The sequence below is a fragment of the Sinohyriopsis cumingii genome, chromosome 18 (assembly GCF_028554795.1).
Source record: "Sinohyriopsis cumingii isolate HCF-2022 chromosome 18, ASM2855479v2, whole genome shotgun sequence".
NCBI classification, from domain to species: Eukaryota; Metazoa; Mollusca; class Bivalvia; order Unionida; family Unionidae; genus Sinohyriopsis; species Sinohyriopsis cumingii.
Genome location: NC_142978.1, coordinates 92141732 through 92213820, shown reverse-complemented (window position 1 = coordinate 92213820; position 72089 = coordinate 92141732). Strand labels below are relative to the sequence as shown.

The 72089-nt window shown below is 35.2% G+C and overlaps 6 non-coding genes across 6 annotated transcripts; all 6 read right to left on the bottom strand.

Annotated features, from left to right (window-relative positions):
* Positions 1–22991: 22991 nt before the first annotated feature.
* On the bottom strand, positions 22992–23063 carry Trnap-cgg (transfer RNA proline (anticodon CGG)). The gene has a single exon. It is a non-coding gene; the product is annotated as a tRNA-Pro (tRNA).
* A 15339-nt stretch (positions 23064–38402) lies between these two features.
* Trnap-agg (transfer RNA proline (anticodon AGG)) lies at positions 38403–38474 on the bottom strand. Its single transcript has one exon. It is a non-coding gene; the product is annotated as a tRNA-Pro (tRNA).
* Positions 38475–42585: 4111 nt separating this feature from the next.
* Positions 42586–42657, bottom strand: Trnap-agg (transfer RNA proline (anticodon AGG)). Its single transcript has one exon. It is a non-coding gene; the product is annotated as a tRNA-Pro (tRNA).
* Positions 42658–44432: 1775 nt separating this feature from the next.
* Positions 44433–44504, bottom strand: Trnap-cgg (transfer RNA proline (anticodon CGG)). The gene has a single exon. It is a non-coding gene; the product is annotated as a tRNA-Pro (tRNA).
* Positions 44505–67423: 22919 nt separating this feature from the next.
* Trnap-agg (transfer RNA proline (anticodon AGG)) lies at positions 67424–67495 on the bottom strand. Its single transcript has one exon. It is a non-coding gene; the product is annotated as a tRNA-Pro (tRNA).
* Positions 67496–69235: 1740 nt separating this feature from the next.
* Trnap-cgg (transfer RNA proline (anticodon CGG)) lies at positions 69236–69307 on the bottom strand. The gene has a single exon. It is a non-coding gene; the product is annotated as a tRNA-Pro (tRNA).
* Positions 69308–72089: the final 2782 nt, after the last annotated feature.

The following is a 72089-nucleotide window of genomic DNA, read 5'->3' as shown; positions in this document are numbered from 1 at the left end:
TCGAAGACGACACATGTTGAAATTCTATCCATTGGGATTCTCGAATCGTCATCATAGGTGCCACGACAAACAGATCGAGTTCTTTTTTGGAACATTCAAACATTCGCAAGAATCTCAGTGAAACAATTTGTTAAAAAGCAAATATGTCAAATTATTTTGCTGTGCTTCTTTTCTTTTTCTTTCTTTGAATGTGCTGATGAGGTTTGAAGGGGTTTAGACGTGTTTTTTTGCTTTGTCATTCCTGTGGCATAGAAGAGGAACGAATGCCTTGGCCAGAAGCGTGAAGCAGATTTATAGGGGTCTGTCGATGAGTAAAAAGGTCTGCAGTTTAAAGTTGCACATTATTGCCTTCTCTCACGAAGGCTTATTTGGGACATTGTCGATGATGACATTTTGAGGAGATTCGTTTCCTTGTGTCGAAGCGGCATTTTCAAAGAGTGCACTCTTCGAGTAAACATCGGTTGTAAGATGGAGGATACCGTACAAGAAGCGCAAGTGAGCCTATTTCCGAAGTCATGTACTCGTTGTCGAGCGACTCCTTGGTACGCAGGTTACAGCGGTTACAATTCACTGGACAATCGTTTTCGAAAAAGTAGTTTCACCGTGGCTTTTTCTTTCCTTTCGATAATGGGCTATTTTATCCCACATCTTCTCTTACAACAATGTTGCAACTCTCAAAATACAACTTACTGGCAGGAAGATAATGACGATGTACAAATTTACGGTAAACGTGATACGTGTTTCCACCTTCTTCGTAATCAGCAATGGCAATATCAACTTTGAAAGGAATGACTCAATAACGGAACGGCTGTATTAACCACCGCGTTGTACTCCATTACATCGGAAGGCACGTAGATCAAATTCAATCCTTCGTTCAGTTCCACTAAATCGCTTTAGTGTCCGGTGTTCTTTTAATTCGGCCTCCTTTCTGCGTCTACCAAAAATATCAAACAGACCGGCAGAAAAAGTGATATGCAACGTTTAGGCATCTGAAATATTAATATTTGGACGACAGGTTTTTTATGATTCTCGGAAAGTACATCACGTTTAGTTTTTTCCAGGGCTTGGCCAAACTGATCATTGATAATAGTGGCAATCGTTTCGACAAGATGTTGAACACTAAAGTAATAGCCTGCATGATTTTTTATGGAATAGACGCTCATCTGAGGATTGGCTGCGTCTCGTCTTTTGGATTCAGAAAACGGATAATAATTTTTATCAAAGTGTTCTTGCACTTTTACGTTGAGGATTTCAACGTTAAACTTCGTTTGATTTCCACTGACCTTCAGGATTAGAGTGGGATGAATGATTTCTACCAAAGGTACTTCCCACTGAGCTCTGTAATCCGACTGTATAGCCTGTGATAATTTGGGCGCGAAATAACAAAAGGTGTTGTTGCGAAACACATCCAAAGAACTGTCGCTGGGTAAAGTGAAATAAAATTGGTTATTCGTAAATCGATTGTTATGCTTTTTGAGGAGTCACTCGATGTCAATAGAGAATGAGTTTCCAAATGTTTCAAAAAGGGTTTGATGATACTGTTGTTGTGGTCGTGACTGGCGTTGCCCGCGAGGTTGCCTTTGTTACTGTCTGTTTTATATTTTATGAAGGATTGTGAAGAAGATAACCGATACAACTGCTGAGTAAAGTTGTACACAATCGTTTGTCTCCTGTTGAAAATTCAAATTGGCAATGGCGAATCCGATGACACAATACACCACAAAGATTTGGCAGAAGAAGACGATTTAAGTTTGAGTTTGTTTTGTAGTTCTTGAAGAAAGGAACTCTGAGAAGAAGAGGACGGTTAATTCTTTTATAGTCGACGGCTTGAGAGCGGCAATCCAAGAATCAAACGTTGGTGGATATCCTTTCCAACTTACTTTCACTTCTTCCCATTGTACGTGTTCTTCGACTGCCAATGCTTTCAGTATCACACAAGGTCTATTCCAGGTAAGCCGAATCTTTATACTTCCATTTGTGAAGCGACACACCACAACTGAAACATTTGATTTTATCTCCTTTTCCAAAGTAGACAATTTCAGTTTTGGATAATTGTTTGGTTGTAGATTCATAAAGATATTTGGTCCATTTCCCTCGAAACGTTTTTAATCGAGTTTTATAGCTACAGTAAACAGACAAAGCCACAGACAAACAGTGCATTCTTTTTTGACGGGTGCATTTCGCTGCGATGATGGTGGCATCTTAAGTAGTTGCACATACATTGGTAAGATCTGTATTGTAGTACAGAAATGGCACTATTTGAACGACGTGGACAACTAAAACAGAATACCTGTATGCATCTCTTCCACTATTATAGAAGCAATGTACACGGTAATGAACGACATTCCATTCGAATCCGTACGCGCACGGACTCGCTTTCCAGTCACAGGTTTAACGACTCTATGGTCTTAAATTAAGTGACAAAAAATGCAAAACAATCAACTTTTGTAAAACTTAGCAAACAATTTAACTATCAAAGTTGAAAATGTGAAAGATTCTTACAGTATTATGACGTGATCCTAAACTAATCCTTAAAAATGTCCATGAAAGTCCTAAATGAATGAAATGTCCCTTATAAATTTAAAAACTGGAAATGTACTGGTTCTCCAAGAACCGTGAAGCTGTCAAGATAGCGTTTTGCAGAATTTCTTCAATTAATTTATGACAATCCAAAATAGTATTACTGCCCAAATAAGGAGCATTTTCTATTTCCAGTGAACAGTTCAAGCCTTTTCCCTCCTGAATAATACGTACGGCATAAAATACGAGTGCAGACTTACCACAGGAACACAAGAAAAGTGAATGACTCCAAAATTGGAATCTCTCTCTCTCTCTCTCTCTCTCTCTCTCTCTCTATATATATATATATATATATATATATATATATATATATATATATATATATATATTCGCAATTGACCTCACATATCAAAATACACTAGTCGTTTTACGTCGAATTAGCATATTCATGTTTTCTAGCCCAACCAATGGGAAGTTATTGAATCCTCCTAGACCATCGAAATCCCACCAGCCAACGAAATCCCATCAGTTCCCATCAGCTAACGAAATCGCATCAGCCAACGAAATCCTATCAGCCAACAAATCCTATCAGCCAACGAAATTCTATCAGCCAACGAAATCCTATCAACGAAATCCTATCAGTCAACCTATCAGCCAACGAAATCCTATCAGCCAACGAGAAATTAAGCCAAATCCGCCATTTAAGTCTTATTATTAAGATTATAAATAATAAATGTCAACACATACGTAAGCATCTATAGGTCTTATTATGCTTTTAACATATTCAGGTCACGTAGGCAAGACTAACTAAAGAAAGTATGTACTATAAACCCATTCCTATGTTAAACATATGTACCCCTTTCACAAAGGAAGCTCCTATTGAGGTCAGTTCGAACACTTTTACTATGTCACCCCAAACTGGGATCAGCCACCTATAACACCGTTTGAGGCAATATACCCTGAGGGCATTGAGTTCCCCGGATGTAAACATATGGGGTCCATTTAAGGCGGGATTTCCCACTGAGGCCATATAAAATTTTCTGATGATCAGGTAGCTCATATAACTTCTAACATTGGTCATTTGTACTTGAAAAAGAAGAGATTAGCCTCTTCATTGATTAGGGTTTAAGTAATTGGTGCTTATTAAACAGGATTATTTAGAAAGAAAACAATTGCTATTGACTAGTGTTGGTTTTTCGCTCGCGCGCGCGCGCGCACACCCACCCACACACACAGAGAGAGATTTCAGTTCGTATACTATTGTAACAAAACTGAAAAGCCAGATCTGGCTGGCCCCACAATACAATATTTTGCAAACTTATTTTAAGTGAATTGGTAAAATAGAAAAAGTTTTACAAATATTTTAAAACAGCTACTACATTTTAACTCTCTCGCTTTGTGGAATCTAGTACGCCTAGTGTTGCATGTGTTACACAGACGTGAATCCGTGTACTTAGAAATCTGCATCGATAAATTTTAAACATTTGTCACGAAAACTGAAAAATCCATTCTGTCTAGCCATATTAGAAATCTTTGTAATTTTGGTGCCAGTTAAAAAAAAATTATAAACCATACTTGGGCTTCTTACTAGATTTATTTTTGAGAATGTGTGTGATTTGGATTTTTAACTTTGATTTAACAATTTTTTAGTACTATCGCTTAGATATCTGGGGTGTGGCAGTTTATAGTGATGTCTAGCATCATGCCGCAGACATGTAGCGTCATGTCCCACCTAGTCACATTATCCTGACACCAGCCCAACCAGTCCTAACACTAACCTCTTAATGCTAAGCGCCTAGCGAGGCAGCCGTTAGTACTATTTTTAGGAGTTTTTGGGTATGACCTGGCCGGGTTTCAAACCCGCGACCTGCCGCATCAGAGGCTGACGCTCTAACAACTAGGTCACCGGAGCAGTCTGGATTTATACTTGATGCAATAGACATGTGTATGTATCTAAATGCAAGTCAGTTCGCTATTCCTAAATATTCGTATACATTCCTAATTTATTCTTCTTTCACTCCAGTCGTAAAATCAAACGGATTATAACTGTAATATGGAATGGTCATTTATTTTTTTTAAAAGGGGATAGTAGTGGTAGCTGGATTCTACATTGTTTATAAGCTAGTAATAGGGAGGTAGGGGAAAGGGAGTTCATTTTTATTTGTATACCCCTGTCTTTTATTACATCCTATCCTTGTCATGTGTTGATTAGTAACAACGATTGCAGCTCAATTAGAACGGCATGTGGGTTAGTAATTAACGGCGTATTGGATAGCATGGGTGGAAGGATTGTGCAATGGATAGTAGTTTACTGACCATTGCCCAGTAAGTGTTGTTTCAGCATTGTATTTCCCCTTAGACTCTGTACTTTTCTTTATTCTCTACATAGCCCGCTCCCCAATAGCGACAATGTTGGGTCATAATCCTAAATTGCCTTAATAACCCTTGTTGTGATTCATTCCCTTGATCCCCATGTTCCCCAAAAGAGTCACAACTGGGTCATTTTTCCGTTATATATCAACATGTTTGCAGAAAACGACACTACTGGGTCGTAGTTCTAATTTTTAACGGATCCCAAAGTTGCAGTTTTGTGCCACAAGTGACATCTCCATTTTTAAATTCCCGTTAGGGGACAATGTAATATCTCCATGTTGAATTCTCGTTAGAGGCTAGATAGACCTGAAATGTTACATTTCTAGCCAAACAGACACATCATGTTATACCCACGGACATTTATACCATATGAATTCCCCGTATGCCCTATAACCCACAATCTCTATTTGAGATAGGATATAAGATTCCCGTTAGAGGCTCAAGTGCCATATCTTACCCCATACGGAAATAACACAATGGTAATATTAAAAACAATGTACATCACTGATCCTGTAAATGCTGAAATTACGTTTTACGAGCTAATTCAGAAATTATGAGCAGGTAGTTGCAGTCTGGCATACTAGAAACAGGAAAGAGAAAGTAAAGATAACAGTGCTGTCATAATGATAAGAAACCCAAAGCAAACACTGGCCTGTGTGAATCCGAGCAGCTATTCCACACACAATCCAGACACTGGCGAAATCTTTCGCAAAAAGTACATTTCAACATTAGAATAAAAGAGTTAGTTATTTTTCATTAATCGAACATCTTGTGTTGGATTATGTGCTGAATGATAGCATTAGTCTTAACGATAGCAAGATTTTCAAGTGGCTGCAATGGCCGCCATACTGAATGTCAGATCGGCACCAATTTCACTTAGGACCAACTGGGCATCATAAGGATTATTTTGTACTAAAAACTTCATGCTGACATGATCCTCTATCCAGCAATAGTAGCGATAACAAGATTTTCAACTCTTCCAACATAGATGTCATATTTGATGTCAGGAACGACACCATTTTCACGCAGTAGCAATTTGACATTGGAACAAATGCGTGTACACTTTCATGAGCTTTAAAATGAAAAATTCTAAATACGAAATGGGTCAGCATTTTTTCATACGTCTAAGAAATTTCATACAGACATCTTAAAGCGTGCATGTTTTGTAGTAAAAATAAAAGGAAATAAATGAAGGAAAGGGCAGATCATTTGGAAAAGTATTAAAAGTACCAAACTTAAAAATTCAAAATAGCAAATGAAACAGATAGGCCACTAGTATGATTTGTATACCAAATTTGATAAAAAATCATGTAAGGACTGGCCATTCATTCGAGGGGGTGGGGAAGGTTATGAACAATACGTTCAAGCCCCAAATATCTTGAACATATCAAAATTTTCTTACCATATTATCTTGAGGTAAAAGAAACAAAATCTAGGTGGAATGAAAATCTCGGGCCTCCTTGCCCCTCACCAAGAAATGAAACAGTCGATTTTGTTAAACCACTATTTACTTTTGCTGTAGAAATAAAACTGATGAGTCGATGGAATCCTTCTCTCTATCCTTTTCCAACTTCATTTGGATAATTAACAATTTATTGTAAAATAATTGTGCAATATATGATTTTAGCATAACAGCCACAATTGGACTCCATATGCAATATGCTGTCATAAACCCAAAGAAAATTTATCAATCTATAAATTTCAAGTTGCCAACTGTTAATAAGATTTCTTTATTGTAATAACTAATGTTATCTGCGACGATGATCATCATCATCGTTATTATCTAATTATCGAATAGTTACTCTCATTACGTTTTTATACTCATTGGGATTTTGGTCTGCAAAATGCCTGAAAACAGGTGAAATCCTGCTAATCTTTAGTCTTGTTGTACTAGTAAAACATTTCATGCCTTCGTGTCGCATTTATCTGTCTTTCACGTTGTTCTTTCACAAACGTATTGCAGTGTTTCCTTTCCGCTTTTTCGGCCAGCAACTTTCGTTTTTTAGGCGCAGGAGGACATGCAGACTCATAACTTGAATTACGGCTATATGAGTGAAATCAATATTCGTTATCACTATACGAGTGAGATCAATAATTCATTATCACTATACGAGTGAAATCAATATTCAGTATCATCACTATATGAGTGAAATCAATAATTCATTATCACTATATGAATGAAATCAGCATTGATTATCAATATACGAGTGAATCAATTCCTTATCACCATACGAGTGAAATCAATATTCATTATCAGTGTACGAGTGAAATGAATATTCATAATTATTATACGAGTGAAATCAATAATTCATTATCACTATACGACTGAAATCAATACTCATTATCGCTATACGACTGAAATAAATATCCATTATCCCTATACGAGTGAAATCAATAGTCATTATCACTATACGAGTGAAATCAATATTTCAGTATCACTATACGAGCGAAATCAATAATTCATTATCACTACGAGTGAAATCAATATCCATTATCACCATACGAGTTAATTCAATATGCATTATCATTATACGAGTGAAATCAATAATTCATTATTACTATACGAGTGAAATAAAAAATTTAGTATTACAATACGAGTGAAATAAATAATTCAGCATCACTCTGTGAGTACAAATAAAAAATATATGTACCCTACCTGTGGTTGAAACTTTATTCAAGCATTTATAGAAATTGCTTACTTTGATAGCCTTGGTAATGGATGGTACAGTATGTATATTTTTGTACAATTAAACATTGTCCATATGTCTTTACACCATGAATATTGATCAACCATGGTAATAAATCTATATATCAATCCTATTTATTTATAAATTACATATGTTTATTCTTGTTTGACTACTCATTGAAGTTATATGGTCGGATTTGTTCAGTTAGGAACGATATCATTCCATAATATGAGTTGTTTAACTCGGTGGGCATCATTCTTTAATTTCCATTGTTTTGATGTCATGCATACGGATATGTCTGATTCATTCATCGCTCAATTCCATAATAAACAAACATATCATTCACGAAATTGCTTTCAGTGTCTTCGCTAAATACAACCCCATCCCAGCTTTGTCCTGTTAAAACGTACTAGATCGTTTACTAATTTGTTTTTGAAAGTTGCTTAGACATTCCTTCTTAACAGTTAACGTTTCAGGAACCAGTCAGTAACCATTATGAGCATTGTGTAGGTTTTCAGTTTCATCAAGGTCAGCTACCAAACTATAGCCATTTTAAGACGTCTGAATATATCCGCTTAATTTGACCAACAAGAAATGCTTTCATCATAGCCGATTCATATAAATTAGTAGGATCCAAATTTACAATCGAACAAATAAGTACATTTTTGTCACAACAATTAACAAATGGATTTGTATCCTTATCATATCTTTTCAATACAATTAGAATACCATCTCTTTATCCCAATTCAATAAAGAGATGCATACCAATATATGTTAATACTTCTAATTCAGCTTTCGGGTTGTTTTAGTACTGTATTCCAATAATACATGGACTGGTAACAAATGGGCTCCATATAAGAAATAATGTATCATCTCTGTATTCCTCACATTATAAAAGTCGCCACCGCTCCGGTGGTCTAGTGGTTAGAGCGTCCGCCTCGGATGCGGGAATTTGTGGGTTCGATCGCCGGCCGAGACATCCAAAAGATTTACAAAGGTGTTGCTAACAGCTGCCTCGCTTGGCGCTCAACATTAAGAGGTTAGTGTTTGGACTGGTCGGCCTGGTGTCAGGATAATGTGCCTGGGTGGGACATCATTCTACATGTCGGTGGCATGATGCCCCAGTGCTAGACATCACTATAAACTGTCACAATGCAGAAATCGTAGCGATTTGACTGAAAAATTGTTACAGCTACGTTAAAAATCCAAACCACACACACATCTACATTGACAGCATGCAACAAGACCGTCGTTTTTAAGTATAGATCATCATATTCACCTAAGAGGTATGTTTGACATATATTCCATACATTTCTTAAAATGAGCATAATCTTCGTTTGATGTTACATTTTAATAAAATGACTGCATTTTTTACAATTTGATTGAATGTAAAAATAACGTAATACTGATCTGAAATTTTGTACACTTCGAAAAAATCCTTTTCGTGTGAAAGAAATCCTTCGGATTCAATTTACATTGTAAGCGGCTGGGTAAAATTTAACCAGGATCAGTTAATATTCTAATGAAATTCATCCATTTCTTAATGAGGTGGGGATAGTTAAGTCTAGGTTCATTTCTAAAACCTATCAATATAAGCATATTGGTTAAATCCCATTTTCAGTTAACAGTTCAATTTTTACATCCGTCAGGAAAATTACTGGTTTTTCTTAAATAATCTTCAAATAGATTAGATGATAGCTTATCCAAACTGCTATTAAGAAATTACAAACGATCAATAAATCGTAATTACACAACAATAAAGGAACTGCATTGACTTCGTCATAGTCTATTTTTGGATTATACGTGTGGTTGACAGTTTCATTATCAAAGTTAGTTTTGTCTTCAAATAAAGTTTCCAGTTCCGTGGAACGTTTGAAAACATGACAAATCTTCTTTATTTTGTCAACCACTCATAAAGGAAGTATGTAACCACATGTTCCTCACGATATAAATCCATGTACATAAACTTTGCATCTCATCTTGAAACAACATAGGAATAATCACTTGTCGGCGGATCTGTAACTTGTTGAGAAGTATCTCACAGTTTTAAACTAACATTCTTCCTTTTAGGTTTCAAAGACAGTATAAATTTATGAAACGATCCATAATATCATTTTCCATCGTTTCTTAATTCAGAAATATCTTCCTCGTTTTTCAAGACAAAATATTTTGTCCCTTATAATCAATATACTGAATCGCTGTTTCTTTTGTTGCTGTTTTGTTTTCATTTGTTGTTAAAAAAAAAACCTGTTTCAGTCAAAATCTCCATCGTTTTATAAATGCAGGCGCCTTTTTGTCCTCTAGTTATTGGCCACGGTCATACCATCTATAAAGTATATCATTCAAATGTCAATATACCTTTCGTATATAGTTCTTCATGTCTTTTGAAAACTGCTTATTGAAGGCTCTTTTGTTATACCCGATGCATCTACACTGAGGACGCTAGTGTTTCAAACGTATGTTGTCACTCATATGTTTATAAATAAGTGATATAAGACAAACTCGCATTAACGATGACATAATTCAATGTACTGAAAAATTTGGTCAATATATCATATATGTTGTCACACAATTTACGATGTCAGTCAATGAAGTTCAATAGTATTATCTTTAGGCATACATAAATATATACAGAAATATATATTAAGCAAGTGTTTTAATACACCTGTTGAATATACGTGTCAATCTTTCAAACACACGTGTTCCGTATTTAATTTCTTTTCTTATCAATATCTGTATCGTACACAGGTGTTTCTCGGCGCCAAGTGTTGAAATATTTATTTCAGTACAAAAGTCACAATTTATTTCAATGCATATATTTTTCAGTGACTGCAGAGACTGACTAGACGTTGAGTGTAGAACATAACAGTAAAAGAAATTTCGGGCGACGAAAAAAAAAACGTGCTCTCGTCCGGGATTTGAACAAGGGACCTCTCGCACCTTAAGTGAGAATCATACCCCTAGACCAACGAGCCATTCTATTCTTATAATTGTATGAATGTCAAGCTGAATAATATAGGTTGTACATCATATTTTGTAACAAATCATACTTCCATGGTTTCATCATTTCTGTATTCTTTCAATATCTTACGCTCCATATCAAAATGTATAACTGTCACTAACCGATGATAACTGTCAAGAAAGTAGTGATGAAAAGAGCTCAAAATGAACGTGTCAGTCAACGTCATAGGTTTAATTAAGGAAATTTAGTAAAAGTAACTTTAGATTAAATTGCATGCAAAGATTGATACAGATTTTTTTATAACTTGATAAATATAATATTATATATATATATATATATATATATATATATATATATATATATATATATATATATATATATATATATATATGTCAGTGGTAAATATGTCCCTTTTCAATGAATCATATTTATATTATATTGTATATTATATTTCCTAATCAACAGAATTATATCATCTTCATCTTTACATTGACATAAGTTTAAAACCGCCGACTTACATATCCTTATCTCCTTGCTTACAGATACACATAGTCTTTGCTTACAGCTACATATAGTCTTTGCTGACAGCTACATATAGTCTTTGCTTACAGTTACATATAGTCTTTGCTTCCAGCTACAGATAGTCTTTGCTTACAGCTACACACAGTCTTTGCAGGTGAATACGAAATGAAAATTAGCTATATCGTCTTCTCAGTAATTTTCTTTTGCTTCAATGTTATGTATTCCTGGGTCAGCGAACCCAAGTTAGCCGTACGCTATTACTTTGCAATTACATTTATAATTTCTAAATTTTCTTTTCCTTTCATTTACTTTAATTTAACAGTCTTCGACGCTTTCCATAAAGCACAAGCGAGATATCAATTAAGGTGAAAATTCGAAAAGTTCTTAATGACAATTAGAATGAAACGGTACAAAGTAACATTATTGTTTCCTTAAAGTTTATATAGTACCGGCGTCTTTAAGAGTCCCTGATAAGAATATACTGTTTTTGTTATTTTTACAAATGTGTTCCTCGTGTTGTTTGGTGTTTTGTTTTTTCAAGTTTCCTTCTCTGTCAGAATAACTGTATTGGTTCTTAAACCAACAACTTTACAGATCTAAAAAGTTCAAATACACATTACCGTATCTTATTATTCTTCCATTAAACATTGAAGTGAACTTTTGAATGGCACGATTGCCAGCATATGTTTCGTTATCCTCTAAAGCTAAAGAAAATAATTGAAAAGATTTGGTGTGGTTGCTTTTGGACTTTCAAACACAATGGCATTTCTTGTTGTTTAGCGTTCCGCTCCGGTGGCCTAGTGGTGAGAGCGTCCGCCTCGGATGCGGGAGGTCGTGGGTTCGATCCCCGGCCGAGTCATACCAGAGACTTACAAAAATTGTGCTAACAGCTACCTCGCTTGGCGTTCAGCATTAAGAGGTTAGTGTTTGGAATGGTCGGCCTGGTGTCAGGATAATGTGACTGGGTGGGATATCATGCTACATGTCTGCGGCATGATGCCCCACTGCTAGACATCACTATAAACTGGCACATTGCAGACATCGTAGCGATATCACTGAATAACTGTTAAAGCTACGTTAAAAATCACAATCACATCACATCACCGTTGTTTAGCGCATGGAATTCCTATAGATAACTGGGAAGAAAAAGCCAGCTTGTCTTGCAATGAATGAAACTGAGTGTTGCATTCATGGAAATGTAAAACTTTGAGCCATTCCCTCCGGTATTTGGAGTATAAAAAAATATCTAAGTTGGAATTAACCTTCAAGTAGTGTCAAAGAATGAACTCTCCGACTAGAATTATGGCGGCTGAAGCATTTTCATTGCTGTCGATTCAACGTCCCAGAGGCATGGTATCAAATGGAACAGAAGAGATAATCGATGCTTTGAATGGTGCACTGCTGTTATATGCACCAAAAGGTTTCGCATGACAATGTGTGTAAATAATCTTTACCACGTGCCTAACGACTTTTATTAAACACTCCGAGTCTGAATTTGTAGGCGTGATTTTGGCTATGATTGCTGTAGATATTTGGAAGAAGAGACGTCTAGCATCATCTTGGATAGGTCTTCATATATTTAATTCCTTAAATATTAGCACTGATAATCCTTTTTTACATTTCCATGTTTATATCGTTATACATGGGATACAATCGTGCACCGTAGATAGATTAGAAATGTATCTGTTTACTCTCGTTGTTGGCTATGGTCATACCATTTGTAAAGCATGATAATTTGAAATATCTATATATCTCCTGTATGAAATTTTAAATGTCTTTTGACGAATATTAGCTTGCAGACATGATTATAAGAACCGCTATAGCTACATTGAGGACGCTGATTTTTCAAGCGTATTTTGGCACCTTTGATTTTATATAAAACAAAATTGGTATACCAACAACTCGTATTCACATAATTACTTTCCACTGAAAAATGTGCAATAATATACCATATATGTAGTCAGATAATTTACGATGGCACTACATTGACAAGTCTTTGTTATCAATATCAGATTGTCATTGTCTACAGGTGTTACTCAGAGCTTAGTGAAGAAATGTATATTTCATTGCTTATCTGGCTTGGCTGTTAGATGCTTTTGCTCTTTAAAGGAATTTAAACAAAATGTGGGCTTATAAGTTTTAGTAAAGTAGGATATTATCGATGGCGACAAAGTGGGCAAATTAAAACATGATAAAATGTTGGGCTCGTCCGGGATTTGAACCCGGGACCTCTCGCACCCTAAGCGAGAATCATTTTTTTTCTTTTTCTTTCTTTATTTAAAAAACGTTTTGTACAGTATATAAGTTAAAAGTATACAGTCAGTATGTATATAGTAGTTTGGAATGCTATATTACAAAATAATGGTTCTACAATAGTATTTTGTAATGCTATATTACAAAACAATGATTCTACAATAGTATTTTGTTAAGCTATATTACAGAACAATGATTCTAAAATAATATTTTGTAATGCTATAGTACAAAACAATGATTGTACAATGTAATAAACAGTTTATCCTCTTCTATTCTCATTAACGGATTATCTTTTACAAAATACTTCGTAATCAAAGTCTGATTTTTGTCTTTGTAATGTTGATACGCATATAATATATATTTTCTAGTCAAATATTGGAACAATCTTTCGATGTCTATTTGTTTCCCTAATAACGATATAATGTTTCTTCTTTTGTAAATGCACAATCGAGCAATGCTCAGGATGTAGTTCAAAAAATAACTATTTACTGATTTTGTTTCTTTGTTATATCCTATCATGAGCATTTGTTCAAAAGAAGTGCTATTGAGAACACCAACTCTACAACTTTTAAAAAGAATCTCAACTATATATACAATATAATTCTTAAAAGAGCTTAATTCAGGACATTTCAAAAACATGTGAAATAAATCCTCTGTTTCCAACTGGCACACTGGACATAAGTCATTATCAATTTTGCCATAGTATTTTAGTCTCTCTTTTGTAAATATTCGATTGTGCATTATTCTGTAATCCAAATCTACACAATCTGGGGTCTTGAAAGGTAGGTGTATCAATTTCCAGTATTTATGCTTTTCCAAACTAAATATCTTACTCCAAAAGGAAACAGAAGCTGGTTCTTGAAAAATCAACGTACATAAAAGCTTGTAAAATAGTTGTGTTGTACATAAACAGAGGTCATATAATTTTGTATCAACTCTGAGAAACATATTATTTCTCCCATTGGTTACAGTGGGTTTTGACTCTGTTGCAACAATATTTCTCCAGCCTAATGGAATACTTTCTATTATGCAATTATAGTCTTTTTTTTATCTTATCTGTTTTGATCTCAAAATTTGATTTGTATATCATTTCTTGAATAGCTCTATAAGGTAGTATTCCAGGTACAAATTCATATGTAATATCCTGAACACGAACAATTCCTGCTTCTATAAATTCTGCGAAAAACAACGTTTTACCAGCACATGTAATATTAGGATTTAAAAAGAGAGGTTGTTCAAAAACATTCCTCACATCAATATTTGTATCGATATTATTTCTAAGTTTTTCCCATGCATGAAACATTTCTCTGTAAAATATAGGTAGGGTATTCAATTGTTGCTTATTTAAAGACATGAGAAACAACTCTTTGGTCAACCTCATGTTCAGAACAGTAGATAAAAAGTGATCAAAGGTAGTTTTCCACATAGTATGGCAATTCACAACAAAGTATCTTTTTAAAAATTTTAGTCTGAATGCATACATTTTCATCTTTATATCAGTTAACTGTAGTCCGCCATTTCGCTTATCACCAATTATTGTATAATAGTGAACCAAATGGGACTTTCCTGACCAGATAAATCTGAGAAATAATTGCTTCAATTCATCAGCAATCATATCAGGAAGAGGCTGAACTGACACTATGTACAACACTCTAGAAACTAATAAGTTATTAACAACTGTTACTTTTCCTTATATTGTCAAATATCTCTGTGACCACAGTTGCAATAAGTTTTTAATTTTAGACAATCTATCATTCCAGTTCAGTTGCTCACATAACTTTGCACATTTTCCAACATAAGCTCCCAAAATTAAGATGACTTGATCACACATTTGAATTTGTAATTGTTTGCAATAATCATCAGTAAGTTTACCAGATCCAATACACAGAAGTTCTGTCTTTTCCTTGTTCACCTTTGCACCAGATCCTTTACAATACAAGTCAAGTACATTAAAAGATTGATTAATGGATTGTGTGTCCGCTAATGTCAAGGTTGTATCATCTGCATGTTGAAAGACTTTACTTGTATTACTAGACAGTGGGAGTGGAATACCTTTGATAGTGGGATTTGCTTTGATAGCGAGTCCTAAGGGTTCTGCTGCTATTACATATAACATTGCTGATATAGGACAACCTTGTCTGACTGAATTTTTAATTAAAAAGGGTTTCGTTAGATGACCATTGCATTTAACACTACTTTTAATTTCACTATAAAATATCTTTATCCACTGAATAAAATTGTCACCAAACCCGAACTTTCGTAAAACAGAAATCAAATATGAGTGGCAAACTCTGTCAAACGCTTTTTCTTGATCAATTTTTAAGATATATCCCTCAAGATTGTCTCTCTCAACCATATCTATAATATCTCTTACAGTGACTATAGTATCAGCAATATCTCTCCCAACTATACAACATGTCTGAGTTTGAGAAATAATTTTGGGTAATACCATTTTTAAACGTGTAGACAAAATCCTTGCCAAAATTTTATAATCTACATTAAGTAAACTGATAGGGCGCCAATTTTGCAACCTTCTATTATCCCCCTTATTTTTATAAATAAGTGATATAACCCCAAATCTCATTGATCTCGACATAATATTGTCATTCTTAACACTCTGAAAGATGTGCAACAGAATATCATATATACAATCATAAAATTTACAATACCACTCTACTGTCAATCCGTCCGGGCCGGGGCTTTTATTTTTAGCCATCCCTTTTATAGCTGTATGTATTTCATCAACTGTTATTATGGCATCACACATATCTTTATCCTCATCAGATACAGAACAGTTTACAAAATCTAAAAGTGAATCAGTACAATTATCATCAACAGTTACCTAAGAATATAAATGACTATAAAACTGATGTATTTCATCTAAGATTCCGGTTGTATTTGAAATAATTACACCATCATCATCAATCAATTCATTGATTACATTTTTGTTGTGTCGATATTTCTCAAGATTTAGAAAGTATTTAGTATTTCTATCGCTTTCAATTGCCCATTTCGCCTTAGATCTCAATATAGCACCCCGACAAAAATCAGTTTCATAGTCACTTAGCTGATGTTTTAGTTCTTCATATTTGTTAATGTCACATGATTCTTTATTTGCGACTTTTTCTGAAAATGATTTTAATTTATTTTGCAATGTAAAGTATTCTTGTAATCTTTCCTTATTTCTTCTTGTACAGTATACTTGGGAAAATTTTTTAACTTTGTATTTTACATTATCCCACCAAATGAGTGGTTCACTGAAATACATTTCGTCAGTTTTTCCCTCGGTAAGAATTGATTTCACTCTTTGTACATATTTTTCCTCAAAAAGAACATTGTCATTTAGTATCCATAATCCGGGCCCTGTTTCCACTTTGCAGGTATTTAGTTTAAGGTATACAAAAGAATGATCACTAAAGGATGTATCTGCATAATAAATATTTTGCACATTGGAATGCAATTTTGAGGAAATCAAAAAATAATCTATTCTACTCTGCTTCATTTCGCCTAGTACAACTTGTTTTCTGGAGAAACTACGAGTACTAGGATTTCGTGATCTCCATAAATCGGTAATATTCCTATCATGAATAATTTTATAAAGTTCACGCACTGCTACATCATCAATATGTAAGGCTTTGTTATGTCGATCAATACCTGCTAAAGTTGTATTAAAATCACCAGCCAGGATAGTGCTATCACTAGTACTGTCATGCAAATATGTCTTTAGCTTCATGAAAAAGTTATACCTTTCCTTCACAACATTTGGAGCATAAATATTGATTAAATCAATCACTTTATCATCAATAGCTATTTTAAGATGTAAAATCCTACCCTTTTCAATCATTTCTTGTGTCACCTGATTTCTCAATTCTCTCACTACTAAAACAGCAACACCTGCCCTCCTATTGTCAGCATTACTATAGAATATGTCACCATTCCAAATCTCATTTTCTCTAATACTTTCAGCAAACTCATCATCCCAAAAGGTTTCTTGCAATAATAAAATATGGCCTCTTTTCTCTTTAAATATTTCTAAAACAGACTTTAGTTTATTCAAATTACGCAAGCCATTTACATTTAGAGATACAATATTTAAAGCCATGATTATGATGAGTGTATTGAAAGTATTATAAAATGTTGAGTGTTTGATCATTTCTTAATAGGTGTTCGTCGCATACTATTCATTTTCAGGTTAGGTACTGGATTAAACCTTCTCCTCCTCCTTTGTACTACCTTGAAATTTTCGGTATTAGTACCGTTTTCTTGACACGTACGTGATTCGTTTGATCTTCAACAACTTCTGCAGCCATCTTCCTGTCATCATCTGAATCTGTCCCCGATCCATCACCAATTGTATGATTGTTGTTTACTTCCTCCTCAGATTCTATTTCTACATTGGTCATATCAACTCGGCTTCTTTCATCTTCTTCCCCACTTTCTCCACTCTCGTTATCTTGTTTTGCATTCTCAATTTCTTCCTTATCATCTTCGTCACTCGGTAACTCCAATATGTCTTCCCTCGTAGCATCATCAACTTGCGAATGAATGCCTGCAATGGCCTCTCTGTAACACATACATGTTTGCGCCTCTTTGTGGCATTTGTCGCATATCCTGCATGTACACGTCAGAGGAAAACTTCCACAACTGTCACATCTTTGCCTTGTGCAATTTTTTGCTACATGGCCTTGCTCCCCACACTTGTAGCATACAAAATCAGGGCAGTCTTTCATAACATGTCCCGGATCTAGACATCTAGAACATACCTTAACTTGGTTATCGTGTAATACTCTAAAGCATTGCTGATCATTGACAGTCTGAAATTTCAGACTGTAAGGTAAGGATTTTACCTGCTGTGGAAATTTACATTTGACATAACGAGTCTCATCAGCCACACTAGTCCCAGGATAATATCTGCGTTGAATGGGAGAAAGAAGTTCTACTCCGTATTCACCGAGCTTCATACTTATATCATCATCTGTGATGTATGCTGGTAAATGAAGAATTGACACAATAATAGTGTCTGAATATAAGAGAGTACAATCAAAGTGTTCACTTCCAATATCAGTTCCACACAAGATATCATATGCTACTTCCTTGCTCGGTAGTGTGACCTCATACAAATTTGCACCTTTGGGCACAACTGCATAGACCGACATATCTCCGGTTAATTCTTCTACACTTCTAATAATATCACTTGCCTTTATTTTCTTCACATCCTTTACATCAATCACCACGGTACATTCTTTCCCAAAACGACGAGAAGCTCCTGTCTGTCTATCGATGTTACTCGACATGTCATTCTTATTGCTAGCTATTCCACTGGTGTCATTAGAATTTGAGTCCGCTCCCTGTGCTGCACGTGCATAACCTGTGTGCCGCTGTCAGTGGTGAACATGGCTCCGATCAATATAGTCTCCCGTGGTAAAGGACCAAAACTTCAAGACCAACGGGTCTGCAGTGTCTAAGGAGGTTTTTGATGGATTCTCGACAGAACGGGCGTGTCGGGCCATTAGTTTGGACTCAGAACGGTGGGAAATCGGAATGCACTTTTGAAAGACAAGACTGCCAGATTTTTGTATTTTGTTACGATCTCTCTGAAAATAAAGAAGCTAATTGAAAAAACTCGATGTGTTTGCTCTTGGACTTTGAAATACAATGCTATTTTGTTTGGATTACCGCATGGAATTTCGAGAGATGACTCGCAAGAAAAGCTCAGCTCGTCTTGTAATGAAAGCAAAAGAAAGTAACCTTTATGGAAACGTGAGTCACTCTCTCGGGCAAAGTAAATAAACATATTTTGGCTAGAATTACCCTTGGAGTAGTTGCAAAAAGATTACTTAATAAACTGTAATTTAGGTGACTGAAGCATGTTCATTACTTTCTGTTGATACAACGTCCTAGAGGTTTGGTTTCATTTGGAAAAGAAGAGATTATCTATTTAATTATCTATTAACATTCATAGTCCCTTTTTACAGTTGTTTATAAAATCATGCATGACATAAAATTGTTCATCGTAGATAGATTAGGAATGAACTTGTTTTGTATATATTAAATCAGTTATCATCTTGTCTGTGTACTTTTGATGTTGACCATGGTCATTTCATCTGTAAAGTGAATATAGTTTTAAAGATCTTTGCTTGTGGGATTGTTTATACTATCTTCTATATCTACACTGAGGACGCTAAGTTTTCAAGCGTATGTTGTCAACCTTGTTCTTATAAATAAGTGGTATAACACCAACTCAATCACATAATTCTTTGTACTCAAAAATGTGAAGCAAAATCTCATACGTTGTCACATAATTTACGATGCCGTTTCGTAGTCAATTAGGGAAGGACATGTATGTAATGATTATTCATCTCTCCTCAATCTGTCATTGTGCACAGGTAGTGACTAGAGCTTAGTGTAGAAATGTATGTTTCATTAGATATATTTAATTCATGCAGAGACTGGCTTAGCTGTTAGATGTTTGTGCTCTTTGAAGCAATTAAACAGATAGTGAGTTTAGAAATTTAAAGTGAAGAAAAATTCAGCATTATTGTATCGATCACCACAAATTGGGCAACATAACACATGATAAACTGTTGCGCTCGTTCGGGACCTCTCGCACTGGCTGGACAAAAATACTTGTAAAAGAATTGACAAATAGAATAAACAAGTCAAATGGTTATTGCGTATTGTTTCAATGCCTTACCTGTATATTGTACTTCAAAGTCTGCAGAATTTTCACGCATCTATACTATGACGTAGCTTTCTATCCACCGTCTTACAGCTACAAATTGTCTTCGCAGTCTAATGTGAAAACAAATTTAACTATATAGTGTACTGTTCAGTTTTACTTGCTTCAATATTGTGTTCTTGCGAAAGTGACCACAATCTAGCCGTATACTAATACCTTGAATTATTTGTTTTAGAAATGTAGTTCTTTTAATTTTGTTTAACAGTCTTAAAGTTATCAAAAACAACGAATAAGAGATCAATTAAGTTGAAGGTTTTAATCGAAGTTTCTTTAATGTTTTCATATCAACGGCTTATAATAGAATCCCTAATAGCAGTACACATTTTATTATTGTAACAAGTTTCTTTATCGTGTTGGACCGCTCCGGTGGCCTAGTGGTTTGAGCGTCCGTCTCGGATGCGGGAGGTGGCGCTTTCGATTCACGGGCGAGTCGAACAAAAGACATAAAAATGGTATTAACAGCTGCCTCGCAAATAGTCCGATAAATCAACACCACAAATCTGTGTTGATACTGATGGACGATGTTGTGGTATCAACCCCTCATCCGAAAATCAGTATAATCACGGGGGAAAGACTGATTTATCGGCATACCTCGCTAGTCGCTCAGCATTAAGAGGTTCGTTATAGGACTGGTTGGCCTTGTGTCAGGATAATGTGACTGAGTGGGACATCATGCTACATGTCTGTGTCATGATGCCCCGGTGCTAGACAACACTGCAGACATCGTAGCGATATGACTGAAAAATTGTTAAAGCTACGTTAAAAATTCAAAACACACACACAAACACACACACATATATATATATATATATATATATATATATATAATTAGTTAAGTATATATTAGGACTGATGATCCCCTGTTACATTCTCTTGTTTATAGCATCATACAATATATAAAATCATGCATCGTGGATACATTGATACGAACTCGTTCTCGTTTTGTAATGCTCTATCATTTATCACATTGTGTACTCTTTATGTTGGTCACATTCATGTCATATGTAAAGTCTGATACGACTGAAATGGGTATTTGTCTCATATATAGTGTTTAATGTCTTTTGAAGAATGTTTGCTAACATCGAAACAAAGTGGACGAAGTAAAAACATGATAAAAAAATTTGGGCTCGTCCGGGATTTGAACCCGGGACCTGTCGCACCCTAAGCGAGAATCATACCCCTTGACCAACGAGCCGTGTTGCAAAAGAGTATGTATGGCAGATCCATGTGAAGTTTAATGATGTAAGTTGTAGAGTATAATGCAGCATTTCTCCATCTTTTTATCATTGATGTATGCCTGCACCAAGTTACTTTCATGTTTTATGATGCAGCGTTGCAAAATCCATAAATGACGCTAGGTAATGACGACTGACAAGATAACACTTGTGAAATGTGCTAAAACTGAACTTATCAGATGTATAACAAAGGACATTTTGTAACAGTACTTAAAGATTAAATTGCATCAAAATACTGAAACAGACTTTTGAAACATTGATAAACAGAATATATAAATCAAATGATAAATCTGTACATATTCAATGCAGTATTATGTCACGCATTCTTTGTATTTTCTTTCCATCCTTCGGCTTACAGCAACAAATAGTCTTTGCAATTTAATGCGAAGTGAAATTTAGTTATGGTGGATACTGGTCAATGATACATTACTTCAATGTTATGAATTTTTAGGCATATCGCTACGATGTCTGAAAACCGTTATTCGATAACAACAAAATCTACTACAACTTTTTTAAGCGCGATAAGAGAAACAGAAAGATCTGCATCCAGTTGTTTTTGTGTGTTCCAGATTGTTGAAATTTCTGTTAAGTTTTGGGAACACTCATTGAAGAATAAAGGTGTTTCAACGACTATATAGTAATAGGTGTTGAAAGGCAATATTACTCGACTGATTAATGTGATATATTATCTCATCGAAACAATGTAACAAATTCTTCAATTTCTACTTTCTTTGATATTATTTAATCTGAATATCATCGTTTAGATATGACGTTATTAGATGAAAGATACATACTATTGATTATCGCATTGGTCATTGCTGTTATCACTTGTCTAGACTTACACGTGACATGCGCAAGCTAATCTGATTATCTATATTACAATTCTGACAGCTATAGAAAATGGACAGCTTTAGAACTAAAACCGCCATACATGGGATAAAATCGTGCGTCGCACAGAGATAAGAAATCAGTACCTTCTCGTTTTATAGCTGTTATACCAATCATCATTTCTATGTGTGCTCTTGATGATGGCCTTGATCATGTCATCAGTAAAGTACGATGCGATTTAATTTTCAATATACCTTGTGTATATAGTTCTTACTGTCTTTTTTGTAGAATATTTGTTTGCAGGTTTGGTTGTACTATCCTATATATACACAAAGAGGACGCTAATTTTCAAGCGAATATCGTCTCGTTTTCTTTTATAAATAACTGATATAACACCAAGTCACATTCACATAATTCTTTGGATTGAAAATGTGTGACAAAATATCATAAATTCAGTCGCACAATTTACGATGCCATTTTGTTGTCATTAGTGCAGGTCAGGTGTTTAATGTTTAGACCTTCCTGTTACTGAATTACATGTTGAACGAGAGTTATGATACCCAAAGAGATAACTAGTTCCTTCGACCAACGATTTATGCTGTCGAATACACATGTCACTCTTTAGGCATACATTTGTCTTGCACTGATGTTTTTTGTCAATATGTCATTGTACAGAAATGTTAGTCAGACCTTTGTGTAGATATATATATTTAGTTACATATATTTATTAGTGCATGTGACCAGGTTTAGCGGTGAGATGTTTGTGCTATTTGAAGCAATTAAAATGAATAATTTAGAAAAAAGTGAAGAAAGATTCGGCATTATAGTATCGATGGAGACAAAGTGGGCGACGCAAAACGTAATAAAATATTGGGCTCGTCCGGGATTCGAACCCGGGACCTCTCGCACCCGAAGCGAGAATCATACCCCTAGACCAACGAGCCGTAATGAAAAATTATATCTGTTCCGATAATTGCCTGTTTAATAATGTTGGCCAAACATTTAATGCAGCATACCTCAGTGGATTTTGTCATTACTGTATGGTTTTGCCAGGTTACGGTCATGTTTTATGATACAGCGTGGCAGAATATATAAATGACATTGACAGATGATAAGTGTCAAGAAACCACTTACTAAAAGTCCACAAAATGAACTTATCGCTGATTTCATTACAATTTTGTTGTAATTGCAACACATTTTTTCCTCGTTTTCTTTTGGTATTTTTCTCTTGTGAGGTTTTATTTTCTGTCAAAATATCAGTATTTGTGTCTTAGAATAGCACCCGAAGCGAGAATCATACCACTAGACCAAAGAGCCGTAATGAAAAATTATATCTGTTCCGATAATTGTTTGTTTAATAATGTTGGCCAAACATTTAATGCAGCATACCTCAGTGGATTTTGTCATTACTGTATGGTTTTGCTAGGTTACGGTCGTGTTTTATGATACAGCGTGGCAGAATATATAAATGACATTGACAGATGATAAGTGTCAAGAAACCACTTACTAAAAGTCCACAAAATGAACTTATCGCTGATTTCATTACAATTTTGTTGTAATTGCAACACATTTTTTCCTCGTTTTCTTTTGGTATTTTTCTCTTGTCAGGTTTTATTTTTCTGTCAAAATATCAGTATTTGTGTTTTAGAATAGCAGTTTGACACATCTAAAATTCAAATGCATACCAAAGTGTGCTATAATTCTTCTATTAAACACTGGAATGGACTTGGAAAAGAAAGGTTGCCAGCGTTTGTTGTATAACTCTTTGTAGTCCGATATAATAGTTGTATGGTAACACCCACTCGTCTTGAAATAACGGAAAAGAATTTTACTTTCATAGAAACGAAAAAGATTTAGTCATTCTCTCGTATATTCAGAGTAACTAAAAATTAATTCAGCTGGGATTACATTCAAATAATTGCAAAAACATGACCTTTGAAACTAAAATTGAGCTGGTTGAACCTTTCCTTTCTTAATAATATATAATCTATGCTTTGAATATTACACTGCTGTTATATTCAACAAAACATTTTGCATGCTAATATGTGTAAGCAGTCTCTGGGGGTGTGATTGTGGCAGTAGAGCAGATTTCTTGGATGCAGAATCGTAAGACATTGGATTTTGTATAACCTGTGTACAGCTGTCAGTTGTGTTGTTCACGCTGAAAAAGATAGTTATTTTTTCTTGGTGAAAAACTAAAAATTCGGGCATCAGTTGGTATGTAGTGAATAAGGTGGTTCTTGCAGTTTCCCTCGGTAAACTTGAAGTGTCGGGCAATGCATGATGGCTCGTTGATCATCGACAAAGCGAGGGGACTGATAATACTTTGAGGTCATCAGATGGACTCCACGACTTTTATGTTCCATTTTTTTTATTGTATCGGTAGCACTATTTGAATGAAAATACAAAATGTTTCCACATATTCAGGATTGTCAGCTTCTTTTAAGACAGTGTCTTTTTGCTCCTCAAAATGACAGGTTTCCACATCACGGAAGCATCCAGACGTGTGTTCTTGGCTTCTTTTCTGAACGTCAAGAGATTCTCTAGGTACGCTTGGTAAGAGTATGTATCCATGGTGCTGCTGACGAGTTTTGCTATTCAAGTGCAAATCCACTTTCTCGGATCAACGAATGCATTAAATGTTTACGGGACCTACTCCTGCATCACCGCCTGGATTGATTTTGTCCTCTTCAGGAACTTTGACTTGTAAATACAATTGTCTGTTATTCAGAATGATGTAATCGTTGGTCTATTCGTGATTTCAAATTATATAGGGGCAGATGTAATCGAAGACGACACATGTTGAAATTCTATCCATTGGGATTCTCGAATCGTCATCATGGTAGGTGCCATGACAAACAGATCGAGTTCTTCTTTGGATCATTCAAACATTCGCAAGAATCTCGGTGAAACATTTTGTTAAAAAGCAAATATGTCAAATTATTTTGCTGTGCTTCTTTTCTTTTTCTTTCTTTGAATGTGCTGATGAGGTTTGAAGGGGTTTAGACGTGTTTTTCTGCTTTGTCATTCCTGTGGCATAGAAGAGGAACGAATGCCTTGGCCAGAAGCGTGAAGCAGATTTATAGGGGTCTGTCGATGAGTAAAAAGGTCTGCAGTTTAAAGTTGCACATTATTGCCTTCTCTCACGAAGGCTTATTTGGGACATTGTCGATGATGACATTTTGAGGAGATTCGTTTCCTTGTGTCGAAGCGGCATTTTCAAAGAGTGCACTCTTCGAGTAAACATCGGTTGTAAGATGGAGGATACCGTACAAGAAGCGCAAGTGAGCCTATTTCCGAAGTCATGTACTCGTTGTCGAGCGACTCCTTGGTACGCAGGTTACAGCGGTTACAATTCACTGGACAATCGTTTTCGAAAAAGTAGTTTCACCGTGGCTTTTTCTTTCCTTTCGATAATGGACTATTTTATCCTACATCTTCTCTTACAACAATGTTGCAACTCTCAAAATACAACTTACTGGCAGGAAGATAATGACGATGTACAAATTTACGGTAAACGTGATACGTGTTTCCACCTTCTTCGTAATCAGCAATGGCAATATCAACTTTGAAAGGAATGACTCAATAACGGAACGGCTGTATTAACCACCGCGTTGTACTCCATTACATCGGAAGGCACATAGATCAAATTCAATCCTTCGTTCAGTTCCACTAAATCGCTTTAGTGTCCGATGTTCTTTTAATTCGGCCTCCTTTCTGCGTCTACTAAACATATCAAACAAACCGGCAGAAAAAGTGATATGCAACGTTTAGGCATCTGAAATATTAATATTTGGACGACAGGTTTTTTTATGGTTCTCGGACAGTACATCACGTTTAGTTTTTTCCAGGGCTTGGCCAAACTGATCATTGATAATAGTGGCAATCGTTTCGACAAGATGTTGAACACTAAAGTAATAGCCTGCATGATTTTTTATGGAATAGACGCTCATCTGAAGATTGGCTGCGTCTCGTCTTTTGGATTCAGAAAACGGATAATAATTTTTATCAAAGTGTTCTTGCACTTTTACGTTGAGGATTTCAACGTTAAACTTCGTTTGATTTCCACTGACCTTCAGGATTAGAGTGGGATGAATGATTTCTACCAAAGGTACTTCCCACTGAGCTCTGTAATCCGACTGTATAGCCTGTGATAATTTGGGCGCGAAATAACAAAAGGTGTTGTTGCGAAACACATCCAAAGAACTGTCGCTGGGTAAAGTGAAATAAAATTGGTTATTCGTAAATCGATTGTTATGCTTTTTGAGGAGTCACTCGATGTCAATAGAGAATGAGTTTCCAAATGTTTCAAAAAGGGTTTGATGATACTGTTGTTGTGGTCGTGACTGGCGTTGCCCGCGAGGTTGCCTTTGTTACTGTCTGTTTTATATTTTTTGAAGGATTGTGAAGAAGATAACCGATACAACTGCTGAGTAAAGTTGTACACAATCGTTTGTCTCCTGTTGAAAATTCAAATTGGCAATGGCGGATCCGATGACACAATACACCACAAAGATTTGGCAGAAGAAGACGATTTAAGTTTGAGTTTGTTTTGTAGTTCTTGAAGAAAGGAACTCTGAGAAGAAGACGACGGTTAATTCTTTTATAGTCGACGGCTTGAGAGCGGCAATCCAAGAATCAAACGTTGGTGGATATCCTTTCCAACTTACTTTCACTTCTTCCCATTGTACGTGTTCTTCGACTGCCAATGCTTTCAGTATCACACAAGGTCTATTCCAGGTAAGCCGAATCTTTATACTTCCATTTGTGAAGCGACACACCACAACTGAAACATTTGATTTTATCTCCTTTTCCAAAGTAGACAATTTCAGTTTTGGATAATTGTTTGGTTGTAGATTCATAAAGATATTTGGTCCATTTCCCTCGAAACGTTTTTAATCGAGTTTTATAGCTACAGTAAACGGACAAAGCCACAGACAAACAGTGCATTCTTTTTTGACGGGTGCATTTCGCTGCGATGATGGTGGCATCTTAAGTAGTTGCACATACATTGGTAAGATCTGTATTGTAGTACAGAAATGGCACTATTTGAACGACGTGGACAACTAAAACAGAATACCCGTATGCATCTCTTCCACTATTATAGAAGCAATGTACACGGTAATGAACGACATTCCATTCGAATCCGTACACGCACGGACTCGCTTTCCAGTCACAGGTTTAACGACTCTATGGTCTTAAATTAAGTGACAAAAAATGCAAAACAATCAAGTTTTGTAAAACTTAGCAAACAATTTAACTATCAAAGTTGAAAATGTGAAAGATTCTTACAGTATTATGACGTGATCCTAAACTAATCCTTAAAAATGTCCATGAAAGTCCTAAATGAATGAAATGTCCCTTATAAATTTAAAAACTGGAAATGTACTGGTTCTCCAAGAACCGTGAAGTTGTCAAGATAGCGTTTTGCAGAATTTCTTCAATTAATTTATGACAATCCAAAATAGTATTACTGCCCAAATAAGGAGCATTTTCTATTTCCAGTGAACAGTTCAAGCCTTTTCCCTCCTGAATAATACGTACGGCATAAAATACGAGTGCAGACTTACCACAGGAACACAAGAAAAGTGAATGACTCCAAAATTGGAATCTCTCTCTCTCTCTCTCTCTCTCTCTCTCTCTCTCTCTCTCTCTATATATATATATATATATATATATATATATATATATATATATATATATATATATATATATTCGCAATTGACCTCACATATCAAAATACACTAGTCGTTTTACGTCGAATTAGCATATTCATGTTTTCTAGCCCAACCAATGGGAAGTTATTGAATCCTCCTAGACCATCGAAATCCCACCAGCCAACGAAATCCCATCAGTTCCCATCAGCTAACGAAATCGCATCAGCCAACGAAATCCTATCAGCCAACAAATCCTATCAGCCAACGAAATTCTATCAGCCAACGAAATCCTATCAACGAAATCCTATCAGTCAACCTATCAGCCAACGAAATCCTATCAGCCAACGAGAAATTAAGCCAAATCCGCCATTTAAGTCTTATTATTAAGATTATAAATAATAAATGTCAACACATACGTAAGCATCTATAGGTCTTATTATGCTTTTAACATATTCAGGTCACGTAGGCAAGACTAACTAAAGAAAGTATGTACTATAAACCCATTCCTATGTTAAACATATGTACCCCTTTCACATAGGAAGCTCCTATTGAGGTCAGTTCGAACACTTTTACTATGTCACCCCAAACTGGGATCAGCCACCTATAACACCGTTTGAGGCAATACACCCTGAGGGCATTGAGTTCCCCGGATGTAAACATATGGGGTCCATTTAAGGCGGGATTTCCCACTGAGGCCATATAAAATTTTCTGATGATCAGGTAGCTCATATAACTTCTAACATTGGTCATTTGTACTTGAAAAAGAAGAGATTAGCCTCTTCATTGATTAGGGTTTAAGTAATTGGTGCTTATTAAACAGGATTATTTAGAAAGAAAACAATTGCTATTGACTAGTGTTGGTTTTTCGCTCGCGCGCGCGCGCGCACACCCACCCACACACACAGAGAGAGATTTCAGTTCGTATACTATTGTAACAAAACTGAAAAGCCAGATCTGGCTGGCCCCACAATACAATATTTTGCAAACTTATTTTAAGTGAATTGGTAAAATAGAAAAAGTTTTACAAATATTTTAAAACAGCTACTACATTTTAACTCTCTCGCTTTGTGGAATCTAGTACGCCTAGTGTTGCATGTGTTACACAGACGTGAATCCGTGTACTTAGAAATCTGGATCGATAAATTATAAACATTTGTCACGAAAACTGAAAAATCCATTCTGTCTAGCCATATTAGAAATCTTTGTAATTTTGGTGCCAGTTAAAAAAAAAAATTATAAACCATACTTGGGCTTCTTACTAGATTTATTTTTGAGAATGTGTGTGATTTGGATTTTTAACTTTGATTTAACAATTTTTTAGTACTATCGCTTAGATATCTGGGTGTGGCAGTTTATAGTGATGTCTAGCATCATGCCGCAGACATGTAGCGTCATGTCCCACCCAGTCACATTATCCTGACACCAGCCCAACCAGTCCTAACACTAACATCTTAATGCTAAGCGCCTAGCGAGGCAGCCGTTAGTACTATTTTTAGGAGTTTTTGGGTATGACCTGGCCGGGTTTCAAACCCGCGACCTGCCGCATCAGAGGCTGACGCTCTAACAACTAGGTCACCGGAGCAGTCTGGATTTATACTTGATGCAATAGACATGTGTATGTATCTAAATGCAAGTCAGTTCCCTATTCCTAAATATTCGTATACATTCCTAATTTATTCCTTTTTCACTCCAGTCGTAAAATCAAACGGATTATAACTGTAATATGGAATGGTCATTTATTTTTTTTAAAAGGGGATAGTAGTGGTAGCTGGATTCTACATTGCTTATAAGCTAGTAATAGGGAGGTAGGGGAAAGGGAGTTCATTTTTATTTGTATACCCCTGTCTTTTATTACATCCTATCCTTGTCATGTGTTGATTAGTAACAACGATTGCAGCTCAATTAGAACGGCATGTGGGTTAGTAATTAACGGCGTATTGGATAGCATGGGTGGAAGGATTGTGCAATGGATAGTAGTTTACTGACCATTGCCCAGTAAGTGTTGTTTCAGCATTGTATTTCCCCTTAGACTCTGTACTTTTCTTTATTCTCTACATAGCCCGCTCCCCAATAGCGACAATGTTGGGTCATAATCCTAAATTGCCTTAATAACCCTTGTTGTGATTCATTCCCTTGATCCCCATGTTCCCCAAAAGAGTCACAACTGGGTCATTTTTCCGTTATATATCAACATGTTTGCAGAAAACGACACTACTGGGTCGTAGTTCTAATTTTTAACGGATCCCAAAGTTGCAGTTTTGTGCCACAAGTGACATCTCCATTTTTAAATTCCCGTTAGGGGTCAATGTAATATCTCCATGTTGAATTCTCGTTAGAGGCTAGATAGATCTGAAATGTTACATTTCTAGCCAAACAGACACATCATGTTATACCCACGGACATTTATACCATATGAATTCCCCGTATGCTCTATAACCCACAATCTCTATTTGAGATAGGATATAAGATTCCCGTTAGAGGCTCAAGTGCCATATATTACCCCATACGGAAATAACACAATGGTAATATTAAAAACAATGTACATCACTGATCCTGTAAATGCTGAAATTACGTTTTACGAGCTAATTCAGAAATTATGAGCAGGTAGTTGCAGTCTGGCATACTAGAAACAGGAAAGAGAAAGTAAAGATAACAGTGCTGTCATAATGATAAGAAACCCAAAGCAAACACTGGCCTGTGTGAATCCGAGCAGCTATTCCACACACAATCCAGACACTGGCGAAATCTTTCGCAAAAAGTACATTTCAACATTAGAATAAAAGAGTTAGTTATTTTTCATTAATCGAACATCTTGTGTTGGATTATGTGCTGAATGATAGCATTAGTCTTAACGATAGCAAGATTTTCAAGTGGCTGCAATGGCCGCCATACTGAATGTCAGATCGGCACCAATTTCACTTAGGACCAACTGGGCATCATAAGGATTATTTTGTACTAAAAACTTCATGCTGACATGATCCTCTATCCAGCAATAGTAGCGATAACAAGATTTTCAACTCTTCCAACATAGATGTCATATTTGATGTCAGGAACGACACCATTTTCACGCAGTAGCAATTTGACATTGGAACAAATGCGTGTACACTTTCATGAGCTTTAAAATGAAAAATTCTAAATACGAAATGGGTCAGCATTTTTTCATACGTCTAAGAAATTTCATACAGACATCTTAAAGCGTGCATGTTTTGTAGTAAAAATAAAAGGAAATAAATGAAGGAAAGGGCAGATCATTTGGAAAAGTATTAAAAGTACCAAACTTAAAAATTCAAAATAGCAAATGAAACAGATAGGCCACTAGTATGATTTGTATACCAAATTTGATAAAAAAATCATGTAAGGACTGGCCATTCAATCGAGGGGGTGGGGAAGGTTATGAACAATACGTTCAAGCCCCAAATATCTTGAACATATCAAAATTTTCTTACCATATTATCTTGAGGTAAAAGAAACAAAATCTAGGTGGAATGAAAATCTCGGGCCTCCTTGCCACTCACCAAGAAATGAAACAGTCGATTTTGTTAAACCACTATTTACTTTTGCTGTAGAAATAAAACTGATGAGTCGATGGAATCCTTCTCTCTATCCTTTTCCAACTTCATTTGGATAATTAACAATTTATTGTAAAATAATTGTGCAATATATGATTTTAGCATAACAGCCACAATTGGACTCCATATGCAATATCCTGTCATAAACCCAAAGAAAATATATCAATCTATAAATTTCAAGTTGCCAACTGTTAATAAGATTTCTTTATTGTAATAACTAATGTTATCTGCGACGATGATCATCATCATCGTTATTATCTAATTATCGAATAGTTACTCTCATTACGTTATTACACTCATTGGGATTTTGGTCTGCAAAATGCCTGAAAACAGGTGAAATCCTGCTAATCTTTAGTCTTGTTGTGCTAGTAAAACATTTCATGCCTTCGTGTCGCATTTATCTGTCTTTCACGTTGTTCTTTCACAAACGTATTGCAGAGTTTCCTTTCCGCTTTTTCGGCCAGCAACTTTCGTTTTTTAGGCGCAGGAGGACATGCAGACTCATAACTTGAATTACGACTATATGAGTGAAATCAATATTCGTTATCACTATACGAGTGAGATCAATAATTCATTATCACTATACGAGTGAAATCAATATTCAGTATCATCACTATATGAGTGAAATCAATAATTCATTATCACTATATGAACGAAATCAGCATTGATTATCAATATACGAGTGAATCAATTCCTTATCACCATACGAGTGAAATCAATATTCATTATCACTGTACGAGTGAAATGAATATTCATAATTATTATACGAGTAAAATCAATAATTCATTATCACTATACGACTGAAATCAATACTCATTATCGCTATACGACTGAAATAAATATCCATTATCCCTATACGAGTGAAATCAATAGTCATTATCACTATACGAGTGAAATCAATATTTCAGTATCACTATACGAGCGAAATCAATAATTCATTATCACTACGAGTGAAATCAATATCCATTATCACCATACGAGTTAATTCAATATGCATTATCATTATACGAGTGAAATCAATAATTCATTATTACTATACGAGTGAAATAAAAAATTTAGTATTACAATACGAGTGAAATAAATAATTCAGCATCACTCTGTGAGTACAAATAAAAAGTATATGTACCCTACCTGTGGTTGAAACTTTATTCAAGCATTTATGGAAATTGCTTACTTTGATAGCCTTGGTAATGGATGGTACAGTATGTATATTTTTGTACAATTAAACATTGTCCATATGTCTTTACACCATGAATATTGATCAACCATGGTGATAAATCTATATATCAATCCTATTTATTTATAAGTTACATATGTTTATTCTTGTTTGACTACTCATTGAAGTTATATGGTCGGATTTGTTCAGTTAGGAACGATATCATTCCATAATATGAGTTGTTTAACTCGGTGGGCATCATTCTTTAATTTCCATTGTTTTGATGTCATGCATACGGATATGTCTGATTCATTCATCGCTCAATTCCATAATAAACAAACATATCATTCACGAAATTGCTTTCAGTGTCTTCGCTAAATACAACCCCATCCCAGCTTTGTCCTGTTAAAACGTACTAGATCGTTTACTAATTTGTTTTTGAAAGTTGCTTAGACATTCCTTCTTAACAGTTAACGTTTCAGGAACCAGTCAGTAACCATTATGAGCATTGTGTAGGTTTTCAGTTTCATCAAGGTCAGCTACCAAACTATAGCCATTTTAAGACGTCTGAATATATCCGCTTAATTCGACCAACAGGAAATGCTTTCATCATAGCCGATTCATATAAATTAGTAGGATCCAAATTTACAATCGAACAAATAAGTACATTTTCGTCATAACAATTAACAAATGGATTTGTATCCTTATCATATCTTTTCAATACAATTAGAATACCATCTCTTTATCCCAATTCAATAAAGAGATGCATACCAATATATGTTAATATTTCTAATTCAGCTTTCGGGTTGTTTTAGTACTGTATTCCAATAATACATGGACTGGTAACAAATGGGCTCCATATAAGAAATAATGTGTCATCTCTGTATTCCTCACATTATAAAAGTCGCCACCGCTCCGGTGGTCTAGTGGTTAGAGCGTCCGCCTCGGATGCGGGAATTTGTGGGTTCGATCGCCGGCCGAGACATCCAAAAGATTTACAAAGGTGTTGCTAACAGCTGCCTCGCTTGGCGCTCAACATTAAGAGGTTAGTGTTTGGACTGGTCGGCCTGGTGTCAGGATAATGTGCCTGGGTGGGACATCATTCTACATGTCGGTGGCATGATGCCCCAGTGCTAGACATCACTATAAACTGTCACAATGCAGAAATCGTAGCGATTTGACTGAAAAATTGTTACAGCTACGTTAAAAATCCAAACCACACACACATCTACGTTGACAGCATGCAACAAGACGGTCGTTTTTAAGTATAGATCATCATATTCACCTAAGAGGTATGTTTGACATATATTCCATACATTTCTTAAAATGAGCATAATCTTCGTTTGATGTTACATTTTTAATTAATAATGAAACATTCAAATTTTAATAAAATGACTGCATTTTTTACAATTTGATTGAATGTAAAAATAACGTAATACTGATCTGAAATTTTGTACACTTCGAAAAAATCCTTTTCGTGTGAAAGAAATCCTTCGGATTCAATTTACATTGTAAGCGGCTGGGTAAAATTTAACCAGGATCAGTTAATATTCTAATGAAATTCATCCATTTCTTAATGAGGTGGGGATAGTTAAGTCTAGGTTCATTTCTAAAACCTATCAATATAAGCATATTGGTTAAATCCCATTTTCAGTTAACAGTTCAATTTTTACATCCGTCAGGAAAATTACTGGTTTTTCTTAAATAATCTTCAAATAGATTAGATGATAGCTTATCCAAACTGCTATTAAGAAATTACAAACGATCAATAAATCGTAATTACACAATAATAAAGGAACTGCATTTATCTATATTAATATGTATGCATAACCTAAGTTTGTTTTCCCAGCAGCCTCCATTATCAAATGTCCATCATAACCTTCTGGTTTATAAAATAATACTGAAATCGAGTTTTAAATCGAGTTATTTTCGGACGTAAATTATAAGCACTGTGCGGCACCCCTAAATTGACCAGAGAGGTGACAATTGTCATTGACTTCGTCATAGTCTATTTTTGGATTATACGTGTGGTTGACAGTTTCATTATCAAAGTTAGTTTTGTCTTCAAATAAAGTTTCCAGTTCCGTGGAACGTTTGAAAACATGACAAATCTTCTTTATTTTGTCAACCACTCATAAAGGAAGTATGTAACCACATGTTCCTCACGATATAAATCCATGTACATAAACTTTGCATCTCATCTTGAAACAACATAGGAATAATCACTTGTCGGAGGATCTGTAACTTGTTGAGAAGTATCTCACAGTTTTAAACTAACATTCTTCCTTTTAGGTTTCAAAGACAGTATAAATTTATGAAACGATCCATAATATCATTTTCCATCGTTTCTTAATTCAGAAATATCTTCCTCGTTTTTCAAGACAAAATATTTTGTCCCTTATAATCAATATACTGAATCGCTGTTTCTTTTGTTGCTGTTTTGTTTTCATTTGTTGTTAAAAAAAAAACCTGTTTCAGTCAAAATCTCCATCGTTTTATAAATGCAGGCGCCTTTTTGTCCTCTAGTTATTGGCCACGGTCATGCCATCTATAAAGTATATCATTCAAATGTCAATATACCTTTCGTATATAGTTCTTCATGTCTTTTGAAAACTGCTTATTGAAGGCTCTTTTGTTATACCCGATGCATCTACACTGAGGACGCTAGTGTTTCAAACGTATGTTGTCACTCATATGTTTATAAATAAGTGATATAAGACAAACTCGCATTAACGATGACATAATTCCATGTACTGAAAAATTTGGTCAATATATCATATATGTTGTCACACAATTTACGATGTCAGTCAATGAAGTTCAATAGTATTATCTTTAGGCATACATACATATATACAGAAATATATATTAAGCAAGTGTTGTAATACACCTGTTGAATATACGTGTCAATCTTTCAAACACACGTGTTCCGTATTTAATTTCTTTTCTTATCAATATCTGTATCGTACACAGGTGTTTCTCGGTGCCAAGTGTTGAAATATTTATTTTAGTACAAAAGTCAAAATTTATTTCAATGCATATATTTTTCAGTGACTGCAGAGACTGACTAGACGTTGAGTGTAGAACATAACAGTAAAAGAAATTTCGGGCGACGAAAAAAAAACGTGGGCTCGTCCGGGATTTGAACAAAGGACCTCTCGCACCTTAAGCGAGAATCATACCCCTAGACCAACGAGCCATTCTATTCTTATAATTGTATGAATGTCAAGCTGAATAATATAAGTTGTACATTATATTTTGTAACAAATCATACTTCCATGGTTTCATGATTTCTGTATTCTTTCAATATCTTACGCTCCATATCATGATACAGCCTGTCAAAATGTATAACTGTCACTAACCGATGATAACTTTCAAGAAAGTAGTGATGAAAAGAGTTCAAGATGAACGTGTCAGTCAACGTCACAGGTTTAATTAAGGAAATTTAGTAAAAGTAACTTTAGATTAAATTGCATGCAAAGATTGATACAGATTTTTTTACAACTTGATAAATATAATATTATATATATATATATATATATATATATATATATATATATATATATATATATATATATATATATATGTGTGTGTGTGTGTGTGTGTGTGTCAGTGGTAAATATGTCCCTTTTCAATGAATCATATTTATATTATATTGTATATTATATTTCCTAATCAACAGAATTATATCATCTTCATCTTTACATTGACATAAGTTTCCATCCGCCGACTTACATATCCTTATCTCCTTGCTTACAGATACACATAGTCTTTGCTGACAGCTACATATAGTCTTTGCTGACAGCTACATATAGTCTTTGCTTACAGTTACATATAGTCTTTGCTTCCAGCTACAGATAGTCTTTGCTTACAGCTACACACAGTCTTTGCAGGTGAATACAAAATGAAAATTAGCTATATCGTCTTCTCAGTAATTTTGTTTTGCTTCAATGTTATGTATTCCTGGGTCAGCGAACCCAAGTTAGCCGTATGCTATTACTTTGCAATTACATTTATAAACAGTCTTCGACGCTTTCCATAAAGCACAAGAGAGATATCAATTAAGGCGAAGATTCGAAAAGTTCTTAATGACAATTAGAATGAAACGGTACAAAGTAACATTATTGTTTCCTTAAAGTTTATATAGTACCAGCGTCTTTAAGAGTCCCTGATAGGAATATACTGTTTTTGTTTTTTTTACAAATGTGTTCCTCGTGTTGTTTGGTGTTTTGTTTTTTCAAGTTTCATTATCTGTCAGAATAACTGTATTGGTTCTTAAACTAACAACTTTACAGATCTAAAAAGTTCAAATACACATTACCGTATCTTATTATTCTTCCATTAAACATTGAAATGAACTTTCGAATGGCACGATTGCCAGCATATGTGTTTCGTTATCCTCTAAAGCTAAAGAAACTAATTGAAAAGATTTGGTGTGGTTGCTTTTGGACTTTCAAACACAATGGCATTTCTTGTTGTTTAGCGTTCCGCTCCGGTGGCCTAGTGGTGAGAGCGTCCGCCTCGGATGCGGGAGGTCGTGGGTTCGATCCCCGGCCGAGTCATACCAGAGACTTACAAAAATTGTACTAACAGCTACCTCGCTTGGCGTTCAGCATTAAGAGGTTAGTGTTTGGAATGGTCGGCCTGGTGTCAGGATAATGTGACTGGGTGGGATAGCATGCTACATGTCTGCGGCATGATGCCCCACTGCTAGACATCACTATAAACTGGCACATTGCAGATATCGTAGCGATATGACTGAAAAACTGTTAAAGCTACGTTAAAAATCACAATCACATCACATCACTGTTGTTTAGCGCATGGAATTCCTATAGATAACTCGGAAGAAAAAGCCAGCTTGTCTTGCAATGAAGGAAACTGAGTGTTGCCTTCATGGAAATGTAAAACTTTGAGCCATTCCCTCCGGTATTTGGAGTATAAAAAAATATCTAAGCTGGAATTAACCTTTAAGTAGTGTCAAAGAATGAACTCTCCGACTAGAATTATGGCGGCTGAAGCATTTTCATTGCTGTCGATTCAACGTCCCAGAGGCATGGTATCAAATGGAACAGAAGAGATAATCGATGCTTTGAATGGTGCACTGCTGTTATATGCACCAAAAGGTTTCGCATGACAATGTGTGTAAATAATCTTTACCACGTGCCTAACGACTTTTATTAAACACTCCGAGTCTGGATTTGTAGGCGTGATTTTGGCTATGATTGCTGTAGATATTTGGAAGAAGAGACGTCTAGCATCATCTTGGATAGGTCTTCATATATTTAATTCGTTAAATATTAGCACTGATAATCCTTTTTTACATTTCCATGTTTATATCGTTATACATGGGATACAATCGTGCACCGTAGATAGATTAGAAATGTATCTGTTTACTCTTGTTGTTGGCCATGGTCATACCATTTGTAAAGCATGATAATTTGAAATATCTATATATCTCCTGTATGAAATTTTAAATGTCTTTTGACGAATATTAGCTTGCAGACATGATTATAAGAACCGCTATAGCTACATTGAGGACGCTGATTTTTCAAGCGTATTTTGGCACCTTTGATTTTATATAAAACAAAATTGGTATACCAACAACTCGTATTCACATAATTACTTTCCACTGAAAAATGTGCAATAATATACCATATATGTAGTCAGATAATTTACGATGACACTACATTGACAAGTCTTTGTTATCAATATCAGATTGTCATTGTGTACAGGTGTTACTCAGAGCTTAGTGAAGAAATGTATATTTCATTGCTTATCTGGCTTGGCTGTTAGACGCTTTTGCTCTTTAAAGGAATTAAAACAAAATGTGGGCTTATAAGTTTTAGTAAAGTAGGATATTATCGATGGCGACAAAGTGGGCAAATTAAAACATGATAAAATGTTGGGCTCGTCCGGGATTTGAACCCGGGACCTCTCGCACCCTAAGCGAGAATTATACCCTTACACCAACGAGCCGTGATGATGAAATGTCTGTTCCGATAACTGTATGAATGTCAAGTTTAAAGATGGATGTTGTACGTTGTAATGATGCATACCTCGCTTTATTTATTATTGTTGTATGCCTTCACCAGGTTACTTTCATGTGTATGATCCAGCGTCGCAAAATCTATGAATGACATTGACTGAATGACGATTGACAAGATAACGTTTATAAAAACAGCTCAAACTGAATTTATTGGTGATCATCGAAGTTACATTTGAATGGTACATGCCCATATTAGATTTTCTTTGATGTTTTCATTGTAACCGCTTCTAAAAAAGTCTCTGATAGCAATAGCCATTTGTTGTTATTGCAACAAAATTTGTTTCCAGTTTTCTTTGGCATTTTTGTTTTTATCATGTTTTATTTATTATCAAAGTAGCTGTATTTGTGTTTTAAAGTTGGAATTCCACAGAACTAGGAAATGTACATATAAATGGACAGTATCATATAATTAGTCCATTAAACACTGGATCGCGCTTGTAAAAGGCAATGTTGTCATCTTGTATACTTTGTAATCTCACGTAAACTAAAGATACTAATTGAAAAGATTTGGTGTAGTTACTTTTGGACTTATAAATACAATAACATTTCGTTGTGTTTAGCGCATGAAATTCCGATTGATGACTCGAATGGAAAAAGCCGCTCGTCTAGCAATGAAGGCAAAAGAGTGTTACCTTCATGGAAGCGTGAAACATTGAGTCATTCAGTCAGGTATTCAGAGTGAGCATAACATTATTTCAGCTGGAATTACCATCTTGTAGTTGCAAAAACATTACCTTTACAACTAGAATTGAGGTGGTTGAAGCTTTTGTATTGCTTTCTGTCAAGTGATATTTCCAGAGACATGGTGTCAGTTCCAACAGAAGAGATAACTTTCCGTTGAATGTTGCATAGCTTTTATCTTATATAACAAAACCTTCTGCATGCTAATGTGTGTTTGCAGACCTCGCCACGTGTTTATGGAATGTTCGCCTGTTTCTCACTCCAATGAAATGAATCTGTTTAATGTTATATTGTTTATAGGCTTTCTGATATAAATATATCATGGATCTCCTATATGTAAATCATAATGACCATATTGTTTTCATCATATATAGCCTTTGGTTAGTTCATATTAGGTCCTTTGATTCATTTGTTTTCTTAAAGTCGACTGTCAAGTAATTTTTATGTGTAATTAATGATTACGCATTATACCTTAAGTAAAATGTCCTCAAATTTCTTTTCCCCGTACAGCGTTACTCCCGAGAGTCGTTTATTGACGTATTAAGGTATATCCAAATACGCTGTTCGGTTCACCCAGTGCTGCACGAGCAAAGTGCTTCAAGTGAGAAGATAAATTACCTTGAATTCTCTAGCCGTGGATTGCACCATGACCAGGGTATTTTTAAAGTCAAGTCACACAGTAATATCATTAAGCAACACATTTTATTTTGGAGCATTCCACTTTGCAGGAGTTATCTTAAGCCGTAGAGTGGTCTGAATCTGAAGGTCTGATTCTGGAAGTGTGAATTTGGAGGTTTCACATTGGGCCTGGCTTTTGAGCTCTGATTTTGACTGACGTTGATATCTGGGATGCATAATCTGGGATTCAATGTGCGATTTTGCATAACCTGTGTGCCGCTGTCAGTGGTGAACATGGCTCCGATCAATATAGTCTCCCGTGGTAAAGGACCAAAACTTCAAGACCAACGGGTCTGCAGTGTCTAAGGAGGTTTTTGATAGATTCTCGACAGAATGGGCTTGTCGGGCCATTAGTTTGGACTCAGAACGGTGGGAAATCGGAATGCACTTTTGAAAGACAAAATTGCCAGCGTTTGTATTTTGTTACGATCTCTCTGAAAATAAAGAAGCTAATTGAAAAAACTCGATGTGTTTGCTCTTGGACTTTGAAATACAGTGCTATTTTGTTTGGATTACCGCATGGAATTTCGAGAGATGACTCGCAAGAAAAGCTCAGCTCGTCTTGTAATGAAAGCAAAAGAAAATAACCTTTATGGAAACGTGAGTCACTCTCTCGGGCAAAGTAAATAAACATATTTTGGCTAGAATTACCCTTGGAGTAGTTGCAAAAAGATTACTTAATAAACTGTAATTTAGGTGACTGAAGCATGTTCATTACTTTCTGTCGATACAACGTCCTAGAGGTTTGGTTTCATTTGGAAAAGAAGAGATTATCTATTTAATTATCTATTAACATTCATAGTCCCTTTTTACAGTTGTTTATAAAATCATGCATGACATAAAATTGTTCATCGTAGATAGATTAGGAATGAACTTGTTTTGTATATATTAAATCAGTTATCATCTTGTCTGTGTACTTTTGATGTTGATCATGGTCATTTCATCTGTAAAGTGAATATAGTTTAAAAGATCTTTGCTTGTGGGATTGTTTATACTATCTTCTATATCTACACTGAGGACGCTAAGTTTTCAAGCGTATGTTGTCAACCTTGTTCTTATAAATAAGTGGTATAACACCAACTCAATCACATAATTCTTTGTACTTAAAAGTGTAAAGCAAAATCTCATACGTTGTCACATAATTTATGATGCCGTTTCATAGTCAATTAGGGAAGGACATGTATGAAATGATTATACATCTCTCCTCAATCTGTCATTGTGCACAGGTACTGACTAGAGCTTAGTGTAGAAATGTATGTTTCATTAGATATATTTAATTCATGCAGAGACTGGCTTAGCTGTTAGATGTTTGTGCTCTTTGAAGCAATTAAACAGATAGTGAGTTTAGAAATTTAAAGTGAAGAAAAATTCAGCATTATTGTATCGATCACCACAAATTGGGCAACATAACACATGATAAACTGTTGCGCTCGTTCGGGACCTCTCGCACTGGCTGGACAAAAATACTTGTAAAAGAATTGATAAATAGAATAAACAAGTCAAATGGTTATTGCGTATTGTTTCAATGCCTTACCTGTATATTGTACTTCAAAGTCTGCAGAATTTTCACGCATCTATACTATGACGTAACTTTCTATCCACCGGCTTACAGCTACAAATTGTCTTCGCAGTCTAATGTGAAAACAAATTTAACTATATAGTGTACTGTTCAGTTTTACTTGCTTTAATATTGTGTTCTTGCGAAAGTGAACACAATCTAGCCGTATACTAATACCTTGAATTATTTGTTTTAAAAATGTAGTTCTTTTAATTTTGTTTAACAGTCTTAAAGTTATCAAAAACAACGAATAAGAGATCAATTAAGTTGAAGGTTTTAATCGAAGTTTCTTTAATGTTTTCATATCAACGGCTTATAATAGAATCCCTAATAGCAGTACACATTTTATTATTGTAACAAGTTTCTTTATCGTGTTGGACCGCTCCGGTGGCCTAGTGGTTTGAGCGTCCGTCTCGGATGCGGGAGGTGGCCCTTTCGATTCACGGGCAAGTCGTACAAAAGACATAAAAATGGTATTAACAGCTGCCTCGCAAATAGTTTGATAAATCAACACCACAAATCTGTGTTGATACTGATGGACGATGTTGTGGTATCAACCCCTCATCCGAAAATCAGTATAATCACGGGGGAAAGACTGATTTGTCGGCATACCTCGCTAGTCGCTCAGCATTAAGAGGTTCGTTATAGGACTGGTTGGCTTTGTGTCAGGATAATGTCACTGAGTGGGACATCATGCTACATGTCTGTGTCATGATGCCCCGGTGCTAGACATCACTGCAGACATCGTAGCGATATGACTGAAAAATTGTTAAAGCTACGTTAAAAATTCAAATCACACACACACACACACACACACATATATATATAATTAGTTAAGTATATATTAGGACTGATGATCCCCTGTTACATTCTCTTGTTTATAGCATCATACAATATATAAAATCATGCATCGTGGATACATTGATATGAACTCGTTCTCGTTTTGTAATGCTCTATCATTTATCACATTGTGTACTCTTTATGTTGGTCACATTCATGTCATATGTAAAGTCTGATACGATTGAAATGGGTATTTGTCTCATATATAGTGTTTAATGTCTTTTGAAGAATGTTTGCTAACATCGAAACAAAGTGGACGAAGTAAAAACATGATAAAAATATTTGGGCTCGTCCGGGATTTGAACCCGGGACCTCTCGCACCCTAAGCGAGAATCATACCCCTAGACCAACGAGCCGTGTTGCAAAAGAGTATGTATGGCAGATCCATGTGAAGTTTAATGATGTAAGTTGTAGAGTATAATGCAGCATTTCTCCATCTTTTTATCATTGATGTATGACTGCACCAAGTTACTTTCATGTTTTATGATACAGCGTTGCAAAATCCATAAATGAGGTTGGGTAATGACGACTGACAAGATAACGCTTGTGAAATGTGCTAAAACTGAACTTATCAGATGTATAATAAAGGACATTTTGTGATAGTACTTAAAGATTAAATTGCATCAAAATACTGAAACAGACTTTTGAAACATTGATAAACAGAATATATAAATCAAATGATAAATCTGTACATATTCAATGCATTATATGTATACTGTATTTCACGATGAGCAGAATTATGTCACGCATTCTTTGTATTTTGTTTCCATCCTTCGGCTTACAGCAACAAATAGTCTTTGCAATTTAATGCGAAGTGAAATTTAGTTATGGTGGATACTGGTCAATGATACATTACTTCAATGTTATGAATTGTTTAGGCATATCGCTACGATGTCTGAAAACCGTTATTCGATAACAACAAAATCTACTACAACTTTTTTAAGCGCGATAAGAGAAACAGAAAGATCTGCATCCAGTTGTTTCTGTGTGTTCCAGATTGTTGAAATTTCTGTTAAAGTTTTGGGAACACTCATTGAAGAATATAGGTGTTTCAACGACTATATAGTAATAGGTGTTGAAAGGCAATATTACTCGACTGATTAATGTGATATATTATCTCGTCGAAACAATGTAACAAATTGTTCAATTTCTACTTTCTTTGATATTATTTAATCTGAATATCATCATTTAGATATGACGTTATTAGATGAAAGATACATACTATTGATTATCGCATTGGTCATTGCTGTTATCACTTGTCTAGACTTACACGTGACATGCGCAAGCTAATCTGATTATCTATATTACAATTCTGACAGCTATAGAAAATGGACAGCTTTAGAACTAAAACCGCCATACATGGGATAAAATCGTGCGTCGCACAGAGATAAGAAATCAGTACCTTCTCGTTTTATAGCTGTTATACCAATCATCATTTCTATGTGTGCTCTTGATGATGGCCTTGATCATGTCATCAGTAAAGTACGATGCGATTTAATTTTCAATATACCTTGTGTATATAGTTCTTAATGTCTTTTTTGTAGAATATTTGTTTACAGGTTTGGTTGTACTATCGTATATAAATACAAAGAGGACGCTAATTTTTCATGCGAATATCGTCTCGTTTTCTTTTATAAATAACTGATATAGCACCAAGTCACATTCACATAATTCTTTGGATTGAAAATGTGTGATAAAATATCATAAATTCAGTCGCACAATTTACTATGCCATTTTGTTGTCATTAGTGCTGGTCAGGTGTTTAATGTTTAGACGTTCCTGTTACTGAATAACATGTTGAACGAGAGTTATGATACCCAAAGAGATAACTATTTCCTTCGACCAACGATTTATGCTGTCGAATACACATGTCACTCTTTAGGCACACATTTGTCTTGCACTGATGTTTTTTGTCAATATGTCATTATACACAAATGTTAATCAGACCTTTGTGTAGATATATACTTTTAGTTACATATATTTATTAGTGCATGTGACCAGGTTTAGCGGTGAGATGTTTTGTGCTATTTGAAGCAATTAAAATGAAGAGTTTAGAAAAAAGTGAAGAAAGATTCGGCATTATAGTATCGATGGAGACAAAGTGGGCGACGTAAAACATAATAAAAAAATTGGGCTCGTCCGGGATTCGAACCCGGGACCTCTCGCACCCGAAGCGAGAATCATACCCCTAGACCAACGAGCCGTAATGAAAAATTATATGTTCCGATAATTGCCTGTTTAATAATGTTGGCCAAACATTTAATGCAGCATACCTCAGTGGATTTTGTCATTACTGTATGGTTTTGCTAGGTTACGGTCGTGTTTTATGATACAGCGTGGCAGAATATATAAATGGCATTGACAGATGTTAAGTGTCAAGAAACCACTTACTAAAAGTCCACAAAATGAACTTATCGCTGATTTCATTACAATTTTGTTGTAATTGCAACATTTTTTCCTCGTTTTCTTTTGGTATTTTTCTCTTGTCAGGTTTTATTTTTCTGTCAAAATATCAGTATTTGTGTTTTAGAATAGCAGTTTGACACATCTAAAATGCAAATGCATACCAAAGTGTGCTATAATTCTTCTATTAAACACTGGAATGGACTTGGAAAAGAAAGGTTGCCAGCGTTTGTTGTATAACTCTTTGTAGTCCGATATAATAGTTGTATGGTAACACCCACTTGTCTTGAAATAACGGAAAAGAATTTTACTTTCATAGAAACGAAAAAGATTTAGTCATTCTCTCGTATATTCAGAGTAACTAAAAATTAATTCAGCTGGGATTACATTCAAATAATTGCAAAAACATGACCTTTGAAACTAAAATTGAGCTGGTTGAACCTTTCCTTTCTTAATAATATATAATCTATGCTTTGAATATTACACTGCTGTTATATTCAACAAAACATTTTGCATGCTAATATGTGTAAGCAGTCTCTGGGGGTGTGATTGTGGCAGTAGAGCAGATTTCTTGGATGCAGAATCGTAAGACATTGGATTTTATATAACGTGTGTACAGCTGTCAATTGTGTTGTTCACGCTATTTTTTCTTGGTGAAAAACTAAAAATTCGGGCATCAGTGGGTATGTAGTGAATAAGGTGGTTCTTGCAGTTTCCCTCGGTAAACTTGAAGTGTCGGGCAATGCATGATGGCTCGTTGATCATCGACAGAGCGAGGGGACTGATACTACTTTGAGGTCGTCAAATGGACTCCACGACTTTTATGTTCCATTTTTTTTATTGTGTCGGTAGCACTATTTGAATGAAAATACAAAATGTTTCCACATATTAAGGATTGTCATCTTCTTTAAGACGGTGTCTTTTTGCTCCTCAAAATGTGTTCTTGGCTTCTTTTCTGAACGTCAAGAGATTCTCTAGGTACGCTTGGTAAGAGTATGTATCCATGCTGCTGCTGACGAGTTTTGCTATTCGAGTGCAAATCCACTTTCTCGGATCAACGAATGCATTAAATGTTTACGGGACCTACTCCTGCATCACCGCCTGGATTGATTTTGTCCTCTTTAGGAACTTTGACTTGTAAATACAATTGTCTGTTATTCAGAATGATGTAATCGTTGGTCTATTCGTGATTTCAAATTATATAGGGGCAGAGGTAATCGAAGACGACACATGTTGAAATTCTATCCATTGGGATTCTCGAATCGTCATCATAGGTGCCACGACAAACAGATCGAGTTCTTTTTTGGAACATTCAAACATTCGCAAGAATCTCGGTGAAACAATTTGTTAAAAAGCAAATATGTCAAATTATTTTGCTGTGCTTCTTTTCTTTTTTTTTTTTGAATGTGCTGATGAGGTTTGAAGGGGTTTAGACGTGTTTTTCTGCTTTGTCATTCCTGTGGCATAGAAGAGGAACGAATGCCTTGGCCAGAAGCGTGAGGCAGATTTATAGGGGTCTGTCGATGAGTAAAAAGGTCTGCAGTTTAAAGTTGCACATTATTGCCTTCTCTCACGAAGGCTTATTTGGGACATTGTCGATGATGACATTTTGAGGAGATTCGTTTCCTTGTGTCGAAGCGGCATTTTCAAAGAGTGCAGTCTTCGAGTAAACATCGGTTGTAAGATGGAGGATACCGTACAAGAAGCGCAAGTGAGCCTATTTCCGAAGTCATGTACTCGTTGTCGAGCGACTCCTTGGTACGCAGGTTACAGCGGTTACAATTCACTGGACAATCGTTTTCGAAAAAGTAGTTTCACCGTGGCTTTTTCTTTCCTTTCGATAATGGGCTATTTTATCCCACATCTTCTCTTACAACAATGTTGCAACTCTCAAAATACAACTTACTGGCAGGAAGATAATGACGATGTACAAATTTACGGTAAACGTGATACGTGTTTCCACCTTCTTCGTAATCAGCAATGGCAATATCAACTTTGAAAGGAATGACTCAATAACGGAACGGCTGTATTAACCACCGCGTTGTACTCCATTACATCGGAAGGCACATAGATCAAATTCAATCCTTCGTTCAGTTCCACTAAATCGCTTTAGTGTCCGGTGTTCTTTTAATTCGGCCTCCTTTCTGCGTCTACCAAAAATATCAAACAGACCGGCAGAAAAAGTGATATGCAACGTTTAGGCATCTGAAATATTAATATTTGGACGACAGGTTTTTTATGATTCTCGGAAAGTACATCACGTTTAGTTTTTTCCAGGGCTTGGCCAAACTGATCATTGATAATAGTGGCAATCGTTTCGACAAGATGTTGAACACTAAAGTAATAGCCTGCATGATTTTTTATGGAATAGACGCTCATCTGAGGATTGGCTGCGTCTCGTCTTTTGGATTCAGAAAACGGATAATAATTTTTATCAAAGTGTTCTTGCACTTTTACGTTGAGGATTTCAACGTTAAACTTCGTTTGATTTCCACTGACCTTCAGGATTAGAGTGGGATGAATGATTTCTACCAAAGGTACTTCCCACTGAGCTCTGTAATCCGACTGTATAGCCTGTGATAATTTGGGCGCGAAATAACAAAAGGTGTTGTTGCGAAACACATCCAAAGAACTGTCGCTGGGTAAAGTGAAATAAAATTGGTTATTCGTAAATCGATTGTTATGCTTTTTGAGGAGTCACTCGATGTCAATAGAGAATGAGTTTCCAAATGTTTCAAAAAGGGTTTGATGATACTGTTGTTGTGGTCGTGACTGGCGTTGCCCGCGAGGTTGCCTTTGTTACTGTCTGTTTTATATTTTTTGAAGGATTGTGAAGAAGATAACCGATACAACTGCTGAGTAAAGTTGTACACAATCGTTTGTCTCCTGTTGAAAATTCAAATTGGCAATGGCGGATCCGATGACACAATACACCACAAAGATTTGGCAGAAGAAGACGATTTAAGTTTGAGTTTGTTTTGTAGTTCTTGAAGAAAGGAACTCTGAGAAGAAGACGACGGTTAATTCTTTTATAGTCGACGGCTTGAGAGCGGCAATCCAAGAATCAAACGTTGGTGGATATCCTTTCCAACTTACTTTCACTTCTTCCCATTGTACGTGTTCTTCGACTGCCAATGCTTTCAGTATCACACAAGGTCTATTCCAGGTAAGCCGAATCTTTATACTTCCATTTGTGAAGCGACACACCACAACTGAAACATTTGATTTTATCTCCTTTTCCAAAGTAGACAATTTCAGTTTTGGATAATTGTTTGGTTGTAGATTCATAAAGATATTTGGTCCATTTCCCTCGAAACGTTTTTAATCGAGTTTTATAGCTACAGTAAACAGACAAAGCCACAGACAAACAGTGCATTCTTTTTTGACGGGTGCATTTCGCTGCGATGATGGTGGCATCTTAAGTAGTTGCACATACATTGGTAAGATCTGTATTGTAGCACAGAAATGGCACTATTTGAACGACGTGGACAACTAAAACAGAATACCCGTATGCATCTCTTCCACTATTATAGAAGCAATGTACACGGTAATGAACGACATTCCATTCGAATCCGTACACGCACGGACTCGCTTTCCAGTCACAGGTTTAACGACTCTATGGTCTTAAATTAAGTGACAAAAAATGCAAAACAATCAAGTTTTGTAAAACTTAGCAAACAATTTAACTATCAAAGTTGAAAATGTGAAAGATTCTTACAGTATTATGACGTGATCCTAAACTAATCCTTAAAAATGTCCATGAAAGTCCTAAATGAATGAAATGTCCCTTATAAATTTAAAAACTGGAAATGTACTGGTTCTCCAAGAACCGTGAAGCTGTCAAGATAGCGTTTTGCAGAATTTCTTCAATTAATTTATGACAATCCAAAATAGTATTACTGCCCAAATAAGGAGCATTTTCTATTTCCAGTGAACAGTTCAAGCCTTTTCCCTCCTGAATAATACGTACGGCATAAAATACGAGTGCAGACTTACCACAGGAACACAAGAAAAGTGAATGACTCCAAAATTGGAATCTCTCTCTCTCTCTCTCTCTCTCTCAGTATATATATATATATATATATATATATATATATATATATATATATATATATATATATATATATATATATATATATATATATATATATTCGCAATTGACCTCACATATCAAAATACACTAGTCGTTTTACGTCGAATTAGCATATTCATGTTTTCTAGCCCAACCAATGGGAAGTTATTGAATCCTCCTAGACCATCGAAATCCCACCAGCCAACGAAATCCCATCAGTTCCCATCAGCTAACGAAATCGCATCAGCCAACGAAATCCTATCAGCCAACAAATCCTATCAGCCAACGAAATTCTATCAGCCAACGAAATCCTATCAACGAAATCCTATCAGTCAACCTATCAGCCAACGAAATCCTATCAGCCAACGAGAAATTAAGCCAAATCCGCCATTTAAGTCTTATTATTAAGATTATAAATAATAAATGTCAACACATACGTAAGCATCTATAGGTCTTATTATGCTTTTAACATATTCAGGTCACGTAGGCAAGACTAACTAAAGAAAGTATGTACTATAAACCCATTCCTATGTTAAACATATGTACCCCTTTCACATAGGAAGCTCCTATTGAGGTCAGTTCGAACACTTTTACTATGTCACCCCAAACTGGGATCAGCCACCTATAACACCGTTTGAGGCAATACACCCTGAGGGCATTGAGTTCCCCGGATGTAAACATATGGGGTCCATTTAAGGCGGGATTTCCCACTGAGGCCATATAAAATTTTCTGATGATCAGGTAGCTCATATAACTTCTAACATTGGTCATTTGTACTTGAAAAAGAAGAGATTAGCCTCTTCATTGATTAGGGTTTAAGTAATTGGTGCTTATTAAACAGGATTATTTAGAAAGAAAACAATTGCTATTGACTAGTGTTGGTTTTTCGCTCGCGCGCGCGCGCGCACACCCACCCACACACACAGAGAGAGATTTCAGTTCGTATACTATTGTAACAAAACTGAAAAGCCAGATCTGGCTGGCCCCACAATACAATATTTTGCAAACTTATTTTAAGTGAATTGGTAAAATAGAAAAAGTTTTACAAATATTTTAAAACAGCTACTACATTTTAACTCTCTCGCTTTGTGGAATCTAGTACGCCTAGTGTTGCATGTGTTACACAGACGTGAATCCGTGTACTTAGAAATCTGCATCGATAAATTTTAAACATTTGTCACGAAAACTGAAAAATCCATTCTGTCTAGCCATATTAGAAATCTTTGTAATTTTGGTGCCAGTTAAAAAAAAATTATAAACCATACTTGGGCTTCTTACTAGATTTATTTTTGAGAATGTGTGTGATTTGGATTTTTAACTTTGATTTAACAATTTTTTAGTACTATCGCTTAGATATCTGGGGTGTGGCAGTTTATAGTGATGTCTAGCATCATGCCGCAGACATGTAGCGTCATGTCCCACCTAGTCACATTATCCTGACACCAGCCCAACCAGTCCTAACACTAACCTCTTAATGCTAAGCGCCTAGCGAGGCAGCCGTTAGTACTATTTTTAGGAGTTTTTGGGTATGACCTGGCCGGGTTTCAAACCCGCGACCTGCCGCATCAGAGGCTGACGCTCTAACAACTAGGTCACCGGAGCAGTCTGGATTTATACTTGATGCAATAGACATGTGTATGTATCTAAATGCAAGTCAGTTCGCTATTCCTAAATATTCGTATACATTCCTAATTTATTCTTCTTTCACTCCAGTCGTAAAATCAAACGGATTATAACTGTAATATGGAATGGTCATTTATTTTTTTTAAAAGGGGATAGTAGTGGTAGCTGGATTCTACATTGTTTATAAGCTAGTAATAGGGAGGTAGGGGAAAGGGAGTTCATTTTTATTTGTATACCCCTGTCTTTTATTACATCCTATCCTTGTCATGTGTTGATTAGTAACAACGATTGCAGCTCAATTAGAACGGCATGTGGGTTAGTAATTAACGGCGTATTGGATAGCATGGGTGGAAGGATTGTGCAATGGATAGTAGTTTACTGACCATTGCCCAGTAAGTGTTGTTTCAGCATTGTATTTCCCCTTAGACTCTGTACTTTTCTTTATTCTCTACATAGCCCGCTCCCCAATAGCGACAATGTTGGGTCATAATCCTAAATTGCCTTAATAACCCTTGTTGTGATTCATTCCCTTGATCCCCATGTTCCCCAAAAGAGTCACAACTGGGTCATTTTTCCGTTATATATCAACATGTTTGCAGAAAACGACACTACTGGGTCGTAGTTCTAATTTTTAACGGATCCCAAAGTTGCAGTTTTGTGCCACAAGTGACATCTCCATTTTTAAATTCCCGTTAGGGGACAATGTAATATCTCCATGTTGAATTCTCGTTAGAGGCTAGATAGACCTGAAATGTTACATTTCTAGCCAAACAGACACATCATGTTATACCCACGGACATTTATACCATATGAATTCCCCGTATGCCCTATAACCCACAATCTCTATTTGAGATAGGATATAAGATTCCCGTTAGAGGCTCAAGTGCCATATATTACCCCATACGGAAATAACACAATGGTAATATTAAAAACAATGTACATCACTGATCCTGTAAATGCTGAAATTACGTTTTACGAGCTAATTCAGAAATTATGAGCAGGTAGTTGCAGTCTGGCATACTAGAAACAGGAAAGAGAAAGTAAAGATAACAGTGCTGTCATAATGATAAGAAACCCAAAGCAAACACTGGCCTGTGTGAATCCGAGCAGCTATTCCACACACAATCCAGACACTGGCGAAATCTTTCGCAAAAAGTACATTTCAACATTAGAATAAAAGAGTTAGTTATTTTTCATTAATCGAACATCTTGTGTTGGATTATGTGCTGAATGATAGCATTAGTCTTAACGATAGCAAGATTTTCAAGTGGCTGCAATGGCCGCCATACTGAATGTCAGATCGGCACCAATTTCACTTAGGACCAACTGGGCATCATAAGGATTATTTTGTACTAAAAACTTCATGCTGACATGATCCTCTATCCAGCAATAGTAGCGATAACAAGATTTTCAACTCTTCCAACATAGATGTCATATTTGATGTCAGGAACGACACCATTTTCACGCAGTAGCAATTTGACATTGGAACAAATGCGTGTACACTTTCATGAGCTTTAAAATGAAAAATTCTAAATACGAAATGGGTCAGCATTTTTTCATACGTCTAAGAAATTTCATACAGACATCTTAAAGCGTGCATGTTTTGTAGTAAAAATAAAAGGAAATAAATGAAGGAAAGGGCAGATCATTTGGAAAAGTATTAAAAGTACCAAACTTAAAAATTCAAAATAGCAAATGAAACAGATAGGCCACTAGTATGATTTGTATACCAAATTTGATAAAAAATCATGTAAGGACTGGCCATTCATTCGAGGGGGTGGGGAAGGTTATGAACAATACGTTCAAGCCCCAAATATCTTGAACATATCAAAATTTTCTTACCATATTATCTTGAGGTAAAAGAAACAAAATCTAGGTGGAATGAAAATCTCGGGCCTCCTTGCCACTCACCAAGAAATGAAACAGTCGATTTTGTTAAACCACTATTTACTTTTGCTGTAGAAATAAAACTGATGAGTCGATGGAATCCTTCTCTCTATCCTTTTCCAACTTCATTTGGATAATTAACAATTTATTGTAAAATAATTGTGCAATATATGATTTTAGCATAACAGCCACAATTGGACTCCATATGCAATATCCTGTCATAAACCCAAAGAAAATATATCAATCTATAAATTTCAAGTTGCCAACTGTTAATAAGATTTCTTTATTGTAATAACTAATGTTATCTGCGACGATGATCATCATCATCGTTATTATCTAATTATCGAATAGTTACTCTCATTACGTTATTACACTCATTGGGATTTTGGTCTGCAAAATGCCTGAAAACAGGTGAAATCCTGCTAATCTTTAGTCTTGTTGTACTAGTAAAACATTTCATGCCTTCGTGTCGCATTTATCTGTCTTTCACGTTGTTCTTTCACAAACGTATTGCAGAGTTTCCTTTCCGCTTTTTCGGCCAGCAACTTTCGTTTTTTAGGCGCAGGAGGACATGCAGACTCATAACTTGAATTACGGCTATATGAGTGAAATCAATATTCGTTATCACTATACGAGTGAGATCAATAATTCATTATCACTATACGAGTGAAATCAATATTCAGTATCATCACTATATGAGTGAAATCAATAATTCATTATCACTATATGAACGAAATCAGCATTGATTATCAATATACGAGTGAATCAATTCCTTATCACCATACGAGTGAAATCAATATTCATTATCACTGTACGAGTGAAATGAATATTCATAATTATTATACGAGTAAAATCAATAATTCATTATCACTATACGACTGAAATCAATACTCATTATCGCTATACGACTGAAATAAATATCCATTATCCCTATACGAGTGAAATCAATAGTCATTATCACTATACGAGTGAAATCAATATTTCAGTATCACTATACGAGCGAAATCAATAATTCATTATCACTACGAGTGAAATCAATATCCATTATCACCATACGAGTTAATTCAATATGCATTATCATTATACGAGTGAAATCAATAATTCATTATTACTATACGAGTGAAATAAAAAATTTAGTATTACAATACGAGTGAAATAAATAATTCAGCATCACTCTGTGAGTACAAATAAAAAGTATATGTACCCTACCTGTGGTTGAAACTTTATTCAAGCATTTATGGAAATTGCTTACTTTGATAGCCTTGGTAATGGATGGTACAGTATGTATATTTTTGTACAATTAAACATTGTCCATATGTCTTTACACCATGAATATTGATCAACCATGGTGATAAATCTATATATCAATCCTATTTATTTATAAGTTACATATGTTTATTCTTGTTTGACTACTCATTGAAGTTATATGGTCGGATTTGTTCAGTTAGGAACGATATCATTCCATAATATGAGTTGTTTAACTCGGTGGGCATCATTCTTTAATTTCCATTGTTTTGATGTCATGCATACGGATATGTCTGATTCATTCATCGCTCAATTCCATAATAAACAAACATATCATTCACGAAATTGCTTTCAGTGTCTTCGCTAAATACAACCCCATCCCAGCTTTGTCCTGTTAAAACGTACTAGATCGTTTACTAATTTGTTTTTGAAAGTTGCTTAGACATTCCTTCTTAACAGTTAACGTTTCAGGAACCAGTCAGTAACCATTATGAGCATTGTGTAGGTTTTCAGTTTCATCAAGGTCAGCTACCAAACTATAGCCATTTTAAGACGTCTGAATATATCCGCTTAATTCGACCAACAGGAAATGCTTTCATCATAGCCGATTCATATAAATTAGTAGGATCCAAATTTACAATCGAACAAATAAGTACATTTTCGTCATAACAATTAACAAATGGATTTGTATCCTTATCATATCTTTTCAATACAATTAGAATACCATCTCTTTATCCCAATTCAATAAAGAGATGCATACCAATATATGTTAATATTTCTAATTCAGCTTTCGGGTTGTTTTAGTACTGTATTCCAATAATACATGGACTGGTAACAAATGGGCTCCATATAAGAAATAATGTGTCATCTCTGTATTCCTCACATTATAAAAGTCGCCACCGCTCCGGTGGTCTAGTGGTTAGAGCGTCCGCCTCGGATGCGGGAATTTGTGGGTTCGATCGCCGGCCGAGACATCCAAAAGATTTACAAAGGTGTTGCTAACAGCTGCCTCGCTTGGCGCTCAACATTAAGAGGTTAGTGTTTGGACTGGTCGGCCTGGTGTCAGGATAATGTGCCTGGGTGGGACATCATTCTACATGTCGGTGGCATGATGCCCCAGTGCTAGACATCACTATAAACTGTCACAATGCAGAAATCGTAGCGATTTGACTGAAAAATTGTTACAGCTACGTTAAAAATCCAAACCACACACACATCTACGTTGACAGCATGCAACAAGACGGTCGTTTTTAAGTATAGATCATCATATTCACCTAAGAGGTATGTTTGACATATATTCCATACATTTCTTAAAATGAGCATAATCTTCGTTTGATGTTACATTTTTAATTAATAATGAAACATTCAAATTTTAATAAAATGACTGCATTTTTTACAATTTGATTGAATGTAAAAATAACGTAATACTGATCTGAAATTTTGTACACTTCGAAAAAATCCTTTTCGTGTGAAAGAAATCCTTCGGATTCAATTTACATTGTAAGCGGCTGGGTAAAATTTAACCAGGATCAGTTAATATTCTAATGAAATTCATCCATTTCTTAATGAGGTGGGGATAGTTAAGTCTAGGTTCATTTCTAAAACCTATCAATATAAGCATATTGGTTAAATCCCATTTTCAGTTAACAGTTCAATTTTTACATCCGTCAGGAAAATTACTGGTTTTTCTTAAATAATCTTCAAATAGATTAGATGATAGCTTATCCAAACTGCTATTAAGAAATTACAAACGATCAATAAATCGTAATTACACAATAATAAAGGAACTGCATTTATCTATATTAATATGTATGCATAACCTAAGTTTGTTTTCCCAGCAGCCTCCATTATCAAATGTCCATCATAACCTTCTGGTTTATAAAATAATACTGAAATCGAGTTTTAAATCGAGTTATTTTCGGACGTAAATTATAAGCACTGTGCGGCACCCCTAAATTGACCAAAGAGGTGACAATTGTCATTGACTTCGTCATAGTCTATTTTTGGATTATACGTGTGGTTGACAGTTTCATTATCAAAGTTAGTTTTGTCTTCAAATAAAGTTTCCAGTTCCGTGGAACGTTTGAAAACATGACAAATCTTCTTTATTTTGTCAACCACTCATAAAGGAAGTATGTAACCACATGTTCCTCACGATATAAATCCATGTACATAAACTTTGCATCTCATCTTGAAACAACATAGGAATAATCACTTGTCGGAGGATCTGTAACTTGTTGAGAAGTATCTCACAGTTTTAAACTAACATTCTTCCTTTTAGGTTTCAAAGACAGTATAAATTTATGAAACGATCCATAATATCATTTTCCATCGTTTCTTAATTCAGAAATATCTTCCTCTTTTTTCAAGACAAAATATTTTGTCCCTTATAATCAATATACTGAATCGCTGTTTCTTTTGTTGCTGTTTTGTTTTCATTTGTTGTTAAAAAAAAACCAGTTTCAGTCAAAATCTCCATCGTTTTATAAATGCAGGCGCCTTTTTGTCCTCTAGTTATTGGCCACGGTCATGCCATCTATAAAGTATATCATTCAAATGTCAATATACCTTTCGTATATAGTTCTTCATGTCTTTTGAAAACTGCTTATTGAAGGCTCTTTTGTTATACCCGATGCATCTACACTGAGGACGCTAGTGTTTCAAACGTATGTTGTCACTCATATGTTTATAAATAAGTGATATAAGACAAACTCGCATTAACGATGACATAATTCCATGTACTGAAAAATTTGGTCAATATATCATATATGTTGTCACACAATTTACGATGTCAGTCAATGAAGTTCAATAGTATTATCTTTAGGCATACATACATATATACAGAAATATATATTAAGCAAGTGTTGTAATACACCTGTTGAATATACGTGTCAATCTTTCAAACACACGTGTTCCGTATTTAATTTCTTTTCTTATCAATATCTGTATCGTACACAGGTGTTTCTCGGTGCCAAGTGTTGAAATATTTATTTTAGTACAAAAGTCAAAATTTATTTCAATGCATATATTTTTCAGTGACTGCAGAGACTGACTAGACGTTGAGTGTAGAACATAACAGTAAAAGAAATTTCGGGCGACGAAAAAAAAACGTGGGCTCGTCCGGGATTTGAACAAAGGACCTCTCGCACCTTAAGCGAGAATCATACCCCTAGACCAACGAGCCATTCTATTCTTATAATTGTATGAATGTCAAGCTGAATAATATAAGTTGTACATTATATTTTGTAACAAATCATACTTCCATGGTTTCATGATTTCTGTATTCTTTCAATATCTTACGCTCCATATCATGATACAGCCTGTCAAAATGTATAACTGTCACTAACCGATGATAACTTTCAAGAAAGTAGTGATGAAAAGAGTTCAAAATGAACGTGTCAGTCAACGTCACAGGTTCAATTAAGGAAATTTAGTAAAAGTAACTTTAGATTAAATTGCATGCAAAGATTGATACAGATTTTTTTACAACTTGATAAATATAATATTATATATATATATATATATATATGTATATATATATATATATATATATATATATATATATATATATATATATATATATATATATATATATATATATATATATATATATATATATGTGTGTGTGTGTGTGTGTGTGTGTCAGTGGTAAATATGTCCCTTTTCAATTAATCATATTTATATTATATTGTATATTATATTTCCTAATCAACAGAATTATATCATCTTCATCTTTACATTGACATAAGTTTCCATCCGCCGACTTACATATCCTTATCTCCTTGCTTACAGATACACATAGTCTTTGCTGACAGCTACATATAGTCTTTGCTGACAGCTACATATAGTCTTTGCTTACAGTTACATATAGTCTTTGCTTCCAGCTACAGATAGTCTTTGCTTACAGCTACACACAGTCTTTGCAGGTGAATACAAAATGAAAATTAGCTATATCGTCTTCTCAGTAATTTTGTTTTGCTTCAATGTTATGTATTCCTGGGTCAGCGAACCCAAGTTAGCCGTATGATATTACTTTGCAATTACATTTATAAACAGTCTTCGACGCTTTCCATAAAGCACAAGAGAGATATCAATTAAGGTGAAGATTCGAAAAGTTCTTAATGACAATTAGAATGAAACGGTACAAAGTAACATTATTGTTTCCTTAAAGTTTATATAGTACCAGCGTCTTTAAGAGTCCCTGATAGGAATATACTGTTTTTGTTTTTTTTACAAATGTGTTCCTCGTGTTGTTTGGTGTTTTGTTTTTTCAAGTTTCATTATCTGTCAGAATAACTGTATTGGTTCTTAAACTAACAACTTTACAGATCTAAAAAGTTCAAATACACATTACCGTATCTTATTATTCTTCCATTAAACATTGAAATGAACTTTCGAATGGCACGATTGCCAGCATATGTGTTTCGTTATCCTCTAAAGCTAAAGAAACTAATTGAAAAGATTTGGTGTGGTTGCTTTTGGACTTTCAAACACAATGGCATTTCTTGTTGTTTAGCGTTCCGCTCCGGTGGCCTAGTGGTGAGAGCGTCCGCCTCGGATGCGGGAGGTCGTGGGTTCGATCCCCGGCCGAGTCATACCAGAGACTTACAAAAATTGTGCTAACAGCTACCTCGCTTGGCGTTCAGCATTAAGAGGTTAGTGTTTGGAATGGTCGGCCTGGTGTCAGGATAATGTGACTGGGTGGGATATCATGCTACATGTCTGCGGCATGATGCCCCACTGCTAGACATCACTATAAACTGGCACATTGCAGACATCGTAGCGATATCACTGAATAACTGTTAAAGCTACGTTAAAAATCACAATCACATCACATCACCGTTGTTTAGCGCATGGAATTCCTATAGATAACTGGGAAGAAAAAGCCAGCTTGTCTTGCAATGAATGAAACTGAGTGTTGCATTCATGGAAATGTAAAACTTTGAGCCATTCCCTCCGGTATTTGGAGTATAAAAAAATATCTAAGTTGGAATTAACCTTCAAGTAGTGTCAAAGAATGAACTCTCCGACTAGAATTATGGCGGCTGAAGCATTTTCATTGCTGTCGATTCAACCTCCCAAAGGCATGGTATCAAATGGAACAGAAGAGATAATCGATGCTTTGAATGGTGCACTGCTGTTATATGCACCAAAAGGTTTCGCATGACAATGTGTGTAAATAATCTTTACCACGTGCCTAACGACTTTTATTAAACACTCCGAGTCTGAATTTGTAGGCGTGATTTTGGCTATGATTGCTGTAGATATTTGGAAGAAGAGACGTCTAGCATCATCTTGGATAGGTCTTCATATATTTAATTCGTTAAATATTAGCACTGATAATCCTTTTTTACATTTCCATGTTTATATCGTTATACATGGGATACAATCGTGCACCGTAGATAGATTAGAAATGTATCTGTTTACTCTCGTTGTTGGCTATGGTCATACCATTTGTAAAGCATGATAATTTGAAATATCTATATATCTCCTGTATGAAATTTTAAATGTCTTTTGACGAATATTAGCTTGCAGACATGATTATAAGAACCGCTATAGCTACATTGAGGACGCTGATTTTTCAAGCGTATTTTGGCACCTTTGATTTTATATAAAACAAAATTGGTATACCAACAACTCGTATTCACATAATTACTTTCCACTGAAAAATGTGCAATAATATACCATATATGTAGTCAGATAATTTACGATGACACTACATTGACAAGTCTTTGTTATCAATATCAGATTGTCATTGTGTACAGGTGTTACTCAGAGCTTAGTGAAGAAATGTATATTTCATTGCTTATCTGGCTTGGCTGTTAGATGCTTTTGCTCTTTAAAGGAATTTAAACAAAATGTGGGCTTATAAGTTTTAGTAAAGTAGGATATTATCGATGGCGACAAAGTGGGCAAATTAAAACATGATAAAATGTTGGGCTCGTCCGGGATTTGAACCCGGGACCTCTCGCACCCTAAGCGAGAATCATTTTTTTTCTTTTTCTTTCTTTATTTAAAAAACGTTTTGTACAGTATATAAGTTAAAAGTATACAGTCAGTATGTATATAGTAGTTTGGAATGCTATATTACAAAATAATGGTTCTACAATAGTATTTTGTAATGCTATATTACAAAACAATGATTCTACAATAGTATTTTGTTAAGCTATATTACAGAACAATGATTCTAAAATAATATTTTGTAATGCTATAGTACAAAACAATGATTGTACAATGTAATAAACAGTTTATCCTCTTCTATTCTCATTAACGGATTATCTTTTACAAAATACTTCGTAATCAAAGTCTGATTTTTGTCTTTGTAATGTTGATACGCATATAATATATATTTTCTAGTCAAATATTGGAACAATCTTTCGATGTCTATTTGTTTCCCTAATAACGACATAATGTTTCTTCTTTTGTAAATGCACAATCGAGCAATGCTCAGGATGTAGTTCAAAAAATAACTATTTACTGATTTTGTTTCTTTGTTATATCCTATCATGAGCATTTGTTCAAAAGAAGTGCTATTGAGAACACCAACTCTACAACTTTTAAAAAGAATCTCAACTATATATACAATATAATTCTTAAAAGAGCTTAATTCAGGACATTTCAAAAACATGTGAAATAAATCCTCTGTTTCCAACTGGCACACTGGACATAAGTCATTATCAATTTTGCCATAGTATTTTAGTCTCTCTTTTGTAAATATTCGATTGTGCATTATTCTGTAATCCAAATCTACACAATCTGGGGTCTTGAAAGGTAGGTGTATCAATTTCCAGTATTTATGCTTTTCCAAACTAAATATCTTACTCCAAAAGGAAACAGAAGCTGGTTCTTGAAAAATCAACGTACATAAAAGCTTGTAAAATAGTTGTGTTGTACATAAACAGAGGTCATATAATTTTGTATCAACTCTGAGAAACATATTATTTCTCCCATTGGTTACAGTGGGTTTTGACTCTGTTGCAACAATATTTCTCCAGCCTAATGGAATACTTTCTATTATGCAATTATAGTCTTTTTTTTATCTTATCTGTTTTGATCTCAAAATTTGATTTGTATATCATTTCTTGAATAGCTCTATAAGGTAGTATTCCAGGTACAAATTCATATGTAATATCCTGAACACGAACAATTCCTGCTTCTATAAATTCTGCGAAAAACAACGTTTTACCAGCACATGTAATATTAGGATTTAAAAAGAGAGGCTGTTCAAAAACATTCCTCACATCAATATTTGTATCGATATTATTTCTAAGTTTTTCCCATGCATGAAACATTTCTCTGTAAAATATAGGTAGGGTATTCAATTGTTGCTTATTTAAAGACATGAGAAACAACTCTTTGGTCAACCTCATGTTCAGAACAGTAGATAAAAAGTGATCAAAGGTAGTTTTCCACATAGTATGGCAATTCACAACAAAGTATCTTTTTAAAAATTTTAGTCTGAATGCATACATTTTCATCTTTATATCAGTTAACTGTAGTCCGCCATTTCGCTTATCACCAATTATTGTATAATAGTGAACCAAATGGGACTTTCCTGACCAGATAAATCTGAGAAATAATTGCTTCAATTCATCAGCAATCATATCAGGAAGAGGCTGAACTGACACTATGTACAACACTCTAGAAACTAATAAGTTATTAACAACTGTTACTTTTCCTTATATTGTCAAATATCTCTGTGACCACAGTTGCAATAAGTTTTTAATTTTAGACAATCTATCATTCCAGTTCAGTTGCTCACATAACTTTGCACATTTTCCAACATAAGCTCCCAAAATTAAGATGACTTGATCACACATTTGAATTTGTAATTGTTTGCAATAATCATCAGTAAGTTTACCAGATCCAATACACAGAAGTTCTGTCTTTTCCTTGTTCACCTTTGCACCAGATCCTTTACAATACAAGTCAAGTACATTAAAAGATTGATTAATGGATTGTGTGTCCGCTAATGTCAAGGTTGTATCATCTGCATGTTGAAAGACTTTACTTGTATTACTAGACAGTGGGAGTGGAATACCTTTGATAGTGGGATTTGCTTTGATAGCGAGTCCTAAGGGTTCTGCTGCTATTACATATAACATTGCTGATATAGGACAACCTTGTCTGACTGAATTTTTAATTAAAAAGGGTTTCGTTAGATGACCATTGCATTTAACACTACTTTTAATTTCACTATAAAACAGAAATCAAATATGAGTGGCAAACTCTGTCAAACGCTTTTTCTTGATCAATTTTTAAGATATATCCCTCAAGATTGTCTCTCTCAACCATATCTATAATATCTCTTACAGTGACTATAGTATCAGCAATATCTCTCCCAACTATACAACATGTCTGAGTTTGAGAAATAATTTTGGGTAATACCATTTTTAAACGTGTAGACAAAATCCTTGCCAAAATTTTATAATCTACATTAAGTAAACTGATAGGGCGCCAATTTTGCAACCTTCTATTATCCCCCTTATTTTTATAAATAAGTGATATAACCCCAAATCTCATTGATCTCGACATAATATTGTCATTCTTAACACTCTGAAAGATGTGCAACAGAATATCATATATACAATCATAAAATTTACAATACCACTCTACTGTCAATCCGTCCGGGCCGGGGCTTTTATTTTTAGCCATCCCTTTTATAGCTGTATGTATTTCATCAACTGTTATTATGGCATCACACATATCTTTATCCTCATCAGATACAGAACAGTTTACAAAATCTAAAAGTGAATCAGTACAATTATCATCAACAGTTACCTAAGAATATAAATGACTATAAAACTGATGTATTTCATCTAAGATTCCGGTTGTATTTGAAATAATTACACCATCATCATCAATCAATTCATTGATTACATTTTTGTTGTGTCGATATTTCTCAAGATTTAGAAAGTATTTAGTATTTCTATCGCTTTCAATTGCCCATTTCGCCTTAGATCTCAATATAGCACCCCGACAAAAATCAGTTTCATAGTCACTTAGCTGATGTTTTAGTTCTTCATATTTGTTAATGTCACATGATTCTTTATTTGCGACTTTTTCTGAAAATGATTTTAATTTATTTTGCAATGTAAAGTATTCTTGTAATCTTTCCTTATTTCTTCTTGTACAGTATACTTGGGAAAATTTTTTAACTTTGTATTTTACATTATCCCACCAAATGAGTGGTTCACTGAAATACATTTCGTCAGTTTTTCCCTCGGTAAGAATTGATTTCACTCTTTGTACATATTTTTCCTCAAAAAGAACATTGTCATTTAGTATCCATAATCCGGGCCCTGTTTCCACTTTGCAGGTATTTAGTTTAAGGTATACAAAAGAATGATCACTAAAGGATGTATCTGCATAATAAATATTTTGCACATTGGAATGCAATTTTGAGGAAATCAAAAAATAATCTATTCTACTCTGCTTCATTTCGCCTAGTACAACTTGTTTTCTGGAGAAACTACGAGTACTAGGATTTCGTGATCTCCATAAATCGGTAATATTCCTATCATGAATAATTTTATAAAGTTCACGCACTGCTACATCATCAATATGTAAGGCTTTGTTATGTCGATCAATACCTGCTAAAGTTGTATTAAAATCACCAGCCAGGATAGTGCTATCACTAGTACTGTCATGCAAATATGTCTTTAGCTTCATGAAAAAGTTATACCTTTCCTTCACAACATTTGGAGCATAAATATTGATTAAATCAATCACTTTATCATCAATAGCTATTTTAAGATGTAAAATCCTACCCTTTTCAATCATTTCTTGTGTCACCTGATTTCTCAATTCTCTCACTACTAAAACAGCAACACCTGCCCTCCTATTGTCAGCATTACTATAGAATATGTCACCATTCCAAATCTCATTTTCTCTAATACTTTCAGCAAACTCATCATCCCAAAAGGTTTCTTGCAATAATAAAATATGGCCTCTTTTCTCTTTAAATATTTCTAAAACAGACTTTAGTTTATTCAAATTACGCAAGCCATTTACATTTAGAGATACAATATTTAAAGCCATGATTATGATGAGTGTATTGAAAGTATTATAAAATGTTGAGTGTTTGATCATTTCTTAATAGGTGTTCGTCGCATACTATTCATTTTCAGGTTAGGTACTGGATTAAACCTTCTCCTCCTCCTTTGTACTACCTTGAAATTTTCGATATTAGTACCGTTTTCTTGACACGTACGTGATTCGTTTGATCTTTCAACAACTTCTGCAGCCATCTTCCTGTCATCATCTGAATCTGTCCCCGATCCATCACCAATTGTATGATTGTTGTTTACTTCCTCCTCAGATTCTATTTCTACATTGGTCATATCAACTCCGCTTCTTTCATTTTCTTCCCCACTTTCTCCACTCTCGTTATCTTGTTTTGCATTCTCAATTTCTTCCTTATCATCTTCGTCACTCGGTAACTCCAATATGTCTTCCCTCGTAGCATCATCAACTTGCGAATGAATGCCTGCAATGGCCTCTCTGTAACACATACATGTTTGCGCCTCTTTGTGGCATTTGTCGCATATCCTGCATGTACACGTCAGAGGAAAACTTCCACAACTGTCACATCTTTGCCTTGTGCAATTTTTTGCTACATGGCCTTGCTCCCCACACTTGTAGCATACAAAATCAGGGCAGTCTTTCATAACATGTCCCGGATCTAGACATCTAGAACATACCTTAACTTGGTTATCGTGTAATACTCTAAAGCATTGCTGATCATTGACAGTCTGAAATTTCAGACTGTAAGGTAAGGATTTTACCTGCTGTGGAAATTTACATTTAACATAACGAGTCCCATCAGCCACACTAGTCCCAGGATAATATCTGCGTTGAATGGGAGAAAGAAGTTCTACTCCGTATTCACCGAGCTTCATACTTATATCATCATCTGTGATGTATGCTGGTAAATGAAGAATTGACACAATAATAGTGTCTGAATATAAGAGAGTACAATCAAAGTGTTCACTTCCAATATCAGTTCCACACAAGATATCATATGCTACTTCCTTGCTCGGTAGTGTGACCTCATACAAATTTGCACCTTTGGGCACAACTGCATAGACCGACATATCTCCGGTTAATTCTTCTACACTTCTAATAATATCACTTGCCTTTATTTTCTTCACATCCTTTACATCAATCACCACGGTACATTCTTTCCCAAAACGACGAGAAGCTCCTGTCTGTCTATCGATGTTACTCGACATGTCATTCTTATTGCTAGCTATTCCACTGGTGTCATTAGAATTTGAGTCCGCTCCCTGTGCTGCACGTGCATAACCTGTGTGCCGCTGTCAGTGGTGAACATGGCTCCGATCAATATAGTCTCCCGTGGTAAAGGACCAAAACTTCAAGACCAACGGGTCTGCAGTGTCTAAGGAGGTTTTTGATGGATTCTCGACAGAACGGGCGTGTCGGGCCATTAGTTTGGACTCAGAACGGTGGGAAATCGGAATGCACTTTTGAAAGACAAGACTGCCAGATTTTTGTATTTTGTTACGATCTCTCTGAAAATAAAGAAGCTAATTGAAAAAACTCGATGTGTTTGCTCTTGGACTTTGAAATACAATGCTATTTTGTTTGGATTACCGCATGGAATTTCGAGAGATGACTCGCAAGAAAAGCTCAGCTCGTCTTGTAATGAAAGCAAAAGAAAGTAACCTTTATGGAAACGTGAGTCACTCTCTCGGGCAAAGTAAATAAACATATTTTGGCTAGAATTACCCTTGGAGTAGTTGCAAAAAGATTACTTAATAAACTGTAATTTAGGTGACTGAAGCATGTTCATTACTTTCTGTTGATACAACGTCCTAGAGGTTTGGTTTCATTTGGAAAAGAAGAGATTATCTATTTAATTATCTATTAACATTCATAGTCCCTTTTTACAGTTGTTTATAAAATCATGCATGACATAAAATTGTTCATCGTAGATAGATTAGGAATGAACTTGTTTTGTATATATTAAATCAGTTATCATCTTGTCTGTGTACTTTTGATGTTGACCATGGTCATTTCATCTGTAAAGTAAATATAGTTTTAAAGATCTTTGCTTGTGGGATTGTTTATACTATCTTCTATATCTACACTGAGGACGCTAAGTTTTCAAGCGTATGTTGTCAACCTTGTTCTTATAAATAAGTGGTATAACACCAACTCAATCACATAATTCTTTGTACTCAAAAATGTGAAGCAAAATCTCATACGTTGTCACATAATTTACGATGCCGTTTCGTAGTCAATTAGGGAAGGACATGTATGTAATGATTATTCATCTCTCCTCAATCTGTCATTGTGCACAGGTTGTGACCAGAGCTTAGTGTAGAAATGTATGTTTCATTAGATATATTTAATTCATGCAGAGACTGGCTTAGCTGTTAGATGTTTGTGCTCTTTGAAGCAATTAAACAGATAGTGAGTTTAGAAATTTAAAGTGAAGAAAAATTCAGCATTATTGTATCGATCACCACAAATTGGGCAACATAACACATGATAAACTGTTGCGCTCGTTCGGGACCTCTCGCACTGGCTGGACAAAAATACTTGTAAAAGAATTGACAAATAGAATAAACAAGTCAAATGGTTATTGCGTATTGTTTCAATGCCTTACCTGTATATTGTACTTCAAAGTCTGCAGAATTTTCACGCATCTATACTATGACGTAGCTTTCTATCCACCGGCTTACAGCTACAAATTGTCTTCGCAGTCTAATGTGAAAACAAATTTAACTATATAGTGTACTGTTCAGTTTTACTTGCTTCAATATTGTGTTCTTGCGAAAGTGACCACAATCTAGCCGTATACTAATACCTTGAATTATTTGTTTTAGAAATGTAGTTCTTTTAATTTTGTTTAACAGTCTTAAAGTTATCAAAAACAACGAATAAGAGATCAATTAAGTTGAAGGTTTTAATCGAAGTTTCTTTAATGTTTTCATATCAACGGCTTATAATAGAATCCCTAATAGCAGTACACATTTTATTATTGTAACAAGTTTCTTTATCGTGTTGGACCGCTCCGGTGGCCTAGTGGTTTGAGCGTCCGTCTCGGATGCGGGAGGTGGCGCTTTCGATTCACGGGCGAGTCGAACAAAAGACATAAAAATGGTATTAACAGCTGCCTCGCAAATAGTCCGATAAATCAACACCACAAATCTGTGTTGATACTGATGGACGATGTTGTGGTATCAACCCATCATCCGAAAATCAGTATAATCACGGGGGAAAGACTGATTTATCGGCATACCTCGCTAGTCGCTCAGCATTAAGAGGTTCGTTATAGGACTGGTTGGCCTTGTGTCAGGATAATGTGACTGAGTGGGACATCATGCTACATGTCTGTGTCATGATGCCCCGGTGCTAGACAACACTGCAGACATCGTAGCGATATGACTGAAAAATTGTTAAAGCTACGTTAAAAATTCAAAACACACACACAAACACACACACACATATATGTATATATATATATATATATATATATATATATATATATATATATATATATATATATATATATATATATATATATATATATATATATATATATATATATATATATATATATATATAATTAGTTAAGTATATATTAGGACTGATGATCCCCTGTTACATTCTCTTGTTTATAGCATCATACAATATATAAAATCATGCATCGTGGATACATTGATACGAACTCGTTCTCGTTTTGTAATGCTCTATCATTTATGACATTGTGTACTCTTTATGTTGGTCACATTCATGTCATATGTAAAGTCTGATACGACTGAAATGGGTATTTGTCTCATATATAGTGTTTAATGTCTTTTGAAGAATGTTTGCTAACATCGAAACAAAGTGGACGAAGTAAAAACATGATAAAAAAATTTGGGCTCGTCCGGGATTTGAACCCGGGACCTGTCGCACCCTAAGCGAGAATCATACCCCTAGACCAACGAGCCGTGTTGCAAAAGAGTATGTATGGCAGATCCATGTGAAGTTTAATGATGTAAGTTGTAGAGTATAATGCAGCATTTCTCCATCTTTTTATCATTGATGTATGCCTGCACCAAGTTACTTTCATGTTTTATGATGCAGCGTTGCAAAATCCATAAATGACGCTAGGTAATGACGACTGACAAGATAACACTTGTGAAATGTGCTAAAACTGAACTTATCAGATGTATAACAAAGGACATTTTGTAACAGTACTTAAAGATTAAATTGCATCAAAATACTGAAACAGACTTTTGAAACATTGATAAACAGAATATATAAATCAAATGATAAATCTGTACATATTCAATGCAGTATTATGTCACGCATTCTTTGTATTTTCTTTCCATCCTTCGGCTTACAGCAACAAATAGTCTTTGCAATTTAATGCGAAGTGAAATTTAGTTATGGTGGATACTGGTCAATGATACATTACTTCAATGTTATGAATTTTTAGGCATATCGCTACGATGTCTGAAAACCGTTATTCGATAACAACAAAATCTACTACAACTTTTTTAAGCGCGATAAGAGAAACAGAAAGATCTGCATCCAGTTGTTTTTGTGTGTTCCAGATTGTTGAAATTTCTGTTAAGTTTTGGGAACACTCATTGAAGAATAAAGGTGTTTCAACGACTATATAGTAATAGGTGTTGAAAGGCAATATTACTCGACTGATTAATGTGATATATTATCTCATCGAAACAATGTAACAAATTCTTCAATTTCTACTTTCTTTGATATTATTTAATCTGAATATCATCGTTTAGATATGACGTTATTAGATGAAAGATACATACTATTGATTATCGCATTGGTCATTGCTGTTATCACTTGTCTAGACTTACACGTGACATGCGCAAGCTAATCTGATTATCTATATTACAATTCTGACAGCTATAGAAAATGGACAGCTTTAGAACTAAAACCGCCATACATGGGATAAAATCGTGCGTCGCACAGAGATAAGAAATGAGTACCTTCTCGTTTTATAGCTGTTATACCAATCATCATTTCTATGTGTGCTCTTGATGATGGCCTTGATCATGTCATCAGTAAAGTACGATGCGATTTAATTTTCAATATACCTTGTGTATATAGTTCTTACTGTCTTTTTTGTAGAATATTTGTTTGCAGGTTTGGTTGTACTATCCTATATATACACAAAGAGGACGCTAATTTTCAAGCGAATATCGTCTCGTTTTCTTTTATAAATAACTGATATAACACCAAGTCACATTCACATAATTCTTTGGATTGAAAATGTGTGACAAAATATCATAAATTCAGTCGCACAATTTACGATGCCATTTTGTTGTCATTAGTGCAGGTCAGGTGTTTAATGTTTAGACCTTCCTGTTACTGAATTACATGTTGAACGAGAGTTATGATACCCAAAGAGATAACTAGTTCCTTCGACCAACGATTTATGCTGTCGAATACACATGTCACTCTTTAGGCATACATTTGTCTTGCACTGATGTTTTTTGTCAATATGTCATTGTACAGAAATGTTAGTCAGACCTTTGTGTAGATATATATATTTAGTTACATATAGTTATTAGTGCATGTGACCAGGTTTAGCGGTGAGATGTTTGTGCTATTTGAAGCAATTAAAATGAATAATTTAGAAAAAAGTGAAGAAAGATTCGGCATTATAGTATCGATGGAGACAAAGTGGGCGACGCAAAACGTAATAAAATATTGGGCTCGTCCGGGATTCGAACCCGGGACCTCTCGCACCCGAAGCGAGAATCATACCCCTAGACCAACGAGCCGTAATGAAAAATTATATCTGTTCCGATAATTGCCTGTTTAATAATGTTGGCCAAACATTTAATTAATGCAGCATACCTCAGTGGATTTTGTCATTACTGTATGGTTTTGCCAGGTTACGGTCATGTTTTATGATACAGCGTGGCAGAATATATAAATGACATTGACAGATGATAAGTGTCAAGAAACCACTTACTAAAAGTCCACAAAATGAACTTATCGCTGATTTCATTACAATTTTGTTGTAATTGCAACACATTTTTTCCTCGTTTTCTTTTGGTATTTTTCTCTTGTCAGGTTTTATTTTCTGTCAAAATATCAGTATTTGTGTTTTAGAATAGCACCCGAAGCGAGAATCATACCACTAGACCAAAGAGCCGTAATGAAAAATTATATCTGTTCCGATAATTGTTTGTTTAATAATGTTGGCCAAACATTTAATGCAGCATACCTCAGTGGATTTTGTCATTACTGTATGGTTTTGCTAGGTTACGGTCGTGTTTTATGATACAGCGTGGCAGAATATATAAATGACATTGACAGATGATAAGTGTCAAGAAACCACTTACTAAAAGTCCACAAAATGAACTTATCGCTGATTTCATTACAATTTTGTTGTAATTGCAACACATTTTTTCCTCGTTTTCTTTTGGTATTTTTCTCTTGTCAGGTTTTATTTTTCTGTCAAAATATCAGTATTTGTGTTTTAGAATAGCAGTTTGACACATCTAAAATTCAAATGCATACCAAAGTGTGCTATAATTCTTCTATTAAACACTGGAATGGACTTGGAAAAGAAAGGTTGCCAGCGTTTGTTGTATAACTCTTTGTAGTCCGATATAATAGTTGTATGGTAACACCCACTCGTCTTGAAATAACGGAAAAGAATTTTACTTTCATAGAAACGAAAAAGATTTAGTCATTCTCTCGTATATTCAGAGTAACTAAAAATTAATTCAGCTGGGATTACATTCAAATAATTGCAAAAACATGACCTTTGAAACTAAAATTGAGCTGGTTGAACCTTTCCTTTCTTAATAATATATAATCTATGCTTTGAATATTACACTGCTGTTATATTCAACAAAACATTTTGCATGCTAATATGTGTAAGCAGTCTCTGGGGGTGTGATTGTGGCAGTAGAGCAGATTTCTTGGATGCAGAATCGTAAGACATTGGATTTTGTATAACCTGTGTACAGCTGTCAGTTGTGTTGTTCACGCTGAAAAAGATAGTTATTTTTTCTTGGTGAAAAACTGAAAATTCGGACATCAGTTGGTATGTAGTGAATAAGGTGGTTCTTGCAGTTTCCCTCGGTAAACTTGAAGTGTCGGGCAATGCATGATGGCTCGTTGATCATCGACAAAGCGAGGGGACTGATAATACTTTGAGGTCATCAGATGGACTCCACGACTTTTATGTTCCATTTTTTTTATTGTATCGGTAGCACTATTTGAATGAAAATACAAAATGTTTCCACATATTCAGGATTGTCAGCTTCTTTTAAGACGGTGTCTTTTTGCTCCTCAAAATGACAGGTTTCCACATCACGGAAGCATCCAGACGTGTGTTCTTGGCTTCTTTTCTGAACGTCAAGAGATTCTCTAGGTACGCTTGGTAAGAGTATGTATCCATGGTGCTGCTGACGAGTTTTGCTATTCAAGTGCAAATCCACTTTCTCGGATCAACGAATGCATTAAATGTTTACGGAACCTACTCCTGCATCACCGCCTGGATTGATTTTGTCCTCTTCAGGAACTTTGACTTGTAAATACAATTGTCTGTTATTCAGAATGATGTAATCGTTGGTCTATTCGTGATTTCAAATTATATAGGGGCAGATGTAATCGAAGACGACACATGTTGAAATTCTATCCATTGGGATTCTCGAATCGTCATCATGGTAGGTGCCATGACAAACAGATCGAGTTCTTCTTTGGATCATTCAAACATTCGCAAGAATCTCGGTGAAACATTTTGTTAAAAAGCAAATATGTCAAATTATTTTGCTGTGCTTCTTTTCTTTTTCTTTCTTTGAATGTGCTGATGAGGTTTGAAGGGGTTTAGACGTGTTTTTCTGCTTTGTCATTCCTGTGGCATAGAAGAGGAACGAATGCCTTGGCCAGAAGCGTGAAGCAGATTTATAGGGGTCTGTCGATGAGTAAAAAGGTCTGCAGTTTAAAGTTGCACATTATTGCCTTCTCTCACGAAGGCTTATTTGGGACATTGTCGATGATGACATTTTGAGGAGATTCGTTTCCTTGTGTCGAAGCGGCATTTTCAAAGAGTGCACTCTTCGAGTAAACATCGGTTGTAAGATGGAGGATACCGTACAAGAAGCGCAAGTGAGCCTATTTCCGAAGTCATGTACTCGTTGTCCAGCGACTCCTTGGTACGCAGGTTACAGCGGTTACAATTCACTGGACAATCGTTTTCGAAAAAGTAGTTTCACCGTGGCTTTTTCTTTCCTTTCGATAATGGACTATTTTATCCCACATCTTCTCTTACAACAATGTTGCAACTCTCAAAATACAACTTACTGGCAGGAAGATAATGACGATGTACAAAATTACGGTAAACGTGATACGTGTTTCCACCTTCTTCGTAATCAGCAATGGCAATATCAACTTTGAAAGGAATGACTCAATAACGGAACGGCTGTATTAACCACCGCGTTGTACTCCATTACATCGGAAGGCACATAGATCAAATTCAATCCTTCGTTCAGTTCCACTAAATCGCTTTAGTGTCCGATGTTCTTTTAATTCGGCCTCCTTTCTGCG